This window comes from Panicum hallii, chromosome 7 (assembly GCF_002211085.1).
Source record: "Panicum hallii strain FIL2 chromosome 7, PHallii_v3.1, whole genome shotgun sequence".
NCBI lineage: Eukaryota > Viridiplantae > Streptophyta > Magnoliopsida > Poales > Poaceae > Panicum > Panicum hallii.
The window spans coordinates 33,466,783-33,538,871 of record NC_038048.1 but is presented as its reverse complement, the minus strand read 5'-3'; the positions used below and the strand labels follow the sequence as shown (position 1 = coordinate 33,538,871).

Sequence of the window (72,089 nt, the reverse complement as noted above, 5' to 3'; positions counted from 1 at the left end):
AAACGGAGGATGGCGGCGACAACGATTCCCATGCCCTTCGTTCCTTTCTGCCCTCCCTTCGCTATCATCAGCCAAGGCCCAAGAGTGCTAGCCGCGACCTCACTACCCCTCTCGCACTGCTTGGCACTTGGGCAGCAGGTAGCTGCTGAAAGCCTTAAGAGATATTTGCCGTGGCTGGTCCGGCGTACAGTTGAAGTGTCTTGTCTGTTCCCAGCAGCAGCACCATCTCCTTGCGAGCCGATCTCCGTGCAGCCTTCGATGCGGTTAGATAGGTGCCACCACAGGTGTAAGTGATTCTCTGCACGCCGGGGAATGTACACCATCTGATTGATTGAAGATTGATTGACGCGTGATCTGATCGACGACCACATGACGCACAACCACCATAACCTCCCGGTGCTCTTATATGAATGTATGCAGAGATTCCATTGCTGGTCTCACACTCTCACTCCGGCTGGTCTACCATATTTTTTTTTCCGAAGAACCTCTTCCAAGAGGAGGGCAGGGAGCCCATGCATTTCACTTAATAAAAAACAATTAACCCAGTTTATAAGAAAAATTGAACCCAAAAACTATACATCCGCGCAATTTATTGAAGAAAAACCGGCGAAAAACCTAAGCACAACAGCTCGAGCAACTAACCCTAGGCATCCACTAACACACCGCGGCAACCCAAAAACGACAGACCCGTCATGCATTATCATTGCCAAGGTTGCCACAAAAGCGACAAACAGTTCTGACTCCTATGCAGACAACAGCAAGAGCCATAAAGATACCTCCACCTACGCGCAAGAAACACCACCACAACCAGAAGTGATCATAGCACTTCATTGTTGCTGCAGCCTATAGCGAGCAGCTCCGACTTCGCCCCTGCAAGCTCAGACCACGAGTGGCATGCATCAGCAAGTCACAATACAGATAGCAGCACCAAGGAAGCATGGCCTCGTCGAGGAACACATGCTTGCAGATGAGTGCCGAAACACCCTGCTTGAGCTGACCACCACCAAGACGATGTGCGAAACTCCAAGGCGACGCCACACGCTGCCGTCGCCCGCCTAGTTTATTAACCCAGGCAGAGTTTCCTCCGGAGAAACTCCACAGGGTGGGGAGGAGGCACCTTCGACAACGCTTCCAACAAAGGTTGCGGCACTTGAGGGTGTTACCGTCATCGGCTCCAACAGATTTCGGACAAGGATTTTGCCAAGCACCGCCACACTCACCCCCCACAAAGGCAGAACACATCACCCCAAGGCAGCAACCAGCATTACAAGCACCACCATGAGTGGTTACCTCTGCCACTCCTGCAAAGCACCTGGCGCTGCATGCTGAGGATGCTTGCCGCCCAACGTCGCCTACTGCTACGTGAACGGTCAGAGACAGACATCCGGGAAAGGCACTGAGGCCGCCATCATGCCCCCGCCAGGCCGGCGGAGCCAACACCCTCGTGCGAGGCTGTCGCCCGCCTACACACGTAAGGACGCTACCGCTGAGCCGAGCAGCCGTCCTCCGCCCTAGCTGCGCCCACCACCTTTCCTCGCACAGCCGCAACGACCATGGTGCAGATCCAAGCTGGGAGCCATGAATCTAGGCCACCAGAGCCCCAGATTCATAGGTTCCTAGCCGGGGAAGCCTCCAGCAAGCCACTGCCGCCAGATCCGAGTTGAGGAAGCCGATCGCGAAGAGGGAGGACGGGATGCGGGCATAGAAGAGGAGTGCCCCGCCGCCAAAAGAACTATGACAACTTTTAATTTATTGATCATGACGAGTTGAAACATTATTGTGTGGTGGGCCACGGATTGTAACAAAATCGATAAAACATCACAAAGTTTTGGGCCTAGAACCCACAATTTCATATCCATGACAAAAATAAGAGAATCGTGATAGATGGTGCGCCATTGTGATGTTTTTCTAAAACATCATGAAAAATCCATCATAGATTACAATATTTCTTGTAGCGCCACCATCCATGTGCCCACATGGGACGCTCCGGCGGCGGCAAGGGAGAGTAGAGAAGGAAGGTAACGTGGTGACAGCGGCGCGGGTTCCGCCCGTGTCGCTCGTGAGGGGCTACGCGCGGGACGGGGTTCACCGCAGCTTACTAGAATTGTAACGGCCGGTCTACCGTATCATCTAACCCGTGGAGAGCCCTGTCTCTTTGTCTACCTTCTTGTCTTTGTATACCTCCTTATTATCGGGCTTCGATGGGTGACGTATACATACATCACAATCTTCAGATAAATATAATCTCCTAGTGAGAAAATGGAACCACCTAGAGATTTGATATGCCAATCTAAATATAATGGGCTGACGTGGACCGGTATTAAAAAATCGTTTAACCATCCCATCTACTACCTCCGTCCTAAATTATAATTTATTTTAGCTTTATATATTTTGTTATGCAGATATATAAAAAAATTATATATTAAAAAGTTAAAATAAATTGTAATTTAGAATGGAGGGAGAAGTATATATATCAGCTCGATTGGGCGACAATGTCCTCACTGGTCAATGCGAGAGCTCCAAGACTACTGTTTCTCGAAGAAGATAGAAGATTGCTGGCCACGTCTCACTGACCAATCAGCAAATTGCCATTAAATTTGCGAAAACATTCACGGGAGACCTAGCTAGCGGCAGGAACCCCCACGCCTTGACGTCTTTTCTGCATGTGAGCAGCTGTTATCTGGTTTTGCCCGGCGAGCCAGGGCGGCACCGGCAACCGGAACGGCCGGCCGGGGCGCAGGCCAGAGGCCTGGCCGGCCATGTGCACGGCTTTCCCAGACGGAAGCGGCTGCTTTATTGGCACCAGCGAAAGGACCCGTCAACTCGGCGCCGCAAACCCCTGCGCGCATCCACTGAATCTAAGCTCTAGAGTCGATTCAACGATCCCATGCCTCGATGGACGATGGGTGCAGCCCGTGGCCAATTGCCATGCCACAAAAGATCGATGGCTCGAGCGAGAGCGTGACGGGCAACCGTAGCACACGGCCACACCACACGGGGTCGATCGGCCTCGCCACACGGGTCCGGTCCATTACTCCTGCTGCTTTGCGCGCAGCGTCAAATAACTTCTCACGTGCTCAGTTTCGTCCCAGCGGCGGCGAGTAGCTCCGTGCTTCTCCGACTCCGGCGAGCCGCGCACTTGTGCCGGCGGCCGGTAAGCCTAGCACGTAGTGTCGGCGAAAGAGTCGCTATGATCACGTGCCACTTGTGTTGGTGTAGATTCACACTCATTCATTCGCGGGTTGGGTGCTTTCGCCGTTGGGGTCTCATGTGAGTAGCGCCGTGCCTTTTGCTGCTCGCAGTCACCACCAGAAGTCGCAACAAGCCGCGCCGGCTACTGTCACTTTGCCATGTCCACGTGAACCCTATCTGTGTTAGGCTCTTCCGGCGAATGAATGAAGGAGAAGCAAGCACATACGTACGCCGGCCGTGTTCAAATTGTGAGGGAGAAATATCCGATTATCCTAGCTATATATAAATTTGCCCAGAATTTTCTCACGTTCTTTTAGTACAATAATTGGAGTAGGCTTAGGTAGACAATCTAGGTAGGCAGTAGTAGGGTGGTAGCGTCAACATCCCAAGATGGGGGATTCCACGAATATTCCGATGCTGTTTTGTCAACTTAACTATAATGCAAGGGCTAAGTCGTAATGTCCTGGCCTGTTTGGCATTTTGGCAATTTCTAACTTAGACAAAATTGACCTGTCGTGTTATTTATGCATGATAGAAAACGCATTATTTTCATTTTTTTTCCCGTTGCTAGTTGTGAAGTATTTTTTTTATTGTATCATTATTTGCATTTCATAATTGCAAGCGAAAAATGAAATCGAATGATTGCAGCTGGCTTCTTCAATCTGACAGCCACCGGCCACATGTTTATGACTTCCCTTTGCTCCAATTATTCCTAGTACTTTATTATGATCTAAGGGTCGTTCAAGTGCACATGCTGGCGCTTAGGTCGTCCGATACTAACTCTACTTTTCTCTCGATTTTTCCTTGTTGCAAGCATGGCATACACATAGTCACTACTAAAAAAGGTTTTTAAAAAGAGTTTTTAGGAGCGGGTAAAACGTATTTTTAGGGGTGGGTGCGGTGCCCGGCCTTACTTCTCGCAGCTAGAAATGCTATTTTTAGAGGCAGGGAATGCGTCACCCCCCGATCCGCCTCTAGAAATCGATTTCTAGGGGCGGATAACGCCGTTACCCGCTCATACAAATCAATTTCCAGAAAATAAAAAAATAAAGAAAATTAAAAATAGCAAAATAAAAAATATGCAGCCAAACAGCCACCACCACAAGCCTTTGTACTACCGAGATACAATTTTTTTAACAAAATACGCATACTTGCATCACCCGGGGTTTGAACCGCAACCTCAAGCCTCGCATTCGCATATACCTTCCTCTCCACCGCACTACACAGTCACTTGTAACTCTATAAGGTATGCTATTCTTTTATATTAATTTTAAAATTAATTTCTAGAGGCGGGTGACGCCATCACCCGCCCCTTGTTTCTAGGGGCGGGTGATGCCACCACCCACCCCTAAAAATATTTTTCTACTTTATTCCCAAAATTCATTTAAATCTTTACATATAGCAAAATAGATAAAAAAAACTAAAACTTTCACACTATGGTTATTGTAAAATATAGATACAAAAATATGGCAAGTATATTTCAGTGTATATAAATGTTAAAGATTAAGATTGTGGAAATCTCAAAGTATGACTTGAGTTGTACGAGATACTGTATAGTCATAGCTATTAGAAAATTTATAATAATTTTTTGGACTATTAAATGATCTTAAATAAAAAAGTTATAAACTACAAAATTGTAGGTCTCGTCAATCTCTACAATTTTAGTATAAAGTTTGACTTCATCCAAGATTATATGAAAAAATTATGAACTTTTTTGTGTGGGACTATTTGTAGGGGCGGGTCGTGCCATCACCCACCCCTAGAAATGTATTTTTAGGGGCCGGTGACGCCATCATCCGCCTCTTAAAATGGCCATCACCCCGTTGGAATTAATGACATATCGAGATAATATTCATTATTAGCTCAAGAGCATTATTGAGATTTTGCATTACCTGTATGTGATCTGTTTCTTAGGTTTTATTTGTGGCATGATGGATATTGATATAAGTTGGATGTAGATCGAGTACTTTATCGTACATCCAAAGTACAGCCACATGCATGTTTGACATCTCTGTGCAATTGATTGGCTGTTCTTATCATGGACCTTTCAAAGAGAAAATAAAGTTTATGCGTAGGGTTGACCTTCAATTTTTCGTGGATGGATATGGCCATTTAAGAGAAAATAATGGTAGTCCAAGCGTTGATTGATTGGTCTTCAACACAGGGGTTGCAGAGGAAAAAGGAGTATAAGAGGCTACCAACTGAGGCTGAGTGTAACACTATTTGGCCTAGCAGAAGCAGTTCATATATAGGGCAATTTTGATTGAATTTTCTTCACCAAACCGTGGAGATGTGTGATGATTTTTTGTTTTCTTTTTTGCGAATAGAGATGTGTGATGATTATGTAAGGTCATATTACAAAAACAGAACTGATTGAAACGCTAAACTATAACTAATTTGAAGCCTAGTATATGGTGGTCCTCAACACTTGCTGAGTGCTCATCTCAAAGAGAAACAAATACTGGGCTAGGTTCCTGTTCATAAGTAACATATAAATGGATTTCATTTGTAGGACTCCTTGCACATAAAAAAAAACATCGCCGTCTCATCGATCGAAAGTGAATACTCCGCACGTTCTAAATGGAGCCTCTAAACATAGACTGGCATGCCGTTGATAATATACTAGGCTGCATTTGATAAAGTGATGAGCTGCCAAATAATCCATCTGCCCCCAGCTACTTAATTCGGCTACATGACCGAACACGGCCAGTGTTCGTCGATCAACCAGGCATAAGGACCAGCAAGATCGATCGCTCTGTCAAGTCTAACCACGTCGCCGTGTCTTGGTTTTTATTTGTATGCAAGCAGCTAGAGATGGAGGCTAATAGAATGTAGTGTGCCACATCACAGCGCATCGGATCGCCACGTGAGGGATCTCGATCGAGAAGCCGAGGTCACGTGCATGCGATTGTGTTTACTGGTTAGGTTATTAGGTTCTTTCTCGCTTGCCAGCGATAGATTCCGTCGTCGTCGTCACTTCAGTAGTATCTAGCTAGGTTGCTAGCTCGTACTATCGCCCCGTATGTCCAGGAATCACGTGGCGTTTTCTTATGATTTATATATAGGGGATCAAACTGCTAGGACCTAACTAGTAGGTAGTTTTCTAATCCTCGACACACCTAACCACTTTTGCTTCCTCTTGTTCTCGATCTCCAGCAAACTCTTTTTTTTTCCTTTTTGAAAGATCGATCGGCAGACCTAATATGTTGGCGATTGGGGCTCTGTACTATCTCCTACGCAGTCTCTATAGTGTGTAGCTAGCTAGCTAAACAAAAGATTTGAAACCGCGAGGTAGTAGCGAAGTCAGAGACCTACACCGCTACACGATGTTGACATGGGATCAGACGACGTCGATCTGTTTTGGGCTCGCTTGTTTCCTCCGGACTGAAATTTAGTTTTATTATATTGAATATTTGGATACCAACTAGAAATATTAAATATATACTAATTATAAAATTAATTGCATAAATGAACATTAATTCGGGAGATAAATCCATTAAACCTAATAGTTCAAGATTTGGCAATATTGTGCTACAGTAAATATATACTAATGATAAATTAATTAGACTTAATAGATTCATCTAGTGAATTAGTCTTCATTATGCAATTAGTTTTATAGTTAGTTTATATTTAATTTTTCTAATTAGCATCGAATATCCGATGTGACACGGCACTTAGTCCCCGATCTTAACAGCCCATAACACAACCCATTGTACAGTGCCGACGACGAAGCAGCAGCGTCGCAGTTGGGACAGCTAGCCGGACAAGCAAGGAGCCAGTCGATGAGGCACTAGTAGAAAGACACATATAGCAGCTCCGTCCGTGTCCGGGACGTGACATGCTGTTCTTCGTCGATCCCATCCCCGTCCGTCCCCGGCACACTTGGGACCAGGGAGCTGCTGCATGCATGCTGCTGCTAGTCAAGATCGCCGGGCGCTTTTGTCCCAGTGCATGCGTCACCGTCGAGACAGGGATCCTCGGCGGCCAGGTCGCTCGATCGATCAGATAGATATACGGAGCGCGGAGTCCAGTGCGAGCAGGAGACGGCCGCCGGCCGGCACCAACGACGGCACCGACGGCGAGCATGTTCAGCCACTTTGATTTTAAATAGCCGACTATAAATGCCGCTATAGTCGGTCTAGAAGGACAACTAGTATGATATTTAGTCCGTTAAAATTAATTATAGTTCGTTAAATATCCGCTAAACGCTGTAACAGTAGCCTACCACTAAACATTCATCTTAATGGACGATTTAAAACCGTGACAGCCACCGACCCGAGTGCATAGAAGTAGTACACCTCTCTTGCTGCCTAGTACTAACATCCACCGGCACGTGCACGTGCCACTCCAATACCTCCACTGCACTGCACGGAGCAAGCGACGGCCGATCGAGCGGATCACGGACGAACGGACACGAGTCACGCGATCTCATCGGAGACAGCGATCGAGATGCCTGCCGGTGGGTACCGACCGGGAGGCGCCGCCCGTCGTCGTCGGGAGGAATCTGCGAGGACGGTTCGTTCCGATCCCCGGCCCCCTCCCAATCCCATCGGCGAATGAAGCTGCCGGGGCCCAGCGGATCGGATCGGATCAGCAGCATCCTGCTGCGGCTGGGCGTGCGTGCATGCGCCGCACGTGCGCCTTTGACTGCGGCGGCGCCATCCTGACAAAGCGTGCGCGCGACAGCGAGCGAGGCGACCAGCCGTTGGTCTGGTCGTCAGTCAGTGGCTGATCGATGTGCGACGCAGCTCGGCACGTCATCGTCGGCCAGTGTGCTCGCCAGTTGCTACTACTGCTCCTACTTTTCTCAGATCGTGTACCTCAAAGGTCGAGCAGAGATTGTGGTTTTTGTTTTGGCGGTTAGGACGACGTGTCTTCTCAGATCAACTAATGTTATGTTACATATATCAGCCCAAAAATTTTTTACCAATATCTTTCTAACTGAATTTTACTTACAGTTTATTTGCACTCAAGTCGGGGAAATGTACAGAAGCACAAACTACAACATGCTGGGCTCAATGCTCAGCTTTCGGGCCGGCCGGCAGCACCAATGGCGACCTATTAAAAGGCCTCCAGCCAGCAGGGACAAAATAAACAGGCCCCCGCCTAACCGCTAACGGGTTCCCTAGCACACTGAGCGTCCGTTTGGTTCCGATTCCTGGGACCGATTCGCGTCAAAGAATCCGAGAACGCAACCAAAGGGCTCCGGTGGGCGCAGCGATTCCGTGGACGCAGTCGATTCCGCCAGTTCAATTGCCGCAGCGGCTTGTACCCTAGATTTTCACCGATTCCGGTGGGTATTTACCCACCTGCCATCGGTTACAACATACCGGTTCGGCTTCTTTTTTTTTCCCCCACCCATCGACAAAAGCCTGGCCACCGAAGACAGAGCTCGCGCCTCCGGCCGCTCGACGCCCAACCGCCGCGCCGCCTCTCCCGCCCCGTCACAGCGCCCGCCGCGCGCAGCGCCGCCTCTCCCGCGGCCGACGCCGCGAGCGCCGCGGTCGGCACCCATCCTCCAGATCCAGCGGCTCAGGCCGGCTTGGGTTGCCGCCGGCCGGCCCCTGCACGCCCGCCGGCCACCTCCACCCACTGCCGCCGATGCCTCCGCCCCGTCCTCATTCCCCACCCCAAATCTCCGATGGCTTTTCCTCCCCACCCCGTCCTCTCGGCTGCCCCCCCCCGCCTCGCCGCCCGCCGGCCCCGCCGCGCCCCCCAGCGCGCCGCCCCCGCCGCCCGCCCCCGACGCGCTCGCCGCCGCCCCCCACGGCCCCCCTCCCTACCGGCGCCCGCCGCCCCCGCTTTGGTGTTCTAGTGTGTTCAGTCAGCTTACAAATTGCCCATCATGTTCATTTTTTTGGCTACATTTCATTTGCTATGGTCTTGGGCTACGACGAAAAGAAAAATGCTCAACTCTTCAAGTGTGACCCTGCTGGTCACTTCTTTGGACACAAGGTATATGGCTATTTTGCCACCTTTCTCCTTAATGAATGTTGCTGAATGTCAAGTTTCCTTGTCTCTACTGGATATTTAGTAAGAATTAATCAATCTGCTGACATTTTCTTTCAGGCAACTAGTGCCGGGCTTAAGGAGCAAGAAGCAATAAATTTTCTTGAGAAGAAAATGAAGGATGATCCACAATTCACCTATGACGAAACTGTTCAGGTAATATTGGACAAAGCAGTCTTTTTTGTTTAAAATATTATACATACTGCACTAACCTAGTAGTAGTCCAAACAACTAATTAGTCCAAACAACTAATTGTACAGACACTAGCATGCACTTTGTAAATATGGCCAATTGTTCCACAGTGTGGTTGTATATCGTGCTGGTAATGCAGCTCATTGATGTAGCTGTGCCATAGTTTCTACAGCTACAGGCCATTGATACTTCATTCTTCAGTTGTCAATCCAGCCCCCCCTGTTGTTCGCATTTTCTATTTTCAAACTACCATGTAGAAGTTGAGGTGGTGATTATTTGTTAACTTTGTCCTATGCTTTTCAGATTGCAATCTCTGCGTTGCAATCAGTTCTCCAGGAAGATTTCAAGGCCACTGAGATATCAGGAAAAAGAAGTCGTTTGGCTTCTAGCTCTGATGGTGAACCAAGCGGTGCTCTCAATATTTGTTCGCCAAAGGATCTTCTCCGGAATTATTTTTTTAGTTCTTCAATTAGTACAATCCTCGTAACAAAATAGGCCCTCCGAGATGTAACAAAATAGTTCAGGCTCTTGCTGCGCTTGGCAGCTCATGTTCGGTCGATGCTGATCCGATTCTGGACAGTCATTCCGATGAGGTTGCTGACGATGACGTAGCATTGGGGGTTTTATGGAACTGTTAAAAAAAATAGTGAGACTACGGCAGGTAGAGCCTCACTATGAATATCACAGGCAGACGATCATAAGCATACTGCAGCACGATTTGCATCCAAGATTGTGGGTGAACGATTGTGAAAGAACATATCCCCTAACTCTCGCAAATTTTACGATGTATACATTTGCTGACAAAAAGCCTGATATACGAATATTACATGAGCTATCTTAACGCTTCTATTCTGCTAGCCACCTTTGCCATATACAAAATGATGCGTTTGAGAAATGTGATGCCTTTGAGAAATGTGATGAAGATGAGAACTATATGCCGCGAGATGAGGATGACACCGAGGAACAAGAAGTGGCGCAACCACAAGTGGATAAAATTCTTGAGGAGGAGAATGAGGTTACCATGAACACTGTTCGTGATAATATAGCTAATGCTTTGGTTAGTTGAAGATAATATTTTAGTTAGGTCGAGGTGGATCTATATATCTTTTGTATTAATTATATATGTCAAACAGTTCTAATTATGATAATTTCCTTTTCAAAACGGTCATCTACATGTCCTTACAATTAATCAGCATATAAACAGTCTTATACAGTCTCAGGGGCTTTTCCATAGCTGTCAGTTCACAGCAGCTTTCCCACAGCTGATTCCAGAAATCAGATTTTCAGAAACTCACAGCTGAACCAAACACACCCTGAGTGTGTGAGCACACTCAGCTTGGACTTTGGTCAACAGAGGGGGCCTCTTGTCCCTCTGCGTGGCCCATGCATGCATGCGTCGTATGAAATAATTAAACTCCAAATCCCAAAGCACATCGCCTTGCGTGCCGCGACCTATACGCTACTGTGGCCGGGCTCGTCGTCGCCCGGCCGGTCGCTCTCCGGCCGGCGTGAGCTCGTGACTTGTGGCGGACGGCGCCGTAATAGTCGTTGGAAACTCCGGGCGGGAAAACTGCGAGTCGGGGGCCCAAGTGCAGGGACGACGTACAGAACACACCAGGCAGAACCCTGCTGGACTAGCCAGTAGCCACCCATGACCGGCGAGCCGCGACGGCGACGCTGCCGCCTCCCCCTCTCTCTCTTCTTTCTTTCTCTTCTTTCCGCGCGGCAGGGCGGTCGATTCAATACCGGGCAGGCCGACTCGAGAAGGTGCTGAAGCTTTGCGCGCGTCGTCGCCCGCCGAGTCTGAAACAAGAAAAGGAGATGTGCACGTGCATCCATTCGCTCCCCTTCGCGGTGGGACGAGCCATCATAGCTAGCTTTGCGACCGGGCTGGTGTGCACAGGTTGTTACCAGACCACGGCCGGCCGGCCGGCCGGGCCCCCGGTGATGACTCACGTGCGCCACGGGCCCACGGCCGTCAACCTCAAAAGCTACCCGTTTTGTTTGGAATCGTCTTGGAAAGTCTGCGCAAAGCTTTGATTTTTTTTTTTGAGTGATTAGGCGGTGTGCAAAGATTCGATGTGTGCATCCAACCTGGACTAGCACAAAGCTTTGCAATCGCAGCAGCCCTCTCGGTCGTCGTCGGGCCGATACGGTGCGAGCTTGGGTGGACGACAGACAGGAGCGACTTGCGCCGATGACGATGGGCTGACGGGCCCATCCACGGTGAAGTTTCGGTGGGCCGACCCCCAAGCGCACCCGACGCCACGTTTGGGCCTTACTTGCCACATCTACATTTTTATGTAAGTTTATTAGCCCGTTTTATGTTTTTAGACGAATTCATTCTCTCTCTTTTTTTAACCCGGCTAACGTACGGCTGGCCTGCCTATCCTTTTCAGGCAACCGGAGTATCAGGTTTTTGTCCACTTTTCTTTTTTAGAAAAGGCTTCAGTGCATCTTAAAAACTCTACCACGGGTGATTCCTAAACAGAAAATACTTTGTGGATAGAACATATAATTTTATTTAGAATACATATGATTCAATATACATACATTATACAAAACTGCCAAATGTCATAAGCATAGCAATTTGGTTTATAGTAGTCTATTTACACAAATAGATTTGCCTCTCCCTCATTTCTTGAATCAGAAACTACATCACAGGTAAAAATTGAACTTTCATGACTCTGCGGTGCTGCGCAGGCATCTCACAGAAAAGAACTACAATCATATTATCACAATCGCACACTAATATACTTCATACCTCTATAACTTATGAGCTTCTTTCATGACCTGCCATACAATGAGAAAAATAGGACTACATCAGTTAGCATGCAGCATATAAGTAAGTTGGATAAGCTGAAGAAATACCTGGCGTATCCTAATTATCAACAGAGGCATTTGAAAAATAAAATGTCATAAAAATTGCCTACAGGCATTTGGTTGATTCGTAGCCAACAAATTGCTCAACTAAAAGTATTACTTTGCCTAACTAATAATCATTCATTTCCTAGGCATAATAAGCAACTTTTTATAACCATATAAGCAAAGTTTTAAGAAATTGTGAGGAAATTAGAGCATGGACAAAAGCATTTTCAACTGAATTTTACAAACCATACACAAAACATGAAAAATGGCATTTCAATAATGAGAAGTTACAAACAAATCTGCTACTATCAAGCTGCTGAACTGAATGAGAAAACAAACCTACATGATCGCAGGGCCTGCAGAATACTAAGGACCCAAAGAACTGCACAAACAAGTTTATGAGTTTCAAAAAATTGCTCAGAGGAACTAGGGTACCTTGACTTAACGACGTTCAGTTCCAAGAGAGGGAGTCCTGACAAATATCTCTAGTAATATTTCATCAGGTTCACCTCCATGGCTCAATTGCAAAAAATGCTAAACCATGATATGTAAATTGCTTAACTATTACCGGAGAAATGATGAAGTCCCAAGCTATAATTGCAGAATACAATATATTAGTCTAAAAATTGCTAAAGCGCCATAAGTAAAATGCTTAGCTGTAACTAGAAATATGCTAGAGTGCTCGGCTATAATTGGAAACAATACAATATACTAGATTAACATTGCTAATAACTGAAAAAATTACTAGATAACCAGACCATCGACTTCGCATAGCACTTGTGGCAGCTCTACTGCCCTAACCTCAGTTAAGTCTTATTTTTTTTTAACTAAGAACCTCCTCAAATATTTGCACTTTCACTGTGAATTGACTCCAATAAGGCAACAAAAGAGTTCCAAACAGACAGACATTTAATTAAAAAACAAACAAAATAAATGAACCTTATGGGTTGTTTGATATTCAATGTAAAAAATATCAGCTATAATCTCAAGTAGGGAAACATATAGGTTCCAGGTCAAGTACCAAAGCCAACTTGCTGATACAATGCCTATATTGAAACTTAAAACAAAGTACGTAGCTAACTAGATTCAAGGTATTTTATTACCTACATAATGATGTATGATTGAACATAACTATCAGAATCGGAGCCACGGGACTGCGCACATAACGTACATATTTTAGGATAAGGAGTGAGACATGGCCCATACCCTATATCAATTATAACTACTCGTATAAGAGTAGAACTAGTCGGAACAGAAGAAAACTATCCGAGTAGTATTCGGGTAGGACTCCTAAACTTGTATTTGGCTAGAACTTCCATGTAACCCTATCCTCCTGACTATATAAGGGCGGGCAGGGACCCACTCCAAACAAATACATCATCTAAGGCAATACAAATTATCACAAAGGACGTAGAGTACTACGCTCTCGGCGGTCCGAACCTGTCTAAAGTTTCGTGTTCCTTGCACCTTCGAGTTCCTGATCTCGGCGACACTCCACCTATAATTTACCACCTCAGGGGATCCCTCGGTGGGCTTGGAGGTTAAACACCGACAGCTGGCGCGCCATGTAGGGGTGTTCATCAAGCATCCATCGGAAAACTCGATGGCATTTTTTAACTTCACCAGTGTCGTGCCCGAGGACACCACATTCACTTTCGGCTCCTAGATATTCATCGCCAACGGCTCAGGTGGTTTTAACAACCACCTGGCCAACCCCAAGAAGTTAGAGGCATCTGCTCTGACATCCAGCCAAGACATCAACAATCTTGCCGATGATCTCGGCGGGATAACACTTTCTGATCTAATTGGAAGCTACACAAGTCATATCAAGGTAAACCCTCACCCATCGATCAGTCCTGACGATCTAATTGCCGGGATAGATCAGGTGGACAACGGCATCGCCGAATGCATCAAGCTCGCGGAAGCCGCTCTCCATCAGCCTGACCTGGCGTCCTCGACACGGAACCGCCCTGAGACTCCTCACCATCCTCCTGTCGCCACGGGCGACATCTTCTCTGGCATCGACCGAGTTGACCAAGATATCATAGAGTGCATCAATCTCGTAGAAACCACCCTTCAGCACATCAACCCCAGGGAGCCGAAGGCGTTTGATCGCGATTTCGACGACTTCATCGGCAAACTCAAAACCCCAAGACCAAATCCAATTCGGTCTGAGGCGGTCCTACCTAAGACCCTCTCCGCATTGGAAGAGGACTTCGATCACCTACTGCAACTCGGAGAAGAAGAAGCCACCGGACATCAGGGGGCTACCGTTTACGACAATCATTCATATTCAGCTACTCGCGCAATACCTATAAGAGGCAGCCGTCAGAGTCTGGTAAAGAGGATCAACTCAGTCGGCCAGGCTCGAGCATTGGAACGGCAGAAAGCCCTCCAAATTTCTCGAATCAAGCCCACTACGATCCATTATCGACTCTGGTGAACTCCCGTTCTAAGAAGGCAGACCTCTCGCTTCTTTCGACGACGAAGAAGGTTGGACTGCGATACCAAACGCTTCGCACCAGATCAAGAGGTATTCATGATTCACGTCGACAAAGACAGTGAAGGATCGGAGTACATTCAATTGGACAACTACTACATCAACGACGACGACTACATCTCCGACACACCCGGTCCAGACCCAGACGCAGCGGGGGCATTCGCCCATCACGATATACCTGTACATGCTCTCGACATTGTGGGAACCGTGAAGATTGAAGATGAAGATGATGTCCAAAAAGAGCGGCATAAGCTCAGGAACGCCAAGCGTGCCGCGTGTAGGCAGCGCGTACCAGAACAACACCAATATCAGCCTGGCAACCTCTACGACTGCTCTGTCAGACCCAGGGCCATGGGGCTGTGTACATAACGTAGTTTAAAGAGGTTTAAGAGATTAAGTCCGTCTTATCTCTTATTTATCTCATTTATCTCTTATTTATCCCATTTAAGTAGGAGATAGAGCTAACCGATACAGAGAGAATCTACCCGAGATATGTTCTGGTACGATTTCTTAGCTGGTGTTGGTTAGTATCTTTGTAACCCTGGACTCTCGGATATATAAGGGAGGACAGGGACCCCTCTCAAAACGCGATCTCTAGATCATTCTACACCAAAGGCAATACAAACCACCATACAGGACGTAGGGTATTACGCATCTTGCGGCCCGAACCTGTCTAAGTTTTGTGTCTCTTGCACCTTCGAGTTCCTGATCTCGGCGTCTCTTCACCCAAAACTTACCACCTTGGGTATATCCCTCGGTGGGCAGCCGGTTAAACACCGACAGCTGGCGCGCTAGGTAGGGGTGCGCGTCGAAGATCCACCGGCGAGCTCGATGGCAACTTTCCAGTTCACCAGTCGGAATCAACTCCGACTAGTCGAGCTTCATCAACAAACCGTCGCAGAGCGCCAGGAGGCACAACTGGTGACTCAGTAACAGCAGATGACAGATGGATCACCGAGCACATACTACACGTATTGAACAGGGAAGATTCCTTTTCTATTTTTCCTACATGGGATACAATCCGTGGCTGTTACTAGCAAGGATTATTATACTGATCTATCTTTGCTAACGTGATCTTTGCATGGTATTCTCATCCGTGCGGAGCTTGCTGGGGAGCTCTCACAGACAAGGATGGCACGAGGCTGTTGGTGGCAGCGAGGAAGTTGCATAGCAAACTGACCCAGCGCTGTGTCGTGACTTTGCGACGGAATTCCGCCGCAACTGGAGCTGGTTAGGAGCGAGTGCCAACTGGTTTATCTCATCAGACGCACTATCGCCGACCTCGACTACTCGGCTCGACTTCACCCTGCGCTGCAACGTCGATGCACCGCGGCCGTTGACCTCGACGACCCGGTTCAACTTTGGCTTGTGCCGCAATATCCGTGCGCAGCAGCGACGGGTTCGACTACTTCGACTTCACGAGGACGATTGGCAGCCCACCGCCGACTACTTCAACTACTCGTCTCGACTTGAAAACTAGTCAGAATCGACTCCGACTAGTCGAGCTTCATCAACAAACCGTCGTAGCTCCATCAACGAGCTCCACGGCTTCGTCGATATTCGTCCACGAATAAAGCTAAGTGATTTATATATTTTCTGACTTGTTCTTCACAGGATCGGCTACCTTTTCGGGTACGCCTCTCGATGGGCATGAAACCCTCGGGGGCTACGCCCTGATCGACTACTCCTGTGACGCTAGACCGACAGCCACAGCTTTGGTGCACCGAGTACTGGAGGCTCTGCTTCAGACTTAATGCACCGAGTGCTGGCGGCTTTGCCACGGCCTTAGGACACTGACTACGGAGGCTACACCACAAGGTTGTGTTCTGAGTGCTGGAGGCTTCATGGGACTACACCCTATGGAAGTATAGATCTTTGCGTGTTGCCACACACGCTCTCGCCGACTACTTATGCGTGTATGTCTCTCGATGGGTACGAAACCCTCCAGAGCTACACATCACCAACTACTTTATGCGCACCGCGCATCTTCTTTGTCGCATGACGACTTCTTTGTCTTCTCTTAACGGTTGCTAAAGTACTCGGGTAGCACATGCCTTAATCCGTGAAACCTCGACTCTTCTGTAAGCCTATGCTCCTACGCGTGCATGCGGCAAAACTCCCTACGCTATGGTCTACGGCCATCAGGGATCAGGTGCTTAAACGTAATAGGCTAACTGCCCGGGGAAATTACATGACCTAGCAAGAGCAAGACGCGAAATTTTTACACCGAATAAATTTTGGTTCCTTCATATTATTACTGAGTACTACTCGGTATCTTCGTGTTATGATACATAATGTATGCATTGTCTTTTTTCAGATCAAGCTTTAGCAACAACCCTCCAGGCAGCACGGCATGCCATCACAGTTTCTAGTTCCCAGGCTTGGGGGCTGGGTGATGCGCACTACTCGACATGGCTCCTTTGGCTCTCCTGGCTCGTAAGCTCGGGGGCTGGACGCCGTAAAACTACTCGAAGACGACTCATATAAAGACTGAGAGCGCAGAAGAAATCTTAAGTCACCGCGCGGTTAAATAAACCAGCGGGAGGCTTAATTTCACTATGCAGAAGACGAAGAGTTTTTCTCGGGATTTCAGAGTAACACCAATGCCACGATTCTTGGATCCTTTTTTCCAAATTTGAGAGATTTGGATTCAAGGCTCGGGGGCTGCGGGATACGTGGCATCGACTATTTATTTTTCAAATTTGAAAAGTAAGGAGGATTACAGACTAATGTGACCCTCAGCCTGATTCTTCGATTCAACCTAAGGCTCGGGGGCTACTCCATATGGAGCGTGATTTTTCAATCGCACACCATAACAGAAATAAAATTCGGGGCATGAGCACCTCATAGCTTCGATGCAACCAAGTAAAGTACTCAAAGAAGGACTTCGAGACGGAGCTTCAAAAGAAGTCGAAGACTACTTTGAAAGTACTCGATAAGCCTGCAGTACTCAGCTACGAAGAGCTCGGGGGCTTGTCAGACCCGGGGCCACGGGGCTATATACATAACGTAGTTTAAAGAGGTTTAAGAGATTAAGTCCGTCTTATCTCTTATTTGTCTCGTTTATCTCTTATTTATCCCATTTAAGTAGGAGATAGAGCTAACCGATACAGAGGGAATCTACCCAAGACATGTTCTGGTACGATTTCTTAGCTGGTGTTGGTTAGTATCTTTATAATCCTGGCCTCTCGGATATATAAGGGAGTATAGGGACCCCTCTCAAAACGCGATCTCTAGATCATTCTACACCAAAGGCAATACAAACCACCATACAGGACATAGGGTATTACGCATCTTGTGGCCCAAATCTGTCTAAGTTTTGTGTTCCTTGCACCCTCGAGTTCCTGATCTCGGTGTCTCCTCACCCAAAACTTACCACCTTGGGTATATCGCTCGGTGGGCAGCCGGTTAAACACCAACATTCTCTACAAGCAACCTCACACTATCATCAACGTCGGCCGGGATGCTCACAACATCATTATCGCCAGACAGCAAGAGCGCGACGAGGTGGAGGCCTACAGCCCCACCAACTGTCATATCCCCCTCGACTACCTGGGTACAACTCGGAAGCGCAAGCCAGAAGTTGGGGAACAACCAACCCGAATAAAGAAAACCTGAAAGATATCTAGACCCCTAAGTGGGTTTTGGTGATATATGACAAAGCACATGTATATTTAATCGTGTTATTAAGCATGTGTGCAGGTGCTAATGGTGACTAAGCAAAGCTTTTAGAGAAGCGTGAACCCTCAAAAAGGATATGAAAAGCGGCGTCCTCAAGTGTTCTTAAAGACTAGATTTTATTTTTGAAATTGAGTATAGGAACGCCGTACTATCAAGGGGAACTGTGATCCACTAGTGTAGACATGGTAGTTGTGCTCAAGAGAACCCACAAAAATCATAAGAAACCATCTCAACACTCAAAAGGGGACTTAAATGTGAAATTCAGTGTCTAACCCGGAGTGTCCGGGTCCCAGTCTGGAATGTCCGGACAGAATGTCCGGAGTATCCGGACGTATACCCGGAGTGTCCGGGTTACTGTTACCGGTCTGCAAAACCAGTTTGGTCCGGAGTCTCCGGACCCCTATGTCCGGAGTATCCGGACATATACCCGGAGTTTCCGGGTACCGCTCTCCCAACGGCTAGTTTCTGGGAGAGGGGGTATAAATACCCCATACCCCCCTCTCACTCTCTCTCTCTTGCTCATTTTCGACCAGAACTGCAGAAAACCCAAAGAGAGCCTTCTCACTCCCCATTTGTTTCATTCTTGAGTGATTTTCGTTGGGGTTTGAAGTGAGATTGTTGCAAGAGCTAAGATTGTGCAAGTAAGCCTTGATTTCATCTCTTGAGCACATCAAACCAAGTCTAGCCCGTGGATTCTAGTTTATTACTCTTGGAGCTCCAAGCTCCTAGACGGCTAGGCGTCGCTTGTGATTGCGTGATTGGTTTGTAAGTATCACAGCTGGTTTGTAATCTTCATTCCTCTCCGAGGAATTCATAGTAAAGTGTCCCTAGGGTTTGAGCGTTGGTCTCACCCTTGGGAGAGGAGCATAGGAGTTCTTGAGCACCGTCTCTTGAATTCTTCCTCAACGGAGACGTAGCTCCTTTGGGAGTGAACTTCGGGAAACAAATTCTGTGTCTCTCTCGCAATTTTAGTGTACATTTGCATTAGTTTGCTTGTGAGACTAACCTTTTAGGGTTTGAGGCCGATCTATCATTGTACAAGTCTCAGGAGTAAAACTACTGGTGAGAAACACTTCAAAGGTATCACTTGTCCCTCTAAATTTATTGGATTCAATTTACAGCATGTCCATCTGTGATTAGTAGCATTTTCTCTCATATCCGGATAGTCCGGACATTATATCCGGAGACTCCGGACACTGTATTCGGAGTATCCGGACATATATCCGGAGTATCCGGACACTTGTGTTGCTAACCGTGCTCGAAGTGTTTTTAAGTTGCAGATTAGCCTATTCACCCCCCCTCTAGGCATCTTGAGGTCCTTTCAATTGGTATCAGAGCGAGGTTCTCCATATTTGAAGCTTAACCGCTTGGAGAGTCAAGATGTCGAGTGACGCTTCATCCAAGGGTCAAGCCGATCCAATGGTTGAAGTTCAGAAGGAGAAGTCATTTGAAAAATCAGAAGATAAGAAAAAGAACAGGCTACAAGAAGATGAAGAAGATTTGGAAACAACCGACGATGAGTTGTCATTTCAAGAATGGAAGGCTTGGAGGAAGAAGAAGAAATTGTAAAGAAAGAAAGAGAAATCAAGCACTAAAGTTATAATCGAGTCAAGTGATGACTCGGACAATGACTACAAGAGAAGATCTTCAAGCTCTTCAAAGGTGAAGAAAAGAGCCGACTATCACCAAGTTGGTCATGACTATACATTTCAAATTCCTAGTGATCACAACGCTTCAATTCACATGGGCAAGCCCCCTTATTTTGATGGGACGGGGTACAATCAATGGAAGACCAAAATGTTTGGTTATTTGAGTGCAATTCACAAGGATCTTTGGAAAATCATTGAAGTTGGGTGTGAGATCCCGGAAGATGGAGAAGCCACAACACCCGTTCAAGCATATGTCTTACAAAGAAATTATTAAGCATTGAACATTCTTCACTCTTCCGTGAGTCCTGAAGAGTTTGATAAAATTGAAGATTCTTCTACCGCCAAGGATGCTTGGGACACTCTCCAAGTAAATCATCAAGGGTCAAGGAAAGTCCGAGAATCAAGAATCAAGACTTTGAAAGATGAACTAAGTCTATTCTCGATGAAGAAAGATGAAACCGTTAAGGAGATGTATAACCGCATGAAAAAGATCACCAATCAAATTAAGTCTCTTGGTGGAGACAAATGGGGTGATCGTGAGATAGTGGATAAGCTCTTAACCATCTACATGGCTAGGGATGTCACATTACCTAGTTTGATAAGAGCGGAAAGGGGTTTCAAGCATTTCACCGCCGAAAATGTTCTTGGAAGAATTGAGGCTCATCATGATCAATTGAAGAGAGTCAAAATAAATCAAGATTTGGTCGATCTACAAGAGCAAGCTGCAAAGAATAATGGGTTGGCTCTTCAAGCTAAATTGAAAGGCAAAGAAAAAGTGACCCAACCCTCAAAGATTGAAAACTCTAGTGACAGTGAAGAGGATGAGCTTGATGATGAGCAAATGGCCTTTTTCATCAAGAACTTTAGAAGAGTTCTAAGGAAGGGCAACTTTCGAAACTTTGGCAAGAACAAGAATGAATCAAGAAGAAGATCAAGCAAGCCATACTTTGGTTGCAAGAAAATCGGGCATTTCATTGCGGATTGTCCGGAAGAAAAGAAGAAGAACAAGAATACCAAGTAGAGTTCATCCAAAAGGGACAAGCTAAGATATAAAAAGCATGTTGGTGAAGCTCATCTTGGTCAAGAATGGGATTCAAATGAAGAAAGCAACTCCGACAATGAAGATATTGCAACCATGGCATTCAAGACTTTATCCTCACATCAACCAAGCTTGTTTGAAGATCTCACCGATGATGAAGATCAAGATCCAATTATATGCTTGATGGCAAAGAACTCAAAAGTAATATCTCCGAACTCATCGGATGATGAAATAGAAGATGATGATGAAGTTGCTAGTCTTGGGTGTACTCAAGGGAAAGCTTTATCTAGTGAATTTTTCACAAGAAAAGGCTCAACTTGATACATGCTTGGTGGCAAAGTCTAGCTTGGGTTGGTTATGGCATCGCCGACTAGCTCATGTTGGGATGAGAAATCTTAACAAGCTCCTAAAGGGGGATCACATTCTAGGACTAACAAATGTTTCTTTTGAGAAAGATCGTATTTGTAGTGCTTGTCAAGCCGGAAAGCAAGTTGGTGTCCCTCATCTGTCAAAGAGCATCATCACCACCGTCAAGCCATTTGAACTACTACACATGGATCTCTTTGGTCCGGTGGCTTATATAAGCATTGGGGGTAACAAATATGGACTTGTTATTGTTGATGATTATTCTCGTTTCACTTGGTTATTCTTTTTGCATGACAAAAGTATAGTGCAAGAGACATTCAAGAAATTTGCAAAAAGAGCTCAAAATGAATTCGAGACCAAGATCAAGAAAGCGAGAAGTGACAATGGCACCGAATTCAAGAACACCAACATTTAAGAATTCTTAGAAGAAGAGGGCATTGGGCATGAATTCTCCGTTCCATATACTCCACAACAAAATGGAATTGTTGAAAGGAAAAATAGAACTCTCATTGAAGCCGCAAGAACAATGCTTGATGAATACAAGGTCTCGGATCAATTTTGGGCGGAAGCAATCAACACGGCTTGCCACGCTATCAACCGTCTTTATCTTCACAAGATCTTGAACAAGACGGCCTACGAGCTTATACTTGGTAAAAAGCCTAACGTGTCATATTTTACAATTTTTGTAAGTAAGTGCTTTATTCTCAACAAGAAGCCCAAGAACTCTAAATTTGCATCTAAAGTTGATGAAGGTTTTCTTCTTGGCTATGCCTCAAATGCTCATGGATATCGTGTCTTCAACAAAACCTCCGGTTGTGTTGAAGTTGCGTGTGACGTGACATTTGATGAATCTAATGGCTCTCAAGAAGAGCAAGTTGATGATGTTGTAGGCATGGAAGAATCATCAAACAAGGCGATCAAGAAGCTAGCCACTGGTGAAATAAAGCCACAAGAACAAGAGGATAAAGACGATGATGATGTGTTGATGTTCAAAGGGTCATCTACATCGACTTCCGCGGCGCAACCCGGAAATTCCGGTAATATGTCCGGAGACTCCGGATCCCCTGTCCGGAGAATCCGGACACAGGGCCGGAGTATCCGGGATACAGAAGATGAACCATCATCTCCACATCAAGATCAACCTCAGGCTGAACAAGAAGTCGAGCCTATACAACATGAAGCTCAAGTTCCTCATCCAAGAATTCATCAAATTATCCAAAAGGATCATCCCGTGGATAACATCCTTGGAAGCATAAACAAAGGAGTAACTACTCGTTCTCGTTTAGCAACCTTTTGTGAACATTACTCGTTTGTTTCTTCTTTGGAACCACTTAAGGTTGAAGAAGCTCTGGATGATCCGGATTGGGTGATGGCCATGCAAGAAGAATTGAACAACTTCACACGGAATGAAGTCTGGTCCTTGGTAGAAAGACCCAAGCAAAACGTCATTGAAACAAAGTGGGCCTTTCGAAACAAACAAGACGAACATGGCGTGGTGACAAGAAACAAGGCAAGGTTGGTTGCTCAAGGCTTCACACAAATCGAAGGTTTGGATTTTGGTGAAACTTATGCACCCGTAGCTAGGCTTGAGTCAATTCGTATCTTGCTTGCCTTTGCAACTCACCATGATTTCAAGCTATACCAAATGGATGTGAAGAGTGCTTTTCTTAATGGACCAATCTCCGAATTGGTATATGTTGAGCAACCACCGGGTTTTGAAGATCCCAAGCTACCTAATCACGTCTACAAGCTCCATAAGGCGCTCTATGGGTTTAAGCAAGCTCCTATAGCATGGTATGAATGCCTTAAGGATTTTCTCTTAAGAAAAGGCTTTGAGATAGGCAAAGCCGATCCTACTCTTTTCACTCGCAAAGTTGACAAAGAAATTTTTGTGTGCCAAATATACGTCGATGACATTATATTTGGTTCTACTAATCAATCTTGGTGCGAGGATTTTAGTAGGATCATGACGAAGAGATTCGAGATGTCCATGATGGGAGAGTTGACATTCTTTCTTGTCTTTCAAATCAAGCAACTCAAGGAAGGAACCTTTATTTGTCAAACCAAGTATACCAAAGATATGTTGAATAAGTTTGACATGGAGAATGCCAAGCCCATCAAGACACCCATGCCGACTAATGGACATCTCGATCTAAATGAGGATGGCAAGGCCGTAGATCAAAAGGTATATCGCTCCATGATTGGATCCCTTCTTTACCTTTGTGCATCTAGGCCCGATATCATGCTTAGTGTGTGCATGTGTGCAAATTTTCAAGCTAATCTTAAGGAATGTCATCTTATGGCTGTTAAGAGAATTCTAAGATATTTAGTTTTCACTCCGTACCTTGGCTTGTGGTATCCCAAGGGCTCCACTTTCAATCTACTTGGTTACTCCGATTCGGATTATGCCGGTTGCAAAGTAGATAGGAAGAGTACATCGGGGACGTGCCAATTCCTTGGCCGGTCCCTTGTGTCTTGGAGTTCCAAGAAACAAAATTCCGTTGCCTTATCAACTGCCGAAGCCGAGTATGTTGCTGCAGGTGCTTGTTGTGCACAATTACTTTGGATGAAATCCACCTTGAGAGACTTTGGTTGTAAGTTTAGCAAGATTCCACTCTTCTGTGACAATGAGAGTGCAATCAAGCTAGCTAACAACCCCGTTAATCACTCAAGAACCAAACATATTGACATAAGGCACCATTTCTTGAGAGACCATGAAGCCAAAGGAGATATCGTTTTAAGTCATGTGAGCACCGATAAACAACTAGCCGATATCTTCACTAAACCACTTGATGAGCAAAGGTTTTGTACCTTGAGGAGTGAGCTAAATATTTTGGACTCTCGTAACTTAGTTTGAGATCATGCACATGTTTGAGTGCTATAGAGAAATTATTTTGAAAAATCTACTAGAATTAGTAGGAGTGTGACTTTGAAAATAATTTGAATCTTTTCTTACTTGCTTGAGACTATTGTTCCCATTGTTGATTGCTGGCTAGTCTCAAGTTAAGTAAGCCTCTCACATCACTAGATCTCTCTTATCAAAATTCAATCCGATTCTCATTGGAATTCATCGCAGTTTTAGGGGGAGCCGGATAATCCGGATCCATGTCCGGATACTCCGGACACATCCGGATACTCCGGACATACGTCCGGATACTCCGGATGGTAAAACCATCCTTTATTTACCGTGGGGGGGTCGGTCAAAAACGTTTCTATCTCTTATTTTCACCTCCACCGTGCCTCTCCTCTTCTCCACTGCCCTCCACTCGCCCAAGGGGCGATTTTCACCACTTTTTCCCGTGAGATTTGCGAATCTTTGAAGGGAGTGATTTCTCTCGTCCGGAATCTCCGGAGAACGCTTTGAATTCGGACTTTCCCGCGCTTCCCTCTTCATTAAGGTATTCAAACTTCAAATCGCCCGATCTCTCAATGTAGTGGTCAAAACTAGATATCCATTGGGGCATTATCTTCCCTCAGGTGCAGCAGCTTGTGCCCCAAATTTCATTCAAATCCCATGGTCAAATCTCTAGATTTCATGAAAATAGGGTTTGTATGTCGATGCCCGGAGACTCCGGATTTAATGTCCGGATACTCCGGATTGTCCGGAGTATCCGGACATATGTCCGGACTCTTCGGACTCTTAGCATCTCAGCCTACGTGTCTCATCCCTATTGCTTCTAGTTTGCTCCTAATCGATATATCATATGTCCAGGCTATGGGACGTGAGCGTGCACAGGCTTCTTCCGGTCAGAGACGGCAAAAGCGCCGTCATGATCCTCAAATCCAAGAGGAGGAAGTTTCACCTCCTAGTCCTCCTCCAAGAGAACTTCGTCCTCGCCACCATCCGGGCAAAGAGCCTGCAGGAAGCAGCTCACAAGCCCGTCCACCTCGTCAAGCTCCCTACATGATGCCAAGCATGGCAGTGCCTCCTCCTTCTCGGGCAAATCCATCAAGACGGGGAATTGCTTGGGATATCTGCCCTCGCACTCCTCCTTGTCTTCAAATTGAATATCCACAAGATCAACGCCAATATCCTAGGTGCCCAAAGCTTCACCGTCCTCAAATTCTCACTGAGTTTACTGTTTCCATGGGACGGAACTATTTCAAGCAAACTGTGGCTCTTACGGATGCACGCAAGGAGGATGTTTACAAGTATGAGAAGGCTGAAAATTTGGAAAGGAGATTTTGGTGTCAGTTGCATCAAGATTTCTACTCCTCCGTTGTCATGCGCAAGGGAAAAACTCCTATTATTCCTTGCAAGTATGTTGATTGGAAATATTTTGAGAGGATGAATGACCCATTCTTCAATCAAGCTATTGCCAAGTGCAAGGAATTTGGTCTTTATGACATCATGGGTTTTCGGTATGATTGGAATGAGGAAATTCTTGCTCAGTTTCACTCCTCTCTATATTATGATGCAAGGCAAGTTGCCTTCTTTTGGACTACCGAGGGAGTGAAGTACGGAGTTGATTACATGACATTCTCTAGACTCCTTGGACTTGGCTCAGAGGATGAGAAGAGAGATCCCATTCATGTGGAACATCAGTTGAAACCAAGTCAATTACCGGCTCTTTTCTACAATCCTATTCTAGCGGAAGCCGGCAATGCAAGCACTCTTCAACCTTTCTACTACACCATGAACCAATTTTTTCGTGCCACCATTGATGCAAAGGATGGTGATGCCACTGCTCTTAGGTACTTTGCTTGCAATCTCCTTGCCCGTGTTATGCCCGGTGGGCGACCCTTCTCTATTATGGACTTTATTTGGAATGAGTTAAGGAGGACGATGAATGATCCACAAAAGTTTCTACCATCTGCTCCTTACATTATGTATATGATTGAGAGGGTTACAAAGGTCACCTTCCCCAAGGATTGCAAGCATGCTGCACTACATCTTCGTCCTCGATCCGGTGATGCACCGCACGCCCCTCCTCTTCATGCCGGTGCCACAAGGAACCCTCGGTTTGACCCAGCTCCATCTTATTCGGGTCCTTCTTCCTCTCGTCGTGGTCATCATGATTCTTTTATCAAGAGAGCTCTAAAGAGCATATTCTGTATGTGCAAGACTGCAACTCAAGAGATCAATGAAAACCGCCGTGACATTATTGAGATTAAGAGTCACTTGGGGCTTCCGGCGGATCTATACCATGAGTTGCCCGAGTTTGATGACCCATTTGCCGAATGGGATGCTGCGGATGAGGCCGCCACTGCTGCTGCCCATGCTCCTCTTCCTCGCCCACGTCAGCGCACACGTGCCCCCACACGATCCCGTCGCTCTCCTCCTCGTGGCCAAGAGATATTTGATGAAGAGGAAGAGACCGAGGAAGAAGCACCTCCAAACTACCGCGAAATTCCCGATTCGGATGAGGATGAGGACACCTCCGATGAGGATGCCCACGATGATGATGAGTAGAAGACCTTCTTGCCATTTTTCCTCTCCTTTTTGGCACTTGATGACAAAGGGGGAGTGAAGATGTCATTTATGCACTCATTTGGGCTTTGTATCAACTTTATGCGTTTCTTTTGAACAATTTGTCATGTAAGGACTATGTGGTGTGAACTTTGTAATGTGTGCTACTCTGTTGTCTACTAGTTTCAGTTTGTTTTTAAGGATGAGCTGATAATGTGATCTTAATTTGATTATGATGCAATGTTATTTTTCTGTGTTCTGACCTGATGGTCCGGATACTCCGGACATTCTTCCGGATACTCCGGACACATGGTCCGGAGTCTCCGGATTGAAACCCGGAGTCTCCGGGTTATCTTGATCAAACACTAGTGTTTCTTGATTATATGACATGACTTTTGCATCACACACTTTTCAGCACACACATGCTCACCCCACTGTAGAATGTATAAAGAGTTTCCATATCTTTTTCTAAATATGCCAATCTTGACTTTAGAGAAGTCAATTTGAAATTCAAATTCATGGCATACATTAAGGGGGAGCTCTTTACATGCTTAAGATTACATTTTTATGGTTATCAAATGAGATACATGTGGGTTGTCATCAATCACCAAAAAGGGCGAGATTGAAAGATATCTAGGCCCCTAAGTGGGTTTTGGTGATATATGACAAAGCACATGTATATTTAATCGTGTTATTAAGCATGTGTGCAGGTGCTAATGGTGACTAAGCAAAGCTTTTAGAGAAGCGTGAACCCTCAAAAAGGATATGAAAAGCGGCGTCCTCAAGTGTTCTTAAAGACTAGATTTTATTTTTGAAATTGAGTATAGGAACGCCGTACTATCAAGGGGAACTGTGATCCACTAGTGTAGACATGGTAGTTGTGCTCAAGAGAACCCACAAAAATCATAAGAAACCATCTCAACACTCAAAAGGGGACTTAAATGTGAAATTCAGTGTCTAACCCAGAGTGTCCGGGTCCCAGTCCGGAATGTCCGGACAGAATGTCCGGAGTATCCGGACGTATACCCGGAGTGTCCGGGTTACTGTTACCGGTCTGCAAAACCAGTTTGGTCCGGAGTCTCCGGACCCCTATGTCCGGAGTATCCGGACATATACCCGGAGTTTCCGGGTACCGCTCTCCCAACGGTTAGTTTCTGGGAGAGGGGGTATAAATACCCCATACCCCCCTCTCACTCTCTCTCTCTTGCTCATTTTCGACCAGAACTGCAGAAAACCCAAAGAGAGCCTTCTCACTCCCCATTTGTTTCATTCTTGAGTGATTTTCGTTGGGGTTTGAAGTGAGATTGTTGCAAGAGCTAAGATTGTGCAAGTAAGCCTTGATTTCATCTCTTGAGCACATCAAACCAAGTCTAGCCCGTGGATTCTAGTTTATTACTCTTGGAGCTCCAAGCTCCTAGACGGCTAGGCGTCGCTTGTGATTGCGTGATTGGTTTGTAAGTATCACAGCTGGTTTGTAATCTTCATTCCTCTCCGAGGAATTCATAGTAAAGTGTCCCTAGGGTTTGAGCGTTGGTCTCACCCTTGGGAGAGGAGCATAGGAGTTCTTGAGCACCGTCTCTTGAATTCTTCCTCAACGGAGACGTAGCTCCTTTGGGAGTGAACTTCGGGAAACAAATTCTGTGTCTCTCTCGCAATTTTAGTGTACATTTGCATTAGTTTGCTTGTGAGACTAACCTTTTAGGGTTTGAGGCCGATCTATCATTGTACAAGTCTCAGGAGTAAAACTACTGGTGAGAAACACTTCAAAGGTATCACTTGTCCCTCTAAATTTATTGGATTCAATTTACAGCATCTCCATCTGTGATTAGTAGCATTTTCTCTCATATCCGGATAGTCCGGACATTATATCCGGAGACTCCGGACACTGTATCCGGAGTATCCGGACATATATCCGGAATATCCGGACACTTGTGTTGCTAACCGTGCTCGAAGTGTTTTTAAGTTGCAGATTAGCCTATTCACCCCCCCCTCTAGGCATCTTGAGGTCCTTTCAAAACCCTTAGCTCAAAGGAACGTTTTGAGGAGGCTCTCCACAAGTGATGCTCATGGCACTCGAAGAGCAAGCATTCCATCTTCAAATGTCAAACCCTTCGGAGGACCCTGGGAGCTCCACCACTCAACAAAGACTACGAAGAAAGCTGACAGGACTACCCGAATAATGATTTATTTATAAGTTAAGTACCCGACAAGGAGGTTTTCTTAGTGTCTTTTAGGTGTTTTATTTTTTCAACCATTATTTTGGGACTATATCTCAAAACAAGGGGTTCCGTAAACCTCAAAGAACCCCTTTTTACCACTTAGTCAGGGTCACCATTTATGTTTATTATTTGGGTTAATCATGACTTTGTTGCTATACTGCTCTCAAACGTGCCCAATGAATGTCCAACCTAATTAGTGCAACCTTTTTCTAGCCGATCTCTTGTCACCTGCTTCTCATGTCACGAGCCTTTTTTACCAACGCTCGGGGGCTAAGGATAGGGCTATCGGGAATGGGCTTGGGAAAAAAGAAAATGATTCAATTTCTTTAAGACTAAATTCAGGGAACCCTGTCACAACCGAGTCATGTGACCAACAAAAGTGGTTGCCTCATTTGGCAACGACTAGTGGAACCCGTTAATTAGCCAAATAAAGCATCTACATGATTATCTATCAAATACTTCTAGTAATGCTCCTTTTACTAGGTCCCAACTGGTACTTTATGTTACTGAAGGGACTTCGCTCCCATACTTCCAGTAACGCTCCGTTTACTGGTTCCCGGCTAGTACTCTATATTACTGAAGGGGCCTCGCTCCCATACTTCTAGTAACGCTTAATTTACTAGTTCCCAATTAGTACTCTATGTTACTAAAAGGGTCTCGCTCCCATACTTCCAGTAACACTCAGTTTGCCAGTTCCCGACCAGTACTCTATGTTACTGAAGGGGTCTCGCTTCCATACTTACAGTAACGCTCAGTTTACCAGTTTCCGACTAATACTCTATGTTACTGAAAGAGCCTCACTTCCATACTTCCCGTAACGCTCCGTTTACTGGTTCCCAACTAATACTTTATGTTATGTTACTGAAGGAGCTCGCTCCCATACTCCCTAACCTATACTCCCTAACCTAGCTAAGGAGATCGAGGAGTCCACTCTCGACGCGATTTCAACTCGTACTGTATTAGGATTTCTCGGGCACTGACTCACCTCCGTGCCTGCTCCTTACCTCTCCAGTTCCGATCTACGCCTACCACTGCTTGAAATCGCCGGATCTGAGGGCGAAAATGAATCCGCCAAGGGACGCGAAAGAGAGAGGCTAACCCTAGAGAGGGGGAAAGGGGCGAAATGACTGAGGAGGTTTTGTCTCTGAAAAATTATTAGGGGCGAAATGACTGGGGAGGTTTTGTATGTGAAAACTAATTAGGGGCTCAGGAAACGGTTGCTCACGTGGCGAGTGGAAAACTCGTCTATCTTCGTGGCTGCTTAATGGTGGATGACGGCGGATCAAGTATGCCGTGCAGAAGACTAAAATTACGGCTGGTTGATACGAAGTCATTACTTTTTTTTCGGGTAGACCCGTTTCTTCTTGTGTGCTTAGACGAAATCCGGCCCATTCCCAATGCAAAGCAGTGATGACATCCACGGCGCCCCTCTCTCTCTCTCTCTCTCTCTCTTATTTTGCTCGCCCATTTCCAAACCAACTGAATAATATTGGACGGTCGGGATCTTTCCCTGAGCCGAATAAGATAAGTAATTCTGCGAGTCTGCAACCGTAACCTTTGTCCATTGCCAGGTCCTACCAGTTTCCGTTTCGGGGAACAACTAGGTTCCACGCATCGCAACAACCACTGACAGACCGGACTGACCTTTTCTTCCCGGCAGGTTCCTTCGTTCGGCCTGACTTTTCGCTTATGGGCATCATCATATTTCCGGTCGATTCTTAGAATCGTCACTTGATGATCCTCCGAAGCATATGATATGCAGTCATCGCGATCATCGATTAAAAATGGAGCCACCTGGTTGTCTCCGGCCATTGGTTTCTTCTTGTAATAACCCTGCTTTTTCCTTTTTTTCTCGATCGATCTCCCTCTCGTTTCCTTGCTATCGCCGTCCTTTCCTGCTCCCCAACAGCTGTTCTTTGGCGCCTTATCCATTCTTCGTTCTATTAGTATGAAACGGACAGCATTATTGTACTACTCTATTTCTCCTAATTTTTTTCTTTCTCGGATCCAGAGCACCTGTTTGTTGCTAGCTGCCTAGCTACCAACTTCTACCATAAGAAGTTTCGTTTGCACATAAAAACTTACTTTACATGAAATTCTACACCTATAAAAGTCTAGATAGACGTTCATAATAAGCTAGATAAGGTGCGTATAGTATGATCATAGTGGTAAGCGTGGACAAGCCTCCACTCTTGCACTAATATTTTTAGAGAAAAAAAAAAGTTGCCTCACAAGCATCGCCGAACTCTCCGTCGTCTTCAAGCATCGAACGCAGGGTCAGCAAGATCCATCTACTTTTCTACAAGCACCTCATATATAAACAATGTGATAATTTCAACTTTAACCTACATCGTGGCGGATATGATGAGAACGTTCTTCTCCGGTCCGTCCGGTTCCCCGACGGGGAACGTCCCTGTTGCCGTACCATGCACACGCATCGACCGTTCAATGATTTGGGTGGAGTGTCCCAGTAACTTTTTACGGTGACGACATCTACAGCGGCGGAAAACAACAACAACAACAAATAAAAGATTACGTTTCTCCGTAGTACTACGACCGAGACACATTTCGAAGCTTGCTAGTAATTCCCTCCAGATTAATCCATGTGGGTTCTGGACCTAGTACGCGCACCGTCGCCACGTTAGCACTTGAGGGTTGGCAGCAAAAAAAAAAAATGGGCGCTTGCTTCTATGCATGGTTACGCCACAAATAAAAATAAAAACTTAGGCACTGTTCGTTTCCTGCCCTCTAAATTTTAGATCCATCACATCAAAAAGAATTTTATCATTTAGAAGTATTAAATAAAATCTAATTACAAAACTTTTTGCACAGATGGGTGCTAATTCGCGAGACAAATTTAATGAGCCTAATTAATCCATAATTTGCCACAGTGATGCTACAGTAATCATCCGCTAATCATGGACTAATATACCTCATTAGATTCGTCTCGCGAATTAGCCCTAGGGTTCTGCAATTAGTTTTGTAATTAAACTTTATTTAATACTTCTAAATGATAAGATTTTTTTTGATGTGACCCCTCTAAACTTTATACCCCAGGAAACGAACACACTCTTAACCAAAGTTTTTCCACCCTGTCACGTCGTGGAAACATTATTATTATTATCTGATGGAGGCTGCTCACCTGAGATTGACGGCAACCACCCCGGGCGCCCCCAAATGTTACGCCGGATTCATTCCATCACGTCCGGATAGAAAAAGGGCGCAGATTCTCTTGCAGCACGTCAGGAGCCAAAGAGTAGTCCATGCCCTGCTGTGTTATCATCACTCTCCTCCAAAGTAACCCAGGGGCTGGAGAAAAAGTGTGCTCTGAAAGTTTTGGCATTCTTTTTTAATTAAGGGACCTTGTAGAGTTTCAGCTAGGACTGTCAATATAGACAACCCTGCGGCCCCACTTGGGGTGATCTAGAGGTGCCGGCGTGCCGTACTGGCATTTGTCCGTCGTCTGCTTTTGGTATGCCATGCCTGGTTTTTGACCTTGGGTGAACTCATGGGCCGGGTTAGTTCTCTTATAAAAAATGGTCGAGTAACAGAGACCCACTCTCTGACCCAAAATATAAATCCTGCTGCTATCTTTGACATTTTTCAAATATTTGTTTTCCTATAATGTGCACTTTTCTAAAAAAGAGATATATATAATACTCCCTTCGGTTTAAAATATATAATATTTACTGATGATTTGGTTTGCCAGGCGACACTTTGATGAGTAATTGAAAATATTTGATTTTAAATAAATGCGGTCCAATACTATCATAAAATACATTTCAAGGTAAATTCGTTCTCTACATACTTCTTTACATATATCGATGGTTAAACCTAAGCATTTCTTTTGAAACAAATTTATTAAGCATGTTGGAGTGAAAAAAATCCTAAAATAAATTGGGCGGCATATATATGTCTTGCATCACCACCTACTTATACTATCGATCTAGAGGGCTTTCATGAATTATCTCAATTCTTATATGCAAGTGTTGCATGTTCTAAAAAAGCAAATATAAAGGTAAACGAGTTTGTCAGAGACAAGTTCTATTTTTTTTAAATATTCGTTTTCCTATATTGTACACTTTTTTTTAAAAAAGATATACACTCCCTTCTGTTCAAAACATATAATGTTTAGGATACTGGCGATATGGTTTGCAAGGTGACACTTTGACAAGTAATTGAAAATATGGGATTTTAAATAAATGCGAATGAATACTATCATAAATACATTTCAAGTTATCTATCTCACATTCTCTACATACTTCTTTTTTCATATTATCGATGGTCAAACCTAAGCATTTCTTATGAAACAAGCTTAAGCATGTTGGAGTGAAAAAAAATCCTAAAATGAATATATATGTCTTGCACCACCACCTACTTATACTATCGATCTAGAGGGCTTTCATGAATTATCTCAATTCTTATACACAAGTGTTGCATGTTCTAAAAAAGCAAATATAAAGGTAAACGAGTTTGTGAGAGCCAGGTTCTATTTTTTTATTCCAATGTTCAACCTGGTACATATATATATTAATAGTTTTATTATACTGTGAGTGAAATGGTATTGCATTTTAAAAACCAAAATTTTGTTTTAAACGTCAAATATCAACAAATATAATTAATGTTTTATTTAGTTTCCGGGCTAAATGAGCCCCTATGCACAAGAACAGGTCCACCATAGCCCTAAAGTTCCTAGAATTGTGTAATTGTAAAAATTGTATAATCCTACTTTTCATTTTCGGTTTAAAAGTACAAGATTCCTATCATCAATGTTCAAGAAGGAAAACCGCGATTGCACAACGATGGTGCGCAGCAATTCCTGGCCCGTGACTGTGGAACCAATAAGACTATATTGTGGACCTAGGATATAGTCTATGTTGCACTGGTGCCTAGCTTAAGTTCTTGATGTCAAGCGGCCTAAATTATCTACGATAGTCGATAGTTGCCATGATTAGCTTCTAGCATGCCTATGCATGCTTCAATAACATGTGATCATTAGCAATGCATGTATGCTATATTAAAGAAAGCTAATAAGGGCTATGTGTGCTATCCGTTACAGTAAAGAATGACACCTTAATTTTATGGATTTTGTGGACTTTATGAATCAAATATACTCTCTCTATCCTAAATTACAATTTATTTTGGCTTTTCTAGGTACATATATTTTATTATGCACCTAGATGTATACTATATCTGGATACAACAAAAAATATGTATCTAAAAAGCCAAAACAAATTATAATTGGGATGGAGAGAGTATCTGAACTAAAAAAATGAAATATTCCTTGCAGCTCATCTTTGTTATCTTGGAAAACTGTATAGAGGATCTATAGTTTATTGTAAAAGGCTCAAAAGGTATAGATAATCAAACCAAATAAAAATGCTGGGCAAAACTGAAGATATTTCTTGGTCCCTTCCTCCATCAACCCTATGCCATTGAAGAGTAAAGCTTCAATAATAAATTATGTTTGTAAAGAAAGCCATCACGAATTGTAAATTCAAATGTCGAGATTCTCAATAGACTACACTCCAAGGATAATGTATCTCTTGCACAAGTGTATAGCTTCTTGGGCATCAAAGAGCTACAACAGTGATAAAAGCTACAAATCCATCCTATAGTCATCATCCGAGACACATGAGGTATACTTCATATACACATAACGAAAGTACTAATGTGTTTTCTATTAGTAACGCCAACTCCCATCTACTAAATGAAAACAATGACAGTACGGAGAAACAAAATTCATACCATCTTACCTCAGCATGTTCCATTGCTTTGAGAAATCTCTTAAATAGTTCCTCAAAAAGGTTGAAACCCAATCTCATCATTTGCGTTATTATGCAAACCTCTACAATTGAGCATCCATTTGGAAACTCAATCTATCAAAATTCAAAACATTTTTTATTGTGTGTTAGCTTAAGAAAGCTTTAACCTAAAAGTATAAAAAACTCTCCAACATGTAAAAGAACACATCAGATAAAGGTTGATATTAGAGTGAATTTATTCTTCCTTTTTCTTGACTAGTCGTTTCACCATGAAAGTAGAGTAATACATCAGACGATGTACTACTGAGATGCTTACAAGACTACTTTAAAGATGGTCTATCTCTATTTTCCAACATATACGTCTAGTTTCTTTGACGTCAATCAATCTATAATGATGCATAGCATATGCCGCCACCACCATCGCCGCCCTCCGTCTATCTTTTGGCTAGACGCCGCTCGCCCTACTAGGTCCACCGACACGTGTTCTTGTAGCATGTCCGACACGAAAGTGCGCCGTGTTCTCCATTACTGATGTCAATTTTCTGCTCCGTAAGACTTTATCACTAGCCTATCGAGCATCAAATCTGTCCACTGTCACCTCACGTAGCATATAACTGCACTAGAGGATAAAACATCCCCTGCTAAGCACGTTTTCTCCCTCTTTTTGATTGACACACGCACCTCAAAAAGGCCCTAACGAAAAGGTGAAAGAAGAGAAGCTCAAAAGGGGAGAGGGAAAAAAAACCCACATCATCCAAGCACAGGCAACAAGTAAAACCCACAGACGCCCGCCACGAGCAAAGCGCCGGCCAATCATTCCCTGCCGGCCCAAAGGAGCACCACCAGCACAAACACCCCCAGAAATTTCAGGGCAAAACCCAATAAAAAAAGTTGAAAAAATGGAAGCGACCGTGGGCTAGCGCAGCGGCAGCAGCAAAGGCGAAGCGAGGAAGAAACCGCCGTACCCACCAACAACCCGAACCAACCCAAAGCGCAAAGCCAACAAAAAAACCAGGGCGCGGACGCCGTAGGCGCACACGCCCACACGCGCTCCAACACCCCCCCGCCCTCCCCTCCTCACTCCTCCCTCGCTCCGCTTCCCACACCCTGCTCCCCCTTTCACACCAAATTTCCTCTTCCGCCTCCTTGCCTGCGTCTGCGTGCGCCTCCCTCCCCCCAGCGCCCATATAATCCGGGCCGGCCGTCTGGGTCCCCGCGGATGGGCTCGCTCCCGCGGGGCTAGGGTTTGGTCGGTCGGTCGGCTGGTCGGCGTCGGGGGCGCCGGCGCTGCTCCCCCTCCCTCCCTCGCCCGCCCGCTCTCCTCGCGCGTCGCTAGGGTTCCCCCATGGTGCTGCAGCGCTTCTCGTGGCCGTACGGCGGCCGGCACGCCGCCTTCTGCGGCAGCTTCACCGGGTGAGTACGGACACTGGTCACCGGAGGTCCCGTCCCGGGGCCGGGGGTGTGGGGAAGGCGGGGGCGGCCTTTGTTTTTTTTTTTTTGCGGTTTCTCCCCGTCTGGGTTCGGCTTTGCGGTGGCAGAGGGGGATGTAATGCCTGATTCCTGGTTCCCGCTCTTGCTTTGTGGTCGCAGGTGGAGGGAGTACCCCATGGCGCTGGTCGGGACCGAGTTCCAGGTCGTCTTCGATCTGCCCCCCGGGGTTTACCAGGTGGGTCGCTGCTTCGCCTCGCGCCTGATTGATTGTGTGTCGTCGTTCCCGCGCTTGGATTTGTTCCACTGCTTGGTAGTTTGCTCTGGATAGGTATGTCTGCGAGTTCTCGATTGGCGTCCTTGTGGATAGAATTGAGCCTTTATCTTGCACGGTTGTTACTTTCCATGACTGTTTAGAATTATGCTTGATGACAGATAGGGATCCTGGGTTTGATTCCGCTTGGTATGTCGCGGTGTGCGGTTTTGCCAGACTGCTACGGGAAGAAATGCATCTGCGGTTAGTTGGTAGTTGTAGCGGGTGGGTGTTGAGGCGCTGGGTGGTGGTGTGTGCGGTCGCTGATGATCCTTGCGTGCCCAAGGTGGGAAGTGTTGTTGGTGTCTTGGAGGGAGCTATTCTGTTTCTATGCATAGCTGATGTACCCGCTGGATTTTTGTGGGGCACGTGGATGGTTTTCCATTGGTAGTTAGTGAATGTTGAAATGAATATTGGAGTTAAGTATCTTCTGATCTCAAATACATGGTTCATGGGCGGTATTCGGCATTTGGAACTCCTTATTCAGTAATGTAGTTCACCAGTCTTGGGTTCTAACGTTGCATAAACCATGGACATAGGTGTTAAAAGGTTGGTATATCCTATAGCGGCAGACGTGGCATAGGTGTCCGGGTACCGCCCACATCCCACTGTCTCTGTCGTTTCCGACAAGGGGCTTTAGCCGTCGTGTAGTGACTGCCATAAAGGAAAATGTCACAACAGTTGGTTGCTGCATCACATAAGCATCCCTTCAGTGTCATTATAAAGTGAGTTACTGTTAAATACAGTCATACCTCTGTCTCTAAGGTTTCCACTTTTGTCATTTCGTTCCATGTGTACAGGGAATTTATTTATTGTGACTCTTTTTCCCTGGTGGCAATTAATACTTGCAGTTACACTAAATACGTACTGAATGCCCCTTAATTCTCGGCTGTCCTTATTTAGCAACCAACTATTGCGAACCATTTCTTCAAGATATATTTCTTCCAATTCCTAGCAATTGATAGAAACATTAGATATTTGGCATATTCACAATGGGTTTTTATATTAGATGTTTGGCTTTTTTTGATTTATTTTCTATGTAATTCTTGGAGGTAACATTGCGCATTGGTACCAAACTCACACCTTTGTTATTTGTAATTCTGTCAGCTATAATGTTCACATGTGATTGTTTGGTTCCATTCAAAGGTTAGCAAACTATTTGAAGATGATATTCCACTATTGGATATTTACTGTACCAGTGCACACTGCCCGGCTATTGCATAAAATATTCTCTTGCTCCTGTTACTTTTCTTTTTGGTGCCATTACATACATTTATGTTTCCTTCTGGTGCAATTCAGTACCGATTTTTGGTTGATGGTGTCTGGAGGTGTGATGAGTCGAAACCCATTATGCGTGATGAATATGGACTGATCAGCAATGAAGTGCTTGTGGAAAACAATGCACAACAAGTTGTGCAGCCAGAGCCTTCTCCTATCAGAGGAATTAATATGGATGAGGGTACCATTTTGACAACAGTATGTCTTAAAAGTTTGATATTGTATTTTCTGTTTTGCATATTCCTGAACTATAGATCTGTTATATACTGTGGTCTTAATGTCCAAACAGATGCCTCCAGAGCCTTCATCTCAAAACCCAGGCATGCAAATAGCAGTTTTCCGCCATAGGATCTCTGGAATATTATTACATAATACCATATATGATGTTGTTCCTCTTTCTAGCAAGGTTAGGTTCTTTCCTTGTAACTTATAAGTTATCATTTTGCTTTAGACTATGTGAATAATTGGTGTTCATATGAACATTTCAGCTAGCAATTTTGGACACTCAGCTTCCTGTTAAGCAAGCATTTAAAATAATGCATGACGAGGTATGTGTGCTGCTGTTCTTGGAAGAATTGCTCAAAACATTCATTTTTCCTTTGTGGTGCTCCTTTGCTCTCACATGAACTTTGTTCTGTTTTATTTTTATTATTGAAGAATTTTCGAAGATGTTCTGGAAACTATCATCCTCATTTTTAGAAGCAGTTAAATTTATTTTATTTATTATGGTCTATAACTGGACAAACAACAAAACTCCTAGAAGCAGGCATTTCTTTCATCTGTACCTGCAACTACAACTGGCATGACTTTACATCCATTCAGAATGAAATAACTTTGACAAATAGGCAATTGTGCCCTTTTAAGGTCCTATTTGCCTGTTAAATTATTGTTTGTGCGTGTTGTCGTCATATACCGTGTGGACCTCTAGCCAACTTTGGTGTCCCCTTCTGCTGATTAAATCATTTTAGAGTAGCTTTCAATTAACTTTTTGTGTTTTCAGGGCCTTGCTTTAGTTCCTCTCTGGGACGACCATCAGGGAACCATAACAGGCATGCTCACTGCATCTGATTTTGTATTAATGTTGAGAAAGGTAAGAATGAATAAACCAGAGTTTCTCCTTGAAGGCATTTTATGTTTTTACTGATTATTGTTTGCTCTGCAGTTGCAGAGAAACATAAGGGCTCTTGGCAATGAAGAGCTTGAAATGCATCCCATTTCTGCTTGGAAAGAAGCAAAACTGCAGTTTTATGGTGGGCCTGATGGTGCTGCCATGCAGAGAAGGCCATTAATTCATGTACTTCTCCATATATCTGCCAGATTTTTTTTTTCAATTTATTTTTCTGTATAAACAGTTAAACAGCACCATCAAAATCTGAAAAGATATTGTGTACGGGATTCTTAATATGGTCTCCAATATAATATTAATCTTAATGCCATCTGTGTCAGGCGAACTCCAAATTGTCTATCACCTTGCAAGAGGAACAAAATTGACACTAATAGATATTACCATTATTTGCCCCATCAAAATCTGTCAAATGATTGTAGAAAAGATGTATATGGTGATGATGAATGAGGTTGTGTCACGAATGAAGATAAAAATGGATATAACTTTTTTTTTCACTTTTTGGAATATTGTTCCTTATGATTATTTGACCTGCTCATTGAGGAATGTGCATGGCAATATGAGATTCTTTTCTCCTGTACTAAGGATGGTGCCTTTTCTCGTGGGCTGGGAGGGACTGGACTTGTAATAATCTCACAATAGTTTTTCTTGAATATTCTGCATTGATTGGAGCTAAACATTTCTAGTAAACACTTATTTTTCTATCTTATGGCGCTATATGTCTTTCTTCAGGTTAAGGATTCAGATAATTTAGTGGATGTGGCACTGACTATAATCAGAAATGAAATATCTTCAGTTCCTATCTTTAAGTCGTTGCCAGATTCATCAGGGATGCCTTTGCTTAATCTTGCAACCCTTCAGGGGATTTTGAAATGTATGATATTGTTCTATAAGACTAATGACCCATTACTTGATTAATTTCAGCTGTGTCAAATTAAACTAACTTTTATCTTGTTGATGTTTTTAGTTCTTTTCTCGAAGCTACAAGAACAGGCTGAAGGTTTTTCTCTTCTGCACAATCAGCTTCTCAATATTCCTATTGGTACTTGGTCTCCACATACAGGGAGAACAAGTAACAGACTGCTCAGAACTTTGCGACTGAGTTCTCCATTAAATTCCTGCCTGGATCTGCTGCTTCAAGGTATCTTGACATTTCAGATGCAGTATTCATATTTATGTTCCCAACTGTTAAGATCATAAACGGCAATAGGTTACTACGAAATCAACTTAATCATGTGATTAGCTCTTCTTGAATAATGCAGATAACAATTTCAAATCAACAGTGAAGGTATGAACTAAATTGTACCACAGAATGTGCATGAAAGCTTTCTAACATGTAACTCCTTAGGTGATAGGTAGGATCATGCATCGCATCACTTTAGGCTCCAACTGTTACAATTTGTGTACTTGTTACTGAAACAATCCAGTTTCTGGTATTGTTGAATCATGACTTTTTAAAGTAGGAAAAAGGAATGTTCCTCAGTTTTACCTGTTGGATTCCTGCAAAACTAAATGTTGCACCCAGCAAGAGCATTTAATGTCTAGATTAATGTACAATTGATCTGTATAATGTGTTCCCTTACAAATTAATTTTATACCTTACTGGTTTGCTGCTGCAGTGGCACATTAGGAAATGCATCTTTACTAGCCTATTTGAGAACTTAGTGAGCAATGTTGTATCAGTATTTATGGAATTATTTGACTGGTTCGTTAACTAGGATTCAGACAAATGGATTTACGGTATGAAGTTGTGTATGAGCAATGAACTCATACCAAGTGCATTTGAAATGCCATTTTTTTTTGACTGCTTACTGTTTTTTTCCATGTTTGCGGAGATTCAAAGCCATTTTTTTTTGAACTGCATGTGCTGCTTCTGAACTTATAGCTGTCAATCTTTATAAAGTAACTGTTACTGAATTGAACTATTATGTCGATTCATTCTTCTCCAGATAGAGTAAGCTCAATTCCTATAGTTGATGACAATGGATCCCTCCGTGACGTCTACTCACTCAGGTTTGCATACTGTAACATTTGCTTTTGCTGCGCTGTTATCCTGTTCTGTTATATTATATTGATGAAACCAAGTGGCTTCTGCGATTCTGCCAGATGAAGTGTTGCACTGTGCCTCTGCATCTTAGTGTGATGGCACAGTGCACCTCAAAATAAGTCAAGAAACTGGTCCTTGTCTGATTTTTATTGTTGTCTCCAACATTCGATACTTGGCTAGCTATGGTGTGTTTCGTGGAGGGGGTGTGAACTGTGAACTTTTTGTGATGATATTTGATAAGGTCAAAGTGGTTAGCTATTACTTGTGGCATTCGCCTTTGTGTGGGTAAATGACATTATGCTAAATGAAATTGTTTTTTGTAAAACTTCGGTCCTGAGATCCTAGTTGCTACCTTTTACCATTACTTAGCCACCCCATGACTTTTGACATTTCTTCTGCTCAGTCCTTTATACATCTGTACCATCTATCTATTCCCAAGATAGCAAGATGCATATCAACAAGGTATTTCAAATGAAAACAAATCTTTTATGGATCTAAACTCTAGAGAACTTCACATTTATCTGGTTTCCGGATAGTGCTCAGGGTCTATTGTTCGAGGCTTTTAGAAATTCAGGAGCTAGAACTATGTTTTCCAGTTTACCAGCACTGCTACCAATTTTATGATCATTCTCCTAAGTCCATAAAAGCTAACTGCTTTTATCTTCCAGTGATCTTTTGCCCGAAAAAAATACATCATAGGTTCATCTATTAAGCTAAAAAAGAAGGGGCTGCTGTGTGTTGGAAAACACACACTCTTAAACCTCCTGTCCATTTGGCATAATCTTTGTTTATTTTTTTTTAAAAAATATATTTTGGATGTTCTGAACCTTAGCTCTTTGCCAGTTTTCGTGAAACTTGGCAAAGACATGTTATCTTTTTTACTGATTCCCTAATATATCACCTTTGTATATATATTACATGGTTGAATGCTCTCTTTATGATGTTCCATGAAATCGAGTACATTAAATCAAAATGAAAGCTGTCTTGGCACAATCTTCAGACTAACTTAAGAGAAACTTACATAGCTGATCCCATTACTTTATTTGCCTTTTTTTATCCTCTTGGAGTATCTTAATTTTCAGTCTTGCCTGTTTCTGCAGTGATATCATGGCTCTGGCGAAGAATGACGTCTACGCTCGCATTGAACTTGAACAAGTAACTGTGCAAAACGTAATTCATCACCTCTTGCTTTTTAATTGCGCAAGTTACATTTTCTTTCGCATTGTATGCATATACTCAGTTCCATAGTGAAAAACTGCAATTCCTATGGTTTTCATTTGATGGCCATTACTCAACACAATGCTTTTGCATGATGATGTTTTGTCCATCAGAACATGAAAAGGAAATACAAAACAAGAAATTTTCCAGTGTTATGTCCAATAGCTCATTTAATGAGGAAGTCCATTCCTACAATCACAACCTGAATTTGGTTTGGTTGTTTTTACTGGAGTGGACTTGACCTTAGGCTTGTTTGCTACATCTGTGTATACATATCATAGGTGGCCCATGACCTCAAATAATCTGGAGTCCCTTATTGAGTTCTCAATTCTCATCAGACTTGGAACACCAGCGTTGCACTGTACTCCAGGTGCTCCTGGTGCTGACGTCCTCTTGGTTCCTGACTTCCTGTTCTCAGACATTCCTTCATAGCTTGTTAATTTTTGTTTAAAAATAATTCACCCGTTTCAAGAACTACATATTTGCAAATGTGAGTTCTTGTGTTGGCTGGGGCTGTCATCTGGAAGGTGGTAGCAGAGTCCCAAGGACATGGACTGATGGCCGCGATACCGAATCAACTTGCTGTAGAGTTTCTGGTAGTCCAACCTGCTTTGAATCTAAACAGAATTGAGTTCAAGTTTCTTTAAATTTACAAGAGAGCTTGATGCCAACGTGTCTGTGGAAGGCATAGCTATAATTTGTCCACTTATGCATTCACTTTATATTGGTTGCTGCTATTGTTTTTGTAAATCATCATGCATTGCCTTATGACAGACTCGGTTCTCTATGAGAGGATAATATCATTGTTGTCTTTAATCTTTTTTAGGCATTGGATGTGCAGTACCAGGTGCAGGGCCGAAGACAGTGTCATACGTGTTTGCAGACGAGTACCTTGCTTGAAGTCTTGGAGGAATTGTGTATTCCAGGTACTAATTTGTATGATTCATGTTCCTGATCTCATCAGGAGTATGTTTGGATTTCATTTATTACAGGAAATCAATTGCTCCTGTTTCATCAGAAATTGGACATGCTGATTTAAATTTGACACACTGTATGCCTTGTCATCAGGGGTGCGGCGGGTGGTTGTTATTGAACAAAGTACCAGATTTGTGGAAGGAATCATCTCATTGAGAGACATATTTACATTTCTTCTTGGATAGCATCTGTGTAGCCATTCCATACATGAAAGCTTCTTGTACCTGATTCGGACAAAATAAAAAAGGTTGTTGGAAATGTGATAGTCAGTCTTCCCTTTTTTGGTCTCCCTTTGGTTCTTTCTGGTGCCGTGAACTCTGCGTGATTGAATCATGATTAAAGAAAGAACAGCTGATCGGGAAATGCCTCGGAAATATGACAGACTGAGATCGGGACAGCATCCATTACTGCTACGTTTACTTCTCATGAGAATGCCTCGCCCTCGTCCAACTGATAATTCCTGTTTTGCAGCATTGCAACTTAGTAATGTGTCGTTATCTTTCGAGAGAGACTTCTCTCTGGCTCTTTTAATTTTAACATTGAAAGTTTTCCTTTGTGTTCCTTTGCAGTAAGGCCATTAAAGGAATGAGGCCATAGGACCATCTCTTCAAGTTACTTTGAACTTTTATGGATGATCCGACACCTTGTTGAGTTATTTTTTGAACAAATTCCTCTTCCAATTCTATAGTGTTTCTCGTTTTCCCTTTGTCTGTCTGCTTGAATGGCTCAGAAGATTTGCTCGCTAGATGGTGCATTGTTTCCGCTTGCAGTTCAGCTTCCATCTCGTGGCATGCAAGAAGTGGAGTGGAGAGTGACATTAAGCAAGATGTTATCACATACCGAATCAGGTTAACAGTGCACACATTGTACATGAGAAGCACTACAGCAGTAAACCAGCAACGATATGAAGTCAGCCTTTTATGCCCTGAAGGAACGCAAACTTTAATTCCTGTTCAAAATCAGTCAATTATTCTCATCATGCTCGTAATTACACATCATAGACAGACATCAAGCCACTTCCTTCAGTAGGAACTCATACACCAGTCTTAAACAAGACGAGCCAGAGACTGTCTTAGCCCTGGTACATACAAACGAACAGGCCGTACCAACTGGCATTAGCAGCGGCAGGACAAGTAAACCTGATTGTTTCTTGTCTCCAGCGGATAATTTTCTGAGATAAAATGTGAAATTTGCAGTCTGAGCTGCACAAAACTTTCATGTTCAACTCCTGAGGAACATATTGCATCAGATCCGCCGCTAGCGTGAGCAAGATTTAGCCGCAGCTACCAATGGTTGTACCAGTCCTTTCACTGTCAGTAATAATAGTTCGACCAATTATAGGCTAAGAAGGAATATGCTCATATATAGTTCATAATCCGTTTACATGATATCCCCATTCACGGGACATGTCTTCCAGTGTTCTATACTACATTTGCAAAGACATGGTTTTTTCCTCATCAGCAGTGATCGGTCCGCGACTGATGTCCTGCGGAGGTACTTATCCACTGGTCGCGGCACTCCACGGGGGCACTGCTCCTATCTGGCACGCGACAGCGCCACAAGCCAACGACCATTATGTTTCTCATCAAAGTCTAAATATTGCATAAGGAGTGTATGAAAATGCACTCGTGCAGCACTACAACAGGAAACCAGTAAGGATATAGACGTTTTTACTCTGAAGGAGTGCAACTTTTACTTCTTGAAATCAGTCTATTATTCACACATGCTAGCAATTACACATCATAGACAAACATTAAGCTACTTTTCTTCAAAAAGAACTTACATACCAGTCTTAAATGAGATAGCCAGAGAGTAAATTAGCCTGGTACATCGAAGTTAACCCACCACCACCACACCAACTGCATCGTTAATCATGGGCAAAAATCAGCATCAGAACAAGTAATCCTGATGGTTTCTTTGTCCAGTGGATAATTTGCTGCACAGGGTCTGAGCAACACTCAGCTTTCAGATTGAATTCCTGAGAAATATACCATGAAGGATCCGCTAGCAGCGAGAGAAACTTAGTTCCACTGTGCCAGGAATTTTTCCACATATCCTCTTCACTTCATTCATGAACTTCCTTTGTTGGCGTCAGAAAGAGACTAATTTGACAATAAAATGCAGTTGCCACAAAGTTCATGGATCTGCAATTTCATGAATGAGAGAAACCACATATTGTGCGTGAAACTGCAAGATGACCAAGCCTGCACCTGCAGACTTGCAGAGCAGTGAGAGTTGGTATCACTAGGAGCTCAAGGTATATCGATAACAAATCCCGAAATATATCTGAATTTCTCACACTAAAAAGTATGTACCTTGAGTCTTCGTGAGTCTTATCATTGCAATTCGCACCGGTCCTCTTTCTAAACTACTCTCTACTTTCAATGTTTCTGAATTAGTGAATTCTGGTACATATATCCCACGGCAATCAGCTCAGAATAGGGGCACCATATTTGAGCTCTGTTGTAATTGAACTGCAGCCAGCATTTCTCCTGCTAATCCTTTCGTCCATCAACTTCCTGATCCTCGCTACATCCTCCCACCTACCAGCATCTGCATAGATCCCAGCCATGGCAGAGTACACCCCACTATCATCAGGGTTCAGTTGCAACAAATGCCGGGCTGCAACCTCCGCTGCCTCCACATTCCGATGCATTCTACATCCAGCAAGTATACCTCCCCACACATAACTGTCTCCTTCCATAGGCATCTTCCTGATCATGTCCATGGCTTCTTCAATGAGTCCAGCACGACCCAACAGGTCAGCCATGCACCCATAGTGTTTCAGTTCCCGGGGCACATCGTGCATGTCCTCCATGTCCGAAAATATGCGCCTTGCCATGTCCACCAGGCCAGTGTGGCTGCAAGCGATCAGGACCCCCAAGAAAGTGACCCCGTCTGGCTGAATTCCATCAGCCAGCATCTGGTGGAAGTACTCCAGCGCTACCGTGCCATGGCCGTGCATCGCCAGCCCAACAATGAGCGCATTACACGTGAACACGTTCCTCTCGGGGCATGCATGGAACACCTCCTTAGCAGCCTCGACGCGACCGCACTTTGCGTAGAGATCAACGAGCCCCGTGCACAAGAACACGTTGGGGTGGGGCCTGGTCTGCCTGACATACTCATGCACCTCCTGCCCCTTGTCCAGCGCCCCCAGTTGTGCACAGCATGACAGCACCGCGGCCAGAGTGACATCGTCGGGCCTGAAGTTCTCTTCCCTCATCCTGTCAAACAGCCCCACTGCCTCCTCCAGCCAACCAGCCTTGGCGCACCCAGAGACGACCGTTCCCCAGGACACGGCATCCCGCACGGGCATCCCCTCGAACAGCTCCCGCGCGACGCCCACCCGCCCTGCGTTCACGTACGCGTGCACGAGCGCGTTGTAGGAGACGACGTCCGGGGCGGAGGGCATTTCCTCGAACACCCTGCGCGCGGCGTCCGGGAGCGCGTGCCGGGCGTACAGGGAGACGAGCGCGTTGGCGACGTGCGGGGACGGGAGGAGGTTGCGGGCGACCGCGACGGCGTGGAGGGAGAGTGCGAGCGGGAGGTGGCGGCGGCCCGCGGAGGAGGCCGCGGAGACGGCGAGCGGGAGGGTGTGGCGGGTGGGGGCGACGGAGAGGCGGAGGGAGGAGCGGAAGAGGAGGAGGAGAGCGGACGGCGAGGCGTGCGCGAGGCGGGAGTAGGCGGCGAGGATGAGGGTGTGGGGGCGCGGGTCCGGGAGGGAGAGGTGGCCCGCGACGGCGGCGAGCGCGTGCGCCGCGAGGAGGCGGCGGAGCGGCAGGCGGTGGCGCGGGTGTAGGAGGCGGGGGAGGGAGTGGTAGGGCGGAGGGAGGCTGAGCGATGGGCCCGGGCTGGGTGGTGCCATCTCACTCCGCTGTGACAAGGGGTTCCACGGTAAAGCATGTTCCAGGCCATAGCGGCCCATAGTGGCATCCTCCATTCCTGTCTAATCGAAGTTGAGACAATGTACCGCAAAAACTTTTAGAAATGAGTTAAACACACAATTGGTACACAAACTAGATAGATAGATGCATTTAAATGCATCATTTCTCGAATTACTCGTTCGGGAGGAGTAAGGTGACATGATATGCAGGCAAAAGACACGCTGATACAGTCTACCACTGTTGTTGCCAATGAGAGCATCTTCGAGAGACTTTCTAAAATCTAATCTCTAAATCATCATTTAGAAAGTCATTTGAGTAAAAATTATTTTTTTATATCTTTATACTTTCCAACAACTTTTCTATATCTTATGCGTAGTCCAAAGAGCAATTATCGCTCTCCATCTTTGCCTAATGAGAAATCCGGAATAGAGGATATTTAGATATCCAATTGAAAAGGCTGTTGGAAGATAATCTTTTTACCAAAATCTCTATTTCTAAAGATATAAAGAATCTTTTGGAGATACTCTGAGATATAACAATCACCACAAGCGATGATAAGAAGCACCCATATTGTAATCGCTATTTAGTGAATGCCTGGCTGGCTAAGGGCTGAAAAAATTTAGAAGAGAAGAATAATAATGTAGTCATGATATATTAGCGATGGATCTACATAAATAAAATCAAAATCAAAGTTTAGCATGCATACCTATCCATAGTAAGATGTAAGGTTGTGTTCTACAATAGGGATAGGAGGAATTAGAAAAACAAATATGCGTGGGACTAATTGAGTAGAGGAATACGCACCAGTCACCATGAAATTCTAAATCAACCGTAGGCATTCCACGAAGTTCTGTACATTATCCATGTATTTCTTGAACTATTTTCAACTCGTGCCTTTTCTAGAAAAGAACGGCAGCCACGAAGGAAGCCACAAGTTTAAACCGGACAGTCTTTCTGACTTTAAGCGTTAAAGCACGGCCAGTCGGTCACTGAGATCTGCCTGTGCAGCATCGACCAGTTAGATAGTGCAGCGTGATCCTTTTCCGAGAAGAAAAATTAAAGATGGTGAAATGGAATCCGAATCATCACCTGCCTATAGGAACAGCCAGTAGTCGACCACCCTTGCTTTTACAGCCATCAACCACCAGATGATTGGCGAATCCGAATCATCAGCTGCCTGTAGGGCGCGTTCTCAGCAAACGCATGGGCATGGGTGCTTTTCGAATGCGAGTGACGGGGCAATGGACCAGACGGCTGGCGACGGCGAGGTTGGAAGGTTTGCTGGTCGACGCCAACGCATCAGCAGAGCATTGCTAGCTGCATGAGGAAGCTCCTTTACCCAATTTCAGACTGACCAGCTCACCTTTAGCATTCCTTTTCAATTGGAGATTGATGAGCCCACTTTTCACAAAAATCCCTCTAACCCTTTAGCAAACTTCGTGGCACCTTCTTCTTTCCAGGGCAAGGGCGGCAACTGCTCCCTCCGTCCATATAGATGCACAACAAAGCCTATAAATCTAAAAAAACCAAAACGGCTAATAATTTGAGACGGACGGAGTGCCTGGGATCATTCATTCTTTGGGATAAAAGAAAAATGAAAGCATTTTGAAAGGTGGAAGAGATTCACACATACATGCATCCGAATTATGACGGTGCTATTGGGTATGTTATCCTCCAAAATGTTCCTGAATTCTAAACCAATTCTTGTGTAAAGCAGAGTAACCACAAAATGTGGCTGCCCAAAGCTGAAAGCCTACCGATTCAAAGCCCCAGAACAAAGGGATACAATGCAGGTTCGTTGAGACGTTGACATTCTCTCCTCAACTGTTGAAACCCTGAAGGAACCAATCCATGCTATATTTTGTTGTTGCCCATCTGATCCCACGTCGACAGGTGCCCGTCCATTGCAACCACACAGTGTCCATGAAACAATCTGCTAGTGGGGACTAGTCAGTGCTCATTGGGCAATCAGTAGTTAATCCCTCTTAAGGAAAGCTTAAGCATGAGATGGAATCCAGAGTCTTCTTAGTGGTGCGTTCTCCTTTCGATAAAGGCATGGGATTTCCCTATTGTCAAAGAAGAGATGAGTGGGCGCTGATACGCGAGAATCATTTCCAGTAAACTATGTGATCCACAGAGACCATTATATACTTTGCATTATTATCATGGAGCTTTGAGTGAGTGACCAGTCATTACACCAATGCCTATAAAATCAGAGAGGCTAACCACAATGCAAATATGCAGCACCGTCTCTTTGGTTTTTGTTTTGCTCTTTGCAGCAGCAGCAGCAGCAGCGGTAGCTGTGTGACTGAGTGCGAGATGAGGCGGCAGCGAGCTGAGGAGTACTACTCGCTGGCGCAACGGCGGCGATGCCTGCGGCAGTGATGTAGGAGGAGAAGAAAGAAGGCAAGTCTAGCTATCGGCATAGGGAAGGCTACGCCTTTCTTCCAGGTCTCCCTCTCTCAGTCCAAAACACCTCCCGTGGCTCTCGTAGCCTGCCGGAGGTTGACGACGAAGGGTGGGGGAAGCTTCCCTTCAGAACAAGGATGCACACTCCTGTTCTGGTTTTATTACTGCCAATAATAATTCAGACATCTGCACTCGCCAGTCAATCGGTGTCTGTGTGTGTGTGTGATGCAGATGCTCGTCTTTTGCCATGTTTGTGTGTGCTGCTTCTGTTGTTCGTCCGAGTGTGTGCCATTATAGAATCTGGATGTACGTGTTGCTCTGGTTGATGTCAGCTTCTTGTTGTTGTTGTTGACTTGTTGGGGCGCGAGAATGCACGTGCTACTTGCCTCCTGCTGTGTGCGTATGCAGTTGTGGAGATGTGCGCTGATAACACAGTTGCTTTTAGAAATGGAAATTAAGCCTCTTGCAGGCATTGCATTGTTTGCATATAGCTTGCTTCATTCATTGTCACGTCATCTGAGCTAATGATCCAAACAAAGGACTAAAGCAAATTAACATGTATAGCCTTCGTGGTGCTTTCATGGACATGTAACCATATATACACAAGATCTCTTACACATTTGTTCTTACTTAACGTAAGATGATTAAACAGGACATACTATGTTTAAAGTGATCAATAAGGCGTACTTCCTTCGTTCCATAAAAGTTGCAATCATGCGTTAAAAAAAATTCCACAAAAAATACAATTCTAGAAATTGGATCTTAACTACCTACCTAATTAAGTGATCAGATTTAATTTGCATACCAAAATTAATTGCATGTGGCTAACATCCTACAAATTGGATCTTAACTACCTACCTAAGTGATCATAGTTAATTTGCATACCAAAACTAACTGCATGTGGCTAAGAAATGATCGAAAGTATGAAAGTCTTTTCACGTTACTATTAACTTATCTGAAAAAAACTAGAATTACATTCTTCATGGAACAGAAGGAGTAAAAGGTGTATGCGTGTGTATGTAACCTTATATGTTTGAATTTAGTATCTAATACTACCAAAGTTTTATGAAGTAAACCCACAATATTTATTTAAATAGCTCTAGCTTCATCTAAATGACCCACCTATACTATTATAAAAATAATATAAAATACCTCTCAGTTAATATCTAAATTTAAAAATAGCATAGAAGAGAAATAGCTAGTGCCATTGATAAGTTGTTCCAACCTTAGCTCCGCCCGTAGTCGCCCTCCTTCTTCTTCTCCCACGAGCCACAAATAGGAAGAGGGAGCGGGGATCCGTTCCTGTAACGGATCTAATAATCTTATTTTTCCTTTCACTATAATAAGTATCTACATATACATAAAGGACCTAACCATACTACCATAGGTATACATGCATATCTAATTTGAACTCAGGTGGATAAGTTGTTCCATAGGGAAGCTAATCAATCAAGATGCGCTTAACTAACTTAAGGTATACATGCATGATGTTTGTCACAATTTCAACTAAACACATTCCAAACACACATGAAGGTTCTATGCGAACGGAAAGAAATGAATGAGACGAAAAAGTATATAGAGACAATAGAGTATTTGGTAAAGTCTAAAGATAAAAATATCTAAATAAGTACTCCCTCCGTCTAAAAAGACTGCTCTTTTAGAAAATTTTAGACACATTACTAATTCTGAGAAAAATGATCTTGTTGTCCCTATTTACTTATAGAAATAAAATCATGATTGAAGATTATATTGTTTATTTGGTTCTCTAGATCATCAATAAATGCATATGCATTGAGAAAAAAAGTAGCACCTATTAAGTATTTGATTGGCTTCATGCGCTTCTCTATACAATTTTTCTTTGTATTTGGCATTGGTTCAAATTGATGAATTTCACTCTTTGTGGGATAAAATTTGAATACTAAACGAACACTTATTTTGGGACGGAGGAAATATTGTTGTAGAATATAAACAAAATAAAGAGAGAAAAGATAAGCAATTTTGATTACTTGATCATAAATCTATCCATAAATTTCTAATACTTATCTCAATTAAAAATACTTGTCCGCTCATGAACTAACATGGGTTTCGACAGACTAGTAAGAACTAATTTTGTTGCTCTGGGTTGCAGATCGACTATAATTAACTGACCAAGCAGCATCCTAAACGTACCTGAGCCACAATATAACCTCCTTCTTCAGCTCAGATAACACATTCTTCTTTAGCTGTGGGCTTTTTTTCTTCATAGATGTACATGGGCTGCTAAAATCTTATTAAGAGTGATACCACCCAGTGGATCCACCAATAATGCACATAGCGCATCGAAATGCCGATGGGCCAACCAGCAGCTTTGCGATAGTATTGCAGGGCCGGAGGAAGTTTTGATAGTGAAGGTGTGGAGTATGATGACAAGAACTCAAAAAGGTAAAGGTGACACACTGCCACCCTGAACCAACCAGCAGGTCCTCCAGAAAGCGAAACAACGAAGGATAAGTGAACCATATATAGTGCAATGCATGCATGATTAGCTGCCTTTGATGCAAGTGGGATACTACATCTACATGTGAAGCTAGCCTGCAATAATAATGTGACTTAATTACAGTAAACACCATACTAGTATATTATTAGTCAGCATGTATATATGTGCAGCCAGCAGGATGCATCCCTTCCGTCCTTAGTTTAACTAGCTTTCGACAGAGTCAGTCGATGGGTTGGTTAGGTAGTAAGGCGGCTAGCTAGCTCCAGACTCTGGTTAATAACTTGTCATGAATTCACGATGCAGATGATCGTCGGGAAAAAAAGAATCTGAATCAGGAACCGAGTGGTTGCTTTCCTTTATTTGCTAGTACCTACAATACAATGGAGAGGAAAGAGTTCATTCTGAATGGATATTGATCAACGCATATTGATTGCATTGGTACGTCTTTTCTCTTTGACATCCAAGCAACCATACAAGGAAGCGCTCAAGGAGGCTCGATCACTCTCTTCCACATCACACCCGTTCTTCGAATTCTTCCTTGCCCCGAACTCGTCTCCTGCTAATTGGCAGGGCAATCAACGTTCCGAGAGCCAATTAAAAAGGAGTGAGTTTAATTAGATCTTCGGCATTTCCTTTAATCTTCGCTGCACCTGTATAATCCTTGCACTGACCAAAATTCTGCGATAAAAATGTAGCATTATTAATTTTATTGTCTCACAATTGTAGTTTCAACATTTGTTGACTACAAGGATTTTTATTTTTTTTCTAACATAACATGGCAAGATTAAAAATGTGTAGTACGGCTTGTGCGGAAAGGACGTGTCAATGACCAATGAAACAACTACTAGTATGTCAATGGTGAGACAAGTGAGGAGAGCAATAGGAGGACAGTAGGTCTCTGCATATATAACTATAACAAAAAAACCTTTTATAAATAAAATCCCTGAAGATCATTCTGCGTCTTGAGAACTTAAGATAATAAACATTCACTTAAAAGTATTTGGGTCGCCAACTTGACGTCCTGCTCTTGTGCTTCGTATGTGCAAGTAGCACATCGTGTTTGTCGATATATCGTGCGGCCTACAATTGAGAATTGACCATTGAAATTTAACCATGTTCAATTTGGGAGACCGAGCGAGGTATGGCGTTTATATTTTAATTATTGCCGAACTTGCTCGAGATCGACTAGTATGAGCTGAATCTCTATCTCTATCTCTACTATTTTTAAAGCAAGCAACGATTTTTTGGTCCGTTAATCGTAATCCTAATCGAAATCTGGATAAATTAATCGAAATCTTAATCGGAACCCAGACAAATCAATCGGAATCACAGTCGAAACCTATACAATCAATACCTCACGCGGTCACGCCACTGTCTATACACGGTATGAAAGAGTACAAAGCTGGTGGTCTTGTATAGATTTGGCTAAAATTTATATTACCCGTAGCAACCCACAGCACTATGATAGTGTGTGTATGTGGGTGGGTGTGTGTGTGTATATATATATACCCTGGACGATCTTTAGCTAAGCTCAGCTCGCCCATTTCTGAAACAAGCAACCTAAAGGTGAGCTTGCTAGCTCAACGAAAATTTGTTTTGTCCTTAACTGATCGGTAGAGATGTGTACATCTGGAATATTCTAGAAAAGAAGATAAAGGAGATGCATGCAATGGAAATGCATCTGGTACTGTAATGCTTTAGAAATTATTAGTGAGAAAGTGTCATTAAAGAAGTAAAAGAAACAACGTTGTTGCATCACGATAGAGAGAGAGAGAGAGAGTTTTCAGCATTTCGACTGATATTTTTTTTGATTCAGATGTAATTTGTCCAATTTTAAATTTTGCCCAAAAATGTTAAAATATTGGCCAATTTTGGACCCGTTTCCGTTCTACGGATCCTAAGTCCCCTCCGTTTTTTCTTTTAAGAAATGGTAAGCTAAACCCTAAGAGAGACTACAACTCGGAGAACATCTACTAGGGTTTGGCTCTGACGGGTGAGGCATCATCAATCTTGGGTGGGGGTGCAGCACTACTAGCAGAATCCGAAAGATCCCTGACGTGCCAAACCCAACCCATTTCCACTTGCTAAATGAACTATTGGTGGCATTTCCATATACAACACAGCACGGACACACAAATATATAAACAAGCTAATAAGGTCTGCCATCAGATTGCACACAGCAATTCTGCTACCGATGTCGACGGCTGGCTCACCGAGAAACCCCAATGGTCTCCCGTTTATAGTGCTGGCACTTTCTCTTCAACCACCCCAAAGTGCATGGCACACTCCTAAACACTAGCATACTCATGGAATCATGGTGGACACCGCACCTCCCAGCAGGAGTACCAAACAGTCTGGCTAGCTGCCTCTAGCTATCTAGTACAGCTAAAGCGCATATAACCAAGAAAATGACCAAGACCTTGTAAAGTGATCCTTTTTTCCGAGGATAATCGAAACATCGTGCAAATGATGAGCTGCCTTTTGGCGAAAGTTGAAGCACGCGGCGTGAGTTTACAATTCTCACACGACCTGTACCAGCAGCAGCAGGTAGCCACCGCGACCGGGCATGTATGATCGATGAACATGAACCGTCTGGAGAAATTAATTAAAGATCATATGGATCTTGATTTATATTGCATCTATGCATGAGGGGCGCACTAGTTCTTTTTTATGTGTAATTTGCAAGTTGATGATCGAGCTCATACTTTTTTTTTAAAAAAGAAATGGTTGCTTAGTCGTTAACATTCCTAAGGCCGGCTGGACTAGATATTAGTAATAAATTTGCTGCGTGCAAGAGGTGTGACGTCTAGGTGCAGTGGTTCCATACACACTTTTGTTGGATTAATTAGTGGGGATAATAATGGTTTCCAACTCGACGGTGCTATTGCGGCATGCCCATTCGAAATGCTATACCACCCGTGCTTTAAACTAATTATTTGTGAAAGCCGAGCAGCACAAAATTATGATATCCAAATAAATGCAACAAGAGGAACATGGTGGCAAAACATCAAGGAAGACAGAATGCACATGTGGATTGTGCGCACAAGGATGACTCAGTCCCCATCTATTTCCGTAGTAGGGGTAAATTTTACAAGGGTAAAAAGGTGTAATCTCGATCAAGAGTATGTGAAATACTAAATTTGTACAATTCTTAGATCGAGAGGTTCAAAGGGAGGTTAGTTGTGCTAATTATAACTAGAAAGGTGCATGCTATATACAATAATTTTAGCAAATTTAGGTACCTTTTCCATGGATCATAAAAGCTAAGACCTCTTAACCATAATGACCTTGGCTCTAGGCCCCTTCTTGTGGGGTGAAGATCACGGAATGAAGCTTGGCCGTATATATAGCTCCCAAAGGCTATATATATATATACCATAGAGCTATATATCTAGCTAGGTGGAATTGGAGCCATGTAACAACCAGCTATAATGCTTTTGTAGCCAACCTTGAGCAGCTATCCTCGTCTAAAACCTCGGTCGTGTGTACTACATATATAGTGATCGATCAGCACAGGCACGGCCACGGACACTGGACACCCCTCACTGATCCATCTTTTCACTGATAACACTGCCCCATGCTCTGAATCTGCTCCAGTAGCTAGGTGAGCAACCTGCATTTCTTGAAGATCAGTTTCTTTGTCACTTATAGATGAGATGATTCGATCGATATACAGACGCATGCTTAGAGCTGGATTCTTTCCCTGTTTAATTTTTATTTTAGTTTTGGAAACCATTAAGGTCAAAAATCACGCATGCATGTCTTACTGATCTCTTACTCCTGCTGTGTCCTGCAGAGAGATGCCGACGGTAGCCATCACGCTGGACCTGTCATGCTGCCGCTGCAGAAGCAAGATCCAGAAGATCCTCTGCTGCATCCAAGGTGCGTAGCAGAAATAAACTACTCACCTTGGATGTTATTAGCTAATAACATCAACGTCATCAAAGAGTTTATTAGCTAATAACATCGACCCTAGCTATGTCGTTGATGACCATGTTCTTCTCATCAGATAAACTCTTTAGAGATGATCGTGGTCATGGCCTGGTTACGATGACCTGGGCATGAACTAGCTACCGATACAATCACATCAAATTTAGTCTGGTTCACCCACTCACTCACTCACGCTTGCAAGCAGAGCGTTGCGGGTTCGTCTTCGAGAAGGTGGTGTACGAGAAGGAGAAGGTGGTCGTCACCGGGCCCTTCGACGCCATCGAGCTCTGCTGCAAGCTCCGGTGCAAGGCCGGCTGTTTCGTGGCCAAAATCGAGATCGTGCCGCCGCCGCCTCCGCCGCCGCGGCCGCCGCAGCCGCCCCTGCTCCCGCCCCCGCCGATAGACGATGATACCGACAAGTGCAAGAAAAAACCCAAGAAAAAGCCCGCCCCCGCTCCATGCGATAAGCTGATCCCGTACCCATGCCCATACCCGTACCCGTGCCCTTACCCATGCCCGCAGCCAGCGTGTCTGTCCAGCTGCCCTACGCCGCCGCGTCCCTGCCAGTGCCACTCCTGCAAGCCGCCGCCGCCGCCGCCACCATGCTCCCCGCCTCGACCGATCTGTCCGCCCCCACCGGTATGCTGTCCGGTGCCTCCGCCGCCGTGCCCGTGCCCGCCCTGGACGCCGTGCCACTGCCGCGGCTACCGGCGGGACTACTTCTGCTGCGAGGATAACCAGCCCGACGGCCCCTGCGCTGTCATGTGATGCTGCTGCGGGGCTGGCGGGCGGCTTGCTGGCTGCAACCTGACGATCATGCATGACGTCGTCTACGCACATCTCTGTGAATTCTTCCGGCCTGTAGTAAGACCAAGCAAGCTGTTGTATAACTTGTAACATGTTGTATGTACTCAGACGTTTATTCATGCCCGGATTCACGGCTGCTTCTGGAGTCATGCACGAGCTGCAAAAGCGAAGACTGTGGAGGAAGGTGCCTACCATGTACTATATATATATACGTGTGCTTATGTGTGTTAGTATACAGTTGCTGTACTTGAAAAGGAATAAAATGAAGCTCTCTTGTCACTAGGTCCTGCTGCTCAGTATGAATATGAATCCAAGTGCATGCGTGCAGATTGGATTTCTGGTGTCCGGGATCGCCATCCCTTAGAGGTCTCGCCGAAGGTCCTGCCGAAGGTTTTGCGAAACCTCTCGGGGTAGTTTAAAAGGCATTGCATGGTTTTTTGATTTGCTTTGCATGACTGGCTCTTTCTTGATGGTCGAAGGTTTGTGCCTAGCTGAACGTGCGAAGGTTATATGGTGACCTTTGCGCAAGGATGGACTAACCGCTTGGACCTGTGACAAGCGTATTAGAGGCTAAGGACGACATCTAGGCGATGAAGGAATCAGTTGCACAACCTTCGACGACGCCAAGACCCGAGACGAAGGGCTGAAGTTTCATGGAATCTTCAATATCATATGGAAGCGTGATCATCTTTTAGTGAACAACTTGTACATGCCAACGTCCGGAAATGACCCAGGAACCGGAATAACCAACGGATATTCCGAGAAGGTAGGGCATAACCGGAACTATATAATGAAGGCAGGGGGTATAAATACCCCCATCTTTTACTGTAATCGGGATGATTCTTTAGGATTGTGAAAGTGCATACAAGGTTATTCCATTGAATCAGAACACCATTTTTACTTTTATGTTTGGGTAATATCCACCCCAACAGAGGCGCCCACTGTGTTCTCAGCTCGACAAAAAAAACCCTACAATGGCACCACTAGAGAAGAAGGCCGTAAGCTCCGGGACAATAACTGAGTCTGAGCCAACGACACCAAGCACTAGCCGCCAAAAGGAGAAAACACTACCTCCGATACAAGGCCAAACCCTCCAGAGCCAAGAACCAAGACCTTCGAAGACACTACCCAACAAGAGCAAGTAGTAGAGCCCACTCTGACGAAGGTCCTAGCACAACTTAAAGCCGTGGAGAAAGCAAAGGGCAAAATTAGCGCTCAAGTAGCGGCTAAGAGAAAAGAAGCCCAAGAGGCCAAACAGCTGGCAGATGCCAAGCGCAAGCTAGCAGAGATGCAAGCAGAGCTCCATGACCTTTGAAGAGCTCAAGAAGAGTTCAGACAAGAAGAGGAAATACCTTCTGATAACCAAACCACTAACCACTACATAGAAAACCATAGCCTCCACCACGAAGGATACCATCATCATGAAGACCACTTCCAAAGAAGAACACACCAACCATCACCCCCACCACAAGCATTCGATCCTAGTTCACCACTGTTGGTGACACTGCAGCAAGTTCCATGGCCGCAAGGTTACAAGCCTATCCAGCTTCCAAAATACAATGGCTCCCGCTGGAGGGGATGATCCCATCGTGGCTAAGTCATTCATCATGGCTTGCTAAGGTCCAATCGCTACCTGGTACTCCTACCTACCATCAAGGTCCATCACGAGCTGGAGTAATCTCAAAAATAAACTCATACAAGATTTTTTGGGATCCAGGAGGGATGACTCATCCGCAGTCGATAACTTCCAATGCCTCCAGCAGGACAAAGAACCCCTCTACGACTACTTCCGAAGGTTTGTCTAGAAAAAGGCACAGACCCCAAACTTCCCAGAGCGCATGGCAATAAAAAAATGCATCGAAGGTTTACTGCCAGGGCTACTAGCAACTCATTTGTTAAGAGAACCTCCGACAAACCTTCGAGAGTTATATGCAGAGATAGAAAAGTATGCAAGATCTGACATACATCACAAAAAGAGGTTAGAAATGAGAAAAATGATGAGGCAGAATTCTCAACCTGGATGGCATAACCCAAACCACTACAACCCTCGACCATAGAACTCACAATACATCCTCCCAGTCCAACCTTAACAAAAGGAGGAGTCCCAAAGCATCCAGCCCTTCATCACCCACCACCAACCCAACAAAGCACAACCTTTGATCAACCCTCACATCGAGGAGGGCAATCCAATAGAGCCAGAGGAAGAGGCCAAGGCCGGGGCCGCAGCTGAGGACCTCCGCATCAAAACAACAACAAACCCAAAGAACCCAACAAGTTCTTGTGTCACTTCCACGGAACAGACTCAAACCACACAACCACTTACTGCCCCGAAAAGGAAAAAACCTTAGAGAGAATGGAGGCAGAAAAGAACGTCCAAAAACTAGTCAGCCTAGGCACCACAACCTTCATTCCCAACCTTCATCCCAAACCCAAGCTATTCTGTTTTTTCTTCTGTAAACTTTCAAGGACCGTACTCTTTTTCTCACAAAGGGAACTCCACATCGGAGGTGAGGATTTTAACGAGGCACATCCTATGTAATAACTCACCAATTAAATGAAGAGTTACTTTCCCCAAACTTTTGTTCAGGGTCAAAGTAGCAGTGCTTTGAATATCAACCATTGCCTTAAGAAGGCTACAACTATGTAAGTTAGCAAAGCTTGCATGCCTCGCAAACTTTGCATACTTATCTAAAAAGTGCAACGTGCACTAAAAAGCCAAGGGGCTATCAACCCTAAGGGGCGTTGAAGCCAAAACACCTTCAGCTCAAAAAAGAAAAGTGCAACATGCACTAAAAAGCCAAGGGGCTATCGACCCTAAGGGGCATTGAAGCCAAAACACCTTTGGCTCGAAAAAGAAAAAGTGCAACGTGCATTAAAAAGCCAAGGGGCTATCAAACCTAAGGGTATTTGTCAGACACGGGGGCCACGGGACTGCGCACATGGTGTACATATTCTTGGATAAGGGATGGAAAGTAGCCCACGCCCTACATCAGTTGTAACTACTCGTATCGTAGTAGAACTAGTCGGAGCAGAAGGGAACTACCCGAGTAGTACTCGGGTAGGACTTCTGAGCTCGTATCTGGCTAGGGTTTCCATATAACCCTATCCCCCAAGACTATATAAGGGCGGGCAGGGACCCCCTCCGAAGAGACACACCTAAGGCAATAACGGCGGCCCGGACCTGTCTAAACTTTATGTTCCTTGCACCTTCGAGTTTCTGATCTCGGCGACACCCCACCTACAACTCACCACCTCGGGGGTATCTCTCGGTAAGCTTGGCGGTAAAACACCAACGGGTTCAAAGCCAAAACACCTTGGGCACCAAAGTAAAAGTGCAATAAGCACTAAAGAGCTAAGGGGCTGTCGAACCTAAGGGTATCGAAGCCAAAACACCTTCGGCACCAAAGTAAAAGTGCAGTAAGCACTAAAAGCTAAGGGGCTATCGAACCTAAGGATATCAAAGTCAAAACACCTTCAGCACCAAAGTAAAATTGCATTAAACACCAAAAAGCCAAGGGGCTGTCAAACCTAAGGGTATCGAAGCAAAAACACCCTGCAAAGCCACTAATGTAGGTCGAAGCAATGAAAAGTTGCGAACATCGACCGTCGCCTTCCCAAGATGATAGTAATGTAAGTTAGCAACGTACGCATGCCTCGCAAACTTTGCATACTTATCTAATAGTGCGACCCACACTTGAAAGCAATACTAACACAGGGAGCTTTGAGGTCTGCACAACAAGCAGCCGAAGGTTAATGACGATCACCTTACAAAAAGACTAGGGAGGGGGGAGACTTTTTTCCACCAAAACATTCTAGCCTTTATTTGCAACATCGATCGTCAGCTGCATCAATGATGCAACTCTCGCGCGCTAGAAAGATGAAAAGTGTCTACTCCAACCAAACCACCGAGACATAATGACTAGGGAGGGGGGAGACGTTTTTTTCTAAAAGGTGCAAGTCTTTACGCCTTGAAGTGCTATAACCTTCACACATTAGATGTTTTTCTGATCCAAACAAACTCCAAGACCATACTGCAATGACAAGCATTAAATCAACAACATAGTTGTGCCACAAAACCTCCGAGTCACAAAGACTAGGGAGGGGGGAGACGTTTTTTAAACACAAGATGATAGTCTTTGTGCCTCGAAGGACACAACCATTCACATCAGATTAAAAGCAATACATTACAAATATACACACATCATCCACCACCTAAAGAGTTCAGAGGACCATCAGTCTTCACAAGGCGACTCAGCTGCACACACATACAAAAAATCACTAACACTAGCCCCGAGATGGGCGAAACTGTAAATTTCCCAAATAGATCCGGGTACGATGACTCCATCACAACCTATGTTCATCGGAGGTACGTCAAGCATGGGCCTCACAACCATGAGCACCTGGCCAAAAGTTAGGAACTTTACATTAGAAGTTCCGACAAAAACACAAGTAAAAAGTTCTCTGCTTCAAGCCAAATTCTGCACCTTCGAATCCTGGCTATCATCACCTCTAGTGTCCTTTGTCCCGGAGCTTTCGGTGATATCTGCAATCTTCGATGAATCAACCTTAGCCCCCTCTGCCTCCCGCTGTCTTTTCACCTGCACGAAGTTGGTCCGATCAAAACCAAGTCTAACACACACACACACACACATATATATATATATATATAAAAGCTCCAAAGCTTACCGCCTCCAATTGGCTTTGTGCAACATTGCGCACCACCTCTCAACCTGCCACCTTCCAAAACCTCTAAATAAAGGCTTTCTTCACCGCTTGGATTTTCGAGATGTTTTGGCCAAGATCTGAGTACGTTGGAAAAATGTAGTCCCTAGAGCTCAAACGATTCAAGTCCTGACAATCTTGGCGATCCAATATTGTGAGAATGCTTTCACAATAGATGACGACAGAGTTGTCAGAGGCCATGTTCAATACGTCTGCCAATGGAGAGAATTCCTTTAGGATCCAATTGAGCAAACCCGTAGCTCCACCCTCAGGATCTTCAGGTAGGGTCTTGGGTTCAGCTCCGAAGGTTGCCAAAGCCTTCTTATACTCAAGATAAATTTGATCACTCTTTTCGACAATTTCTCCAATATCCTCATCCATTAAGCTTCGATTATCTTCAGCATCCTTCAAAAGCTTCTCGATCAATTGATCTTTCTTGGCACCCTCAGCCTTAAGCTATTTAACCTCCTGTTCTAGGGCGTTAACCCTAGCAGCATCCTTCTCCATAGTGGTGAGAAGGTTCTCCAAAATCTGATCGTTCTCATCAATGGTTCTTTGCATCCTGTGAATAATTTGTCTTGATCATTAGCTTTCTTGGTCAGACCCTCATCTAGAGACTTGTTCTACTTCTTTAGCTTCTAGTTTTCCATTACCAAGTGAAGATTTTTGGCAGATTTGTTTAGTGAGCTTCGCCATCTTTCTTGGCGCGTTGAATCACAGCTCGACTCGCTAGCAAGGCTTGCATGAAAACCAATGAGGCACTTGACTAACACCGAGAGACAACATGAACATACCAGCAGAGGGTATACTACCTTCAAGCACAAGGACTCGGTACCATAAACCCCAAGCTCTTGTTGAACTCTGTAAATTACAAGAGAGTTAGCAACAACGACAGAAGTAAAAGCAAGAACGACCAGAAAAGTTGAAGCAGTAACCGGCTTGAGCAGAGGTCGCAGCTTCTGCAGACGCCGCAATGTCGGAGGTCGCACCAACGATATCGCCAAGCTTTGAGATAAGCTTTGCAACATCTACTTCAAGTGTATAACGAAGATACAGGTCAATATTAGGCCCCTAAAAAGGAAGCCGGCGAGTCATTAGGATTTTACCTAGCTCCGTAAAGCTTCGAGGCACACATTCTTTAGGCAATTTTGCTTCCTCCGAAGGTGCCTCTTTATCAGTGCCAAACCCAGATGAGCGCACCGATGGCGTCCTCCTTTTAGGAGAATCTTGAATCTTCTCTGACGCCACCAGATTAGCCCCCTCGAAGTAATCACCGAAGGCATCACAACCTTCAAGGGAGCCTTCAGGGATTCCTAATTGCTTTCATCGTCAAATAAGTTCACCATACGGGCCGGCGCGCTCGGCCTCCGATGGAGATCTATAATCACAGCACCGACTCTGTCAGGGCCTGCGTGCAAAGAGCCAAATTGCTCGATATCAATCTCTATAGGCCGCCCCCTGCTCCTAAATCCCCAAGGCACACTACGCTCAGTTGCCCTCAGTGCCTTCATGAAAGACGGACTCCCCATGTCACAATCAGCAATTTCAAAGGAATACTTACTTGGATCAGCAATCTTCTTTTTTTGAGCCTCCACTCAGCCGATCGCCAGCTTAGCGGTAGGTTTCTGCGGAGGTTTCCCCAGCGCAATCTGCCCGGAGGTACTCCCAACCAGAGACTCAGCCTCCTTCTTCCCGTTCTTAGAAGCATGCTCCTCAGGACCTACATTGCTGACCCCTCTAACTCTCTTTACTGGCTCCGGAGGAGCTTCTCGAGACTCATACATAACACCCATCTCATGAAGACTCTGGTTGATACGGCAACCATGAGTGCAACAGTCCATAAAGGACTTGTGCTCTTTCTTGTTGTAAGGCCCAATCAGTGAGGTAGCCTTGCGCTCAAGCTCTGCTACAATCATCTCATCAGTCATATTGGTCGGCCTCTCAAGCCCGAATTGGGGGCAGGGAATGGAGCGCTTCATCTTGCCAAATTTCACCTTCGCAAAAGACCTAGCCCTCCAGCCGAAGGCCAACGGCCAAATCTTAGCATCCATGTATTCCTCAACAAGATCACGGCCACCAATACTCTCCACAGCTGCCTTGAATGTAGCGCTGCAACCCTTGAACTCAGGCAAAGATTTGTCAAAGTCCGCCTGATTAACATGCTGGAAGGGTAAAACCTTCGAAGCAAGAGGAAAAACACTTTCCTGGGAATCGTTGGCTCTAGGGAAATCAATCTTGGCATAAAACCAATATTGGGCCCAGTCGTCATCCCATTTATTCTTCTGGCTATAAGATATCTCAACTCGATCAAGCTTCAAAAACTTGTTGTTCCTTCACGGAATGAAGGTACAACAACCACTCTGGGCGTGGTAAATCTCATCCTTACCTTTGAAAGAAACCTTGCGACCCTGAGGATGCAACTCATAAAATCTGCAGCAAGCATCTGGCGACACTGGAGCCTCGAAGGTCTTGATTGCTCCAAAAAACTTAGAAAGGCATTTGGAGTCAAATGGTGCATCTTAGCATTGAACCTATCCAATATCTTAGGGACTGTAGGGTCGAGAGGAAAATGCAGCCTAGCTGTAAAGAAGTCCCGAAAAAAACTATTTCACCTTCGAGTGGTTTCGGAACATCCTCATTACCCTTAAGGCCGGCAGACACCAGCCTCGACGTAACCCTTGTCAACATAGAACTGGATTGTCCTCTCAAAAATCAGGGACGAACCAAACCTAAGAGTCACCTCTAGCTTCTCACGACCCATCAGATCAGAGGGGGAAGCGTCCACTTGAGCCACGTCCTCCTCGTCCCCAAACTGATGAACTAAGTGCTCAACCTCCGCACCACCTTCGCAACCTTCGATGAGTTTAGCAGTCTCCTCTACACAAGCCATCCCTAAAAAGAGGGCAAAGAAACTAAGATCGACAAACAATAACAAAAAAACTTACACTTACAAAGATTGAGTAAAATTCTCGAAAGGAAATAGCAAATCAACTCATGACACGTGGTGGCAAGAAAATAGAATGCGAAGGTTGCCGGATGGTGAAAGCGTGAAAGCGACTCCCCCCAACCCCCGCTTATATAGGGGGAAAGGAACAGTAACGGCCGGCGGTAAGCCCGAACATCACTCAACCAAAACACAACATGTAAGCAGATGTAACCTTTGACTCGTGCCAACCTCCGATGCTCGGGGAGACGTTTTTTATGGGGGTCACCTGGCATGTTCGAGGGTTCGGACCATCGGAGTCGGCCCTCGCCCACGAGGGGCTATTGTTGGGGATCGCCATCCCCGAGAGGGTCTCGCCGAAGGTCCTGCCGAAGGTTTCGCGAAACCTTCGGGTAGTTTAAAAGGCATTGCATGGTTTTTTGATGTGTTTTGCACAACTGGCCCCTTTTATGATGGTCAAAGGTTTGTGCCTAGCTGAACGTGTGAAGGTTACATCATAACCTTCGTGTAAGGATGAACCAACCGCTTGGACCCGTGATGAGCGCATCGGAGGCTAAGGCCGACTTCTATGCGATGAAGGAATTAGTTGCACAACCTTCAACGACGCCAAGACCCCAGACGAAGGGTCGAAGGTTTCATGGAACCTTCGATATCACATGAGAAGCGTGATCACCTTCTAGCGGAATAACCAACGGATATTCTGAGTAGGTAGGAGCATACCCGGAACTATGTAACGAAGGGAGGGGGTATAAACACCCACATCTTTTACTATAATTAGGATGATTCTTTAAGATTTTGAAAGTGCATACAAAATTATTTTATTGAGTTAGAACACCATTTTTATTTTTCTGTTTGGGAAATATCTTTCGAATCCCAACATCTGGTACGGACGTACGGTGATCTTTGATGATTGTTCATGCTTGCACATGAAACCTAGTAGTGGCGTGAGCCGTGCGGTGAAGCAAATGAAGCCTAGTAGGACTATACGAAATACGGAATTCCTAACGACCGATCTCTCGAGTAATATTCGTTTTCCGCCAATCGATTTTAATTTTGTTTGTACCATGTTGCATCACACGGCACGCCCGCAGGTCGAATGATGTTACTTGCCATGCTGGCCCATTAGGCAATCTAGGCATATCTAGTTGCTTCTAGGCCAGCCTGCTGCTAGTGTTGCTGGCCTGCTGCTACATTCATTTCGACGTGAATTTTTCAACTCACTTATAGACGTCCCATTAGCAATATTGGCCTTTGGCTATTTTGTCAAATGTTTAAAACTTTGAAGTAATTTTTGTTCTATTTGTTTATGTTTTTTATTTTCAGTATGTAATTTCTTTTGGTCATATCAAATTTGTGGAGGAATTGTAATGTGTTGAAGCCCTTGCATTGGTTTGTTTATGTTTTTTGTTTCTTTCTATTTAATTGTATGTATCAATTTTCTTTAGCCAAATTTGGATGCCCGTGTCTATTTTTTCTCTCTCTTCTGTCTAGCCGGTTTCTGGGCTAATTTTTGTTGTGTTCTGTCTTTTTATTTATTCTATCAATATTTTTAGGGGAATAGTTTCCGTTCATTTGTATTTAAAAGCTTTGTATCTACACTTTATTTAGTTATACATGAGTTATGCGCCACCAAGTTTCTCATGGCAGTTTGCATGATTCCAATGAGTTTTACTCTTGTCCAGTGCGTGCATCCATTCGACCATTCCCTCTCTTCGCCTGCTTCCACTCTCGTTGGTCGTTGCTCTTGCCAGAGTCCGAATGCATTGGCTGCTGCCAGCAACGGCGTCTTATGCACGTAAGCATGCGGCCAGGCCACCAGTAACAGCTAGCTTGGGTTAAGCCCATTTACCCTAAGGGGATATTTGGTTTGAAGGAGTTTATTATAAACCCCATCAATAAATCCGTAATAAGTCTCTTTTTATCCAAATATGAACGATTGTAGGTGAGGCTTATGCTTATAAGCCCCATAAGTCCATGAGCCACTCCAAAGGATACTTATAGGGTTTACTTCTGTGGATCCCGTTAAAACATCCCCTCTTTCCTTCCACTGGCCTGGTCTCCCTCTACAGAGGCAGTAATAAGAGGTAAAAAGATCATTACCAACTATAAGAGCTTTTTATAAGTCGCTACAACCAAACACCATTTTGAACTCATAATAAGCTCTCTATACGAAAGGTTTATGGATTTATAATAACTTTCTCCAAACCAAAAATTTAGAGTAGTGACCAGTTGAGTTAGACGCAGGGTAACGAAATCAGCGGCCTAGACAGAGAGATGATATGTCCCTTTTATTATATTGAAAAATTTGACTGATGCACACATAGAAATCAGGCGATTTCGTGTTTCGCCGCACCTCTTGTTTCCTGGTAAATTCTGTGAGTTGATTCACCCAATTTTTTGCTTTCAAGATATTGCCACGTGTCACGTTTTCAATGGATGGAAAAATTGAGTGATACAACGATAAAAGTTCACTAGGGTGTTCTGTAGTCACTCCATACAAAATAGGGCAGCGTGACAGCAGTTTGTGAGTTGCGCTTTGTGGATATTAGAGTTGAGGCATACTTTGTGAGTTATGAAATGGACCGTCGCAGTGATATATAGCTAGTTGCTGGGCTTAATGGAGATATATTACTAATAAGTAGTTATGGAGCACATCTGCAACAGGCTACAAGCAGCCCAATGCTTCTGTATCTAGTTAATGGGCTGAATCCTGCATCAATCCGAATCCGAGCCCACTTGAACTCTTAATTTCAGTTGAGAATTTGCAAGAAATATGGCCCTATTAGGCTCTTAGGGCCTGTTTGGCAGCACTCCAACTCCAGAAAAATAATTCCACTTCACCAACTTTAAATTTTTTCAGCTCCATTCCATAAACTCCAACTCCGGGAAAAAGGAGGCTTAGGGAGGAATAGTCCCTTTTACACTTTCTTTTTTTTTTCCAGATGAGCTACAGTGCCATCGCGCACCGCCACGTATGTCGGCGCCACCAGCCTCTTCGTTCCACTTGCCAAGCACACTGGTGGACATCATGCCGAACGTGTAGGCCCTAACAACGTCGTTGGTGACGGCGAGGGAGTCCTGGGACAGCACCGCCACCAGCGAGGAGTCCGCGTAGGTGAGGCTGAACCCGCAGGCCTTGCCGTTGAACAGGCACGCGGCGTTTGGCGCCTACGCGCACAGCGGTGACCCGCAGGGCCCTAGGCGAGGTTGAAGGGCGTGGAGGTGGGGCAGCCCGCGCAGCCAGCGCAGGGGATCCATGCGGCATCGTTGCTGATGTCCACGGCGAGCAGGAGCTGCTGCGCTGGCATGCATCTGCAGCAACTGCCACCCCGACGCGATGGGCGCGTACGCATGGCCCCGGATGACTAGCGAGTTTAGGTACACCAGACGATAATGGTGGGTAATTTTACCCCAACTCCACGAGGAAGTCTATAACTGGTGTTTTTGGAGCACCCCTTGAGGAGCTCCATGAAAAATATGAAGTTGGACACCAACTCTAGATTTTTTTCTAGAGTTTCCAGATCTGGAGTTCGTGGAGCTAGACGTGTTTTGCAGGGAGTTCGTGGAGTGGAGCTGGGAAAGTTGGAGTGGAGCTCTCCCAAACATACCCTTATCGTGATTTTGGTGATTCCATGATAACATAGTTAATGGAACTAACAAGTTTGTAAGATCATATTTGTAGAATTTCTAGGTCCCATGGATGAAGTTCAAACCATATCCAAGATGTCCGAATTACTGCCAAGATGCCAAGTCTTAGTGAAAAAATAGAGAGAATATTTTTAGAGTGTTCAAATGATAGCTAAGATGATTTGGACAAGTGACAGCAAAAATCAGCCGGCTGGATAAACTAGAGCTATCAAAATATGACAGGTCGGTGCATTGAGGAGTTGATACGACGATCAAGTGGAGAAAAACCTGTAGCATCGGATCAATCGACGCCCTAGGGTTAAGCATCAGTGCAAATGGTACTTCAATTACTTAGACAGTATTTTCTGCTCCAGAAGGATTTTGGGAAATGAAGCATCAGCACCGGATCAACCGACGCTATAAGCAGAGGCATCGGTGCATTGGACAATGCACAGAGAGCATTTGGAGCTGTAGATTGCTGGCTTAGTGGTATCTTCGGCCGGATAAACAGACACCCGTCGGTGCATTGCATCAGAGCAATGATACAAGCAGAAGGGGACGTTAGGATTCAACGGTTAGCATGTAAGCTTACTGTGACCGGATGAACCGACACCTATGATCGGATCATCCGACGCTTTAAGCTTTTTGGCAGAATGACAAGTAATGGGTATTGGTGGTTCTCTAGCCTATATAAGGTATTCTCCTAGATTATTTGAGGCTGCTGGAGTTTAGAGAAAGCATACACACGCTGAAAACACACTGAAGAACATCTCCAAGCCATTATAGTGCAAGTTGATCACATCCATAGGCTTTAGCACATGCTTTGAGAGTGATAGTGCTAGGTTAGACCTAGAGATAGTGAGAGAGCAAGGTGTTGATGCCTTGTGTTTTGGTTCTAGAGTGAAGCACCGCTGTAATCTTGGTGTGAGCCTCTTGGAGTCTTGGTGACTCGCCGGCAAATCTTCGACCCTCCGACTTGGTGTGGAACGGCAACAATGCTTTGTGCGGGGAATGAGGAGACCCGTCCTTCATGGGAAGCTCGTAGTTAATACGACGTCAAGGTGACCGGTGCAAGAGGTGGTGTGCTTCGCCTTTGTGGCAAGAACCTCATCTACTTCGCGTGAGCCTTAGTGGCGAGTCTAAGCTTTTGATCAGAAGAGACTTGGTGACTGGAAGTGTACCTTGGTGGAGCTCCAACATGGACTAGGGGTGGCTTTAGCCCACCGATACCACGGAAAAAAATGACGTGCCGAGTTTGCATTTTCTTAACCCACTTTTCCGCACTTCTTTCGTGTAACTTATGTGCCTTTACTTGCTTAGAGTAGCATCAAGGTAGGATTGGCTATAGGTTGCAAAACTTTTATTTTGGATGGGTTGGAACACTAGATGAACCGTAGCTGCACATCTAGATAGCATGTTTTAGTTTATGTTTTGTGCAATTTAGTTGAAATTATAGATTAAGGTTTAAGTTTGCCTAATTCACCCCTCTCCATTTTAGGCTACGAGCACCAATAGCTTTCAGAATTAAACTGCCTTGGATGCCTCCTTGAACTGTAGAAGCGGGGTGAAACACTCTTTTCCTTACGAGATCAGCTAAGAGTGTGTGACAAAGCAGGAGTACACAAACAGCCCGGGCAACTAGAGAGAAGAGACGAAAGGTAACTGCATGCACGCGCGTCCCGAGCCCTATTGTCTCCAAAAATTACTGCATAAATATTGTTTGAGGCTGAAACATGGTTGGATTGGCACATCATGTTCATTAATTCGATTCGACCAGTTGGTTTGATGATTGGTTTCTTAGTGGGATATTAATGGATTTGTGAACGATGTTAACGCGGGCCGCTAGCTACTGCAATAATTTCAACACTAGTGTGTTGTATAGTCGTTTTGGTAGAAGGTATGATGGAATAATGGTGTCCCACTGAAATTGATGCTTTGATATATGATTTGTCTTGGTGACTCCGAGAGCCTACCAAATTCAATGTAGTTTGAACATGTGGTTTGCGAGCTAGAGTGCTAGACCTACGATGATAAATGATGAGGGGTTATGTTGGGACTACCTTGTCTTTTGTTTGCTATCGGCCGAGTCTTGTTAGTTCACATTGGTAGCCTAAGGAGGCTAATTTTTAGCTCTCTTATTTGGATGCTAAATATGGAGATTAAAATATGAACTAATTACTACGCTAATTGCACAGATAATAGCTAATTGATGGTTAGAACCTATTCGTCCTGATTATGCACGTGAACTTTATGTGCAAACTAAGACTATAGCTAGGATTACGTATACTGTGCCTGGAACTGATAGCAGGTATCTTTACGGTACACTGAGATAGAGTTTGTGCATCCGTCTGAATAGATCAGATAGGTCTGCAGGATCATTGGTACGGTGAATCTTAACTCCTGTGTGTGGTGTGCATTCATGCAGAAGACCAGAGCTAGCTCCAACTGGGAAGGCAGCCGATTGGGCGATAGACGGATTATTCAGCTCAATGCATGGAGACACCGAGTTCATTTGGAGGGAAGAAGGTCGCAGGTTGGCAAAACAGGTGTCTTCATCCCTCAACTTTATCTTAAGAGCAAGTCAAGTTGGTTTCTTAACTTTCAGATCTGCTAATTTTGTCCCTTAATTTTTATTTTAGGCCAAATTTGTTCTTTTGTTGATGAGGCTCTCTATGCTAACATGAGACTGATGTGAAAAAAAATGTTATTTTTACCTTTACCTCCTTCTTCCCCATACTCAATTTTCATTGTTGTGTCACTATGATTAATCATTGATAGGACACAATAGATTCATTGTTCTGTCTTCTAGCTTGCTATCTCTCGTATGTGTTGAAGTACTCTTTCGTGTTTAATTTGTTCTATATCATACATGAATAACATGCATATATCTGCTCAACTTTCTGCAGCACTGCTTAACATGCAAATTGAGTAGGGGAAGAAATAGCTAAGGTAAGGGTAAATAGAACATTTCGCATTAGTCTCATACTATTATGGAGCACCACATTAGTATAAGGATAAATTTGATCTAAAAGGAAAGTTGAGAACTAAATTGGTTTTTCTGATTTAAGAGGGACGAATTTGACCATTGGAGTAAAATTGAGGATAAAAAAAAAATACCTTCCTGGTTTGTCAAAACCAGGGCGCAACACTTATCAGATTGAAATAGGAAAAGAGCAACTCGAGCGGACAGTTCCTATCCCAAGTTTAGAGGGTTAAAAAAATGCACTCCAGCAAACTCTCTACTAGGCCCTCTATTTTGGAAAGGCCTCCAAATTCTCTCATCCACCCTCTATTTCTACAGAGTCTTTAGGGAGCAATCGAAGGCTATTGCTGAAATTGAAGCAAATTTAGAAGAAATAGAGCCAGTACTGGTTTAACATTTGGAGGGTGTGATCTAGAAGTTATCGCTGGAGATATCATTTTTTTATCCAATTTCCATCTACCAACAGCAAGTCAAGTCAGCTCGGAGTCTCGGACATGACATGCTTGCCATGGACCATCCCCGGCAATGGGCTTCCCACCGCTAGCCATACACCTGTCCTCTCAGATGGAAAAAAGCTAGCCCATGAAATCGAGATGACACCAACTCTGTAGTAACTGTAATGGCGTGCCACATGCCCATCACCTGCTACCGAATGTGCTGTGGCCTGTGGGTTGGTGTTGTGTCATACTGTCATCGTGTCACGATCTGTGTCTTGGCATATCCGAAAGCAAAATTGGACCAGTCCACTTGTGGCTGCCATATGCAAATAAACATCTTCGTGCGAAATCAAAATTTAAAAGAGTTTCAATCTTTCGAGTATTCACTGGTGACCGGTCCCACAATGTCGATTGAATATCCGCTCCTAGCTTAATTAGATCACATGAGGACATGTGTACTTTTCACGGTAACAAATATCACAACAAACTTTTTCGAAAATCATATATATAAAGTCGGATGGAGATGAATTTTATATGAAGTCACAACGGACCTATCGTAACAACGCTAGCAAATTAAAGCCTAGAACTAAATTAG

General features: G+C 44.4%; 3 protein-coding genes across 4 annotated transcripts; 2 read left to right on the top strand and 1 right to left on the bottom strand.

Annotated features, from left to right (window-relative positions):
• The first annotated feature begins 35,933 nt into the window (after positions 1 to 35,933).
• LOC112900006 (sucrose nonfermenting 4-like protein) lies at positions 35,934 to 43,679 on the top strand. Of its 2 annotated transcripts, none has more exons than XR_003230145.1 (13): positions 35,934 to 36,303; positions 36,481 to 36,556; positions 37,931 to 38,107; positions 38,199 to 38,315; positions 38,398 to 38,457; positions 38,910 to 38,999; positions 39,072 to 39,203; positions 39,765 to 39,906; positions 40,000 to 40,173; positions 40,295 to 40,320; positions 40,982 to 41,045; positions 42,180 to 42,249; positions 43,124 to 43,138. XR_003230145.1 is itself a non-coding variant. In XM_025968702.1 (13 exons), the coding sequence occupies exons 1-13, from the start codon at positions 36,236 to 36,238 to the stop codon at positions 43,455 to 43,457; spliced, it is 1,362 nt and encodes a 453-aa protein (XP_025824487.1). In that variant the 5' UTR covers positions 35,938 to 36,235; the 3' UTR covers positions 43,458 to 43,679. The 2 variants fall into 2 exon arrangements, 1 of the variants encoding a protein (XP_025824487.1); XM_025968702.1 differs by lacking the exon at positions 40,295 to 40,320 and adding an exon at positions 43,366 to 43,679 and having other exon boundaries at positions 35,938 to 36,303; positions 43,124 to 43,223.
• A 592-nt stretch (positions 43,680 to 44,271) lies between these two features.
• Positions 44,272 to 47,215, bottom strand: LOC112900675 (pentatricopeptide repeat-containing protein At5g61800-like). The gene is made up of 2 exons (XM_025969508.1): positions 45,060 to 47,215; positions 44,272 to 44,812 (listed from the first exon to the last, which is right to left on the bottom strand). The coding sequence occupies exon 1, from the start codon at positions 47,213 to 47,215 to the stop codon at positions 45,701 to 45,703; it is 1,515 nt and encodes a 504-aa protein (XP_025825293.1). The 3' UTR covers positions 44,272 to 44,812; positions 45,060 to 45,700.
• An 8,234-nt stretch (positions 47,216 to 55,449) lies between these two features.
• On the top strand, positions 55,450 to 57,063 carry LOC112901318 (protein PYRICULARIA ORYZAE RESISTANCE 21-like). The gene is made up of 3 exons (XM_025970207.1): positions 55,450 to 55,648; positions 55,841 to 55,926; positions 56,180 to 57,063. The coding sequence occupies exons 2-3, from the start codon at positions 55,845 to 55,847 to the stop codon at positions 56,740 to 56,742; spliced, it is 645 nt and encodes a 214-aa protein (XP_025825992.1). The 5' UTR covers positions 55,450 to 55,648; positions 55,841 to 55,844; the 3' UTR covers positions 56,743 to 57,063.
• The last annotated feature ends 15,026 nt before the right edge of the window (positions 57,064 to 72,089 follow it).

Bases quoted from the DNA above. Each gene is read 5' to 3' on its own strand.
- LOC112900006 (XM_025968702.1), top strand. From the start codon at position 36,236: ATGGTGCTGCAGCGCTTCTCGTGGCCGTACGGCGGCCGGCACGCCGCC. The intron at 38,458-38,909 runs GTATGTGTGCTG...TTGTGTTTTCAG, and splicing joins TTAAAATAATGCATGACGAG to GGCCTTGCTTTAGTTCCTCT. The intron at 42,250-43,123 runs GTAATTCATCAC...AATCTTTTTTAG, and splicing joins AACAAGTAACTGTGCAAAAC to GCATTGGATGTGCAGTACCA.
- LOC112900675 (XM_025969508.1), bottom strand. From the start codon at position 47,215: ATGGAGGATGCCACTATGGGCCGCTATGGCCTGGAACATGCTTTACCG.
- LOC112901318 (XM_025970207.1), top strand. From the start codon at position 55,845: ATGCCGACGGTAGCCATCACGCTGGACCTGTCATGCTGCCGCTGCAGA. The intron at 55,927-56,179 runs GTGCGTAGCAGA...GCTTGCAAGCAG, and splicing joins GATCCTCTGCTGCATCCAAG to AGCGTTGCGGGTTCGTCTTC.